At 64.9% G+C, this 54,851-nt stretch overlaps 3 protein-coding genes across 6 annotated transcripts; all 3 read right to left on the bottom strand.

Annotated features, from left to right (window-relative positions):
• Window positions 1-2,079: 2,079 nt before the first annotated feature.
• Window positions 2,080-7,690, bottom strand: LOC113984502 (perilipin-3-like). Of its 2 annotated transcripts, none has more exons than XM_027714563.2 (8): window positions 7,603-7,690; window positions 5,992-6,049; window positions 5,523-5,718; window positions 4,033-4,115; window positions 3,650-3,947; window positions 3,054-3,244; window positions 2,812-2,964; window positions 2,080-2,718 (listed from the first exon to the last, which is right to left on the bottom strand). In XM_027714563.2, the coding sequence occupies exons 2-8, from the start codon at window positions 6,040-6,042 to the stop codon at window positions 2,380-2,382; spliced, it is 1,311 nt and encodes a 436-aa protein (XP_027570364.1). In that variant the 5' UTR covers window positions 6,043-6,049; window positions 7,603-7,690; the 3' UTR covers window positions 2,080-2,379. The 2 variants fall into 2 exon arrangements, with proteins under 2 accessions (XP_027570364.1, XP_027570365.1); XM_027714564.2 differs by lacking the exon at window positions 7,603-7,690 and adding an exon at window positions 6,334-6,372.
• Window positions 7,691-8,075: 385 nt separating this feature from the next.
• LOC113984501 (perilipin-3-like) lies at window positions 8,076-13,663 on the bottom strand. 3 transcript variants are annotated; one of them, XM_027714555.2, is made up of 8 exons: window positions 13,628-13,663; window positions 12,726-12,786; window positions 12,451-12,646; window positions 11,026-11,108; window positions 10,777-10,942; window positions 9,687-9,970; window positions 9,492-9,605; window positions 8,076-8,640 (listed from the first exon to the last, which is right to left on the bottom strand). In XM_027714555.2, exons 2-8 carry the CDS (start codon window positions 12,774-12,776, stop codon window positions 8,218-8,220), a joined length of 1,317 nt encoding a protein of 438 aa, XP_027570356.1. In that variant the 5' UTR covers window positions 12,777-12,786; window positions 13,628-13,663; the 3' UTR covers window positions 8,076-8,217. The 3 variants fall into 3 exon arrangements, with proteins under 3 accessions (XP_027570356.1, XP_039236825.1, XP_027570359.1); XM_039380891.1 differs by having other exon boundaries at window positions 9,687-9,967; XM_027714558.2 differs by having other exon boundaries at window positions 12,732-12,786.
• A 1,304-nt stretch (window positions 13,664-14,967) lies between these two features.
• Window positions 14,968-43,555, bottom strand: SEMA6B (semaphorin 6B). The gene is made up of 17 exons (XM_039380906.1): window positions 43,475-43,555; window positions 26,882-27,029; window positions 25,871-26,000; window positions 25,038-25,098; window positions 24,868-24,930; window positions 24,414-24,515; window positions 23,388-23,478; window positions 23,188-23,307; window positions 22,406-22,494; window positions 22,068-22,285; window positions 21,830-21,961; window positions 19,843-19,992; window positions 18,410-18,604; window positions 17,511-17,651; window positions 17,192-17,269; window positions 16,957-17,015; window positions 14,968-16,884 (listed from the first exon to the last, which is right to left on the bottom strand). The coding sequence occupies exons 2-17, from the start codon at window positions 27,003-27,005 to the stop codon at window positions 15,893-15,895; spliced, it is 2,745 nt and encodes a 914-aa protein (XP_039236840.1). The 5' UTR covers window positions 27,006-27,029; window positions 43,475-43,555; the 3' UTR covers window positions 14,968-15,892.
• Between the last annotated feature and the right edge of the window lie 11,296 nt (window positions 43,556-54,851).

Raw genomic sequence — 54,851 nt, 5'->3', positions numbered from 1 at the left:
CCTGTCCCAAAAATCAGAGGGCACAGAGGAGAAGGACAAAAGCCAAGGGGTGGGAGCTGCAGAGCCGGAGGCGCCCGAGGAGCCCCACAACAAGTGAGTGGGGGGGGCTGGGGCTGCCTGTGACCCACTGGGCTCTTCCCAGGGTGATCCAGGGGGAGCTGGGGGCCGTGTCAGGGTTTTCCCAGCCTGGGAAAGAACTGGGATGTGGGATTGTCTCCCCCAGCAGCGTGCAGGACTATCCCAAGGCCGAGCGAGCCGGGCCGGAGCGGGAGCCGGAGGCTGCGGAGGACACGGAGGAGAGCTGAGGGAACAGCTCCCACCTGGAGCAGGAGCAGGAGGAAGAGGAGGAGGAGGAGGAGGAGAGGCTGGGAAGGGAGACCAGCCTGTGCCTCATCCCCTGCTGGAGTCACTTCCCTAAGTCACACGTAGCCAATGTCCTTGGTCTTGTCCCGTGTCCCTGCGGAGGCACCGCCCGTGGGGGGGCTGTGCTGGTGTCTGTATTTGTCCCCCCCTCCCTTTTTATTGTTTTGATTTTATTTTGTTGGTTTTTTTTTTTTTGGTTGTTTTATTTTTGTTTTGTTTGGTTTTTGTTTTGTTTGTTTTTTTTCCCTCCTACCTAATTTCTCGTGATTTCGACCGACATGAAATGAATATAAAGGGTTTTCTAATGAAAAACACCAGGAGCCCTCCGAGTCTCTTTGTGGTTGGGATGAGGGGAGGGAAGGGTTGGGGCTGGAAAACACCCCAGTGGGTCCCTCAATTCCCTCTGGACCAGGACCAGGCTGCCATGGATGCCCCTGGCTGGGCTGGGCAGCCAAACTTGGCACCTTTGCTGAGCTCTTCCTCAGCTCCAGGGGCTGCTCCAAGCCCCTTTTCCCACCATCATCCTCCTCCCTCCAGCCAGAGGGAGCTGCTGGAGCTGGATCCTTCTGCCCCAGGGGCAGCAGGAGGGCTGGGCACCAACTTTTGGGGTAAAAACAGAATAAAACCGGTGTGTTCTCATTAAGTGCCCCAGGAAGGGACTCGGGGCACCCTCCTACCCCGTGCTGGGCACCAGCTCTGGCTCTTGGTCTCTTTGCTCTTTTGCAACAGCTCCAGAGCTTTTTCTTTCCAGGTCCAACAAAGACATTCCCGGCTCCTCTTTGTGCCCAGACCCCGAGGGAGGATCCCCAGCCCCCCTTTGGAGGCTTGGCCTTTTCCAAGGGCTGATTTCACAAAACCCAAATAAAACCCCAGAAAAAACCCCCCCACACACACCATGTGCCTCTTGCCCAACTGCCTGGAATGGGGAGGTTTTTCCAGAGGGTCAGGCCCATCCTTGGGGTGGGAAAGATGTTGGGGCAACCCAGACCCCAAGAGTGGGACATCCCCCTGGCTCAGGGGGGTTTGGGGGTGGATGTGGGGGGGGGACACACCATGTCCAGCTCGAATCCCTTTGGCTGCAGCCAATGGAATAACAAACACCCAGGCACGACCTGAGCCGTGTTGGTGCCACCCAGGACGTGGTTTCAGCTGTGCCAGGTTGAATTTGGGGCACCCCCTGGGGCTGGGGGGGTGGGGGTGGCCTCGGTGCCATCCCCACTGCCAAGTGCTGCAGCGGGACCACCGCTGGGGCACGGGGGGCACGGGGGGCTGCTGGCAGGAGGGGTGGGCAGCTGGGGCACGTGGGGCGAGGGGACACCCACTGGGGGGGTCCTGGGGTCTGGCTCAGCCCCCACACTCAGCCCCAGCACCAGGACATTGGCACTGTGGGTGGGGGGTGGGTGACACCCCAGGGCATGAGATGGGGGGCACAGGGGGGGGCCTGTTGCCCCCAGTAAGGTGAGCAGGTCCTGCCCTGCACCCCCTCACTGCCAGACCCCCCCTCCCCAGGATGGGTCTGACTCAGCCCCTCCAGGACCCCCAGCTCCTGATCCCCCTGCCAGCCCTTCTCCTGCTCCCACCAGCACAGGGGACAGGCCGGGGGGGGCCCTGCCTGTGGAATGGGGGTCCCCAGGTCGTGGGGGGTGGGGGTTGTTCCTCCAGAGCCCCGATACCAACCCAACCCCCCCCCAACCCCTCCAAAGAAACCTCAGCCCAGTGCAAAACTAACCAGTTTATTGCTTCTTGGGCTGGTCTCACCCTACAAGAAAGGCACTGGGGGCACAGGGGACCCCTCCAGGGGGGCTGGAGGGGACCCCCAGCAGGCACTTGGGGGGTCCAAGGCATGTTCCTGCAGGGGACAAGGGACAGGGCAGGGGACAAGGGACAGAGCTGTGCGAGGGGGGGGCAGGCACAAGGTTAGGGGGGCAAGGTGGGCTTGGGGGAGGGGGGGGTTTAGATCTGCTCCTGCTGAGGCTTTTGGGGGGTGTGGGGAGGGCAGGGGCAGCCCAGAGGACGCTACTTTATCTCCACGGGGCGCTCGTTGGAGGGGGCGAAGGGTCCCACCAGCCACGTCAGGGGGGGGTTGGAGGCCACCTTCTCCACCAGCTCGTCCATCAGCTGCCGGGCACGGGTGGCGTGGGCACGGGCACGGGCCAGCACAGCCCCCGACAGGTCCTGCAGGGACCCGGCCGAGGCCAGGGCCGCCCGCAGCCCCTCCACGTTGTGCCGGACCTGCCCCGCCGTGTCCTGGATGCTGCCGGGCAGGCCCTGCAGGCCGAGCACCAGGGGCTGGCAGGAGCTCTGCAGCTGCTGGGCCAGCCCCTGCAGCATGGCCAGCGCGCCCGACTCCACCGTCTGCGGGGGGAAAACGGGCCGGTGAGGGCTGGGGAGGGCTGGGGGACGAGCCCCGGGTCACCCCCGCGGGGACACCCCCTGCCCTCCACCCACCTCCGGTGCCATCGGTGCCGCCGGAGCCGCCGGTGCCGCCGGGTCCTTGGTGGCAGCGCCCGGCTGCTTCATCCTCCACTCCAGCCACATCTGCTGCAGCTTCTCCTGCCCTCCCTGCAGCCGCTGGTCCACGCCCTGCTTCAGGTGCTCCACCTGGGAGAGAGGAGAGCCCACGGTGGGTGGGTGGGTGGGTGGGTGACACGCTGGGGTGACACACTGAGGGGCACGGGGATGGGTCCTACCAGGTCGAGGGCACGCTGGAGCTGTGCCAGCAGGTCCTGGCTGCTGTGGCGGGCGCTCTGCAGCTTGCCCAGCGAGTGCTGGAGGGCTCTGTGCTGCACCTTGCTGGACAGGGAGCCCAGGCGCACGAAGTAGCTCTGCTGCTGCTTCTGCTGCTCCGGCTCGAAGCCCTCCACGGCCGTGGCCAGCTTGGCTGAGGGACAGGAGCTGCTGAGGTGGCCCCACCACCACCACCACCTCCTGTCGAGCCTCCATCACCCTGCCCAGGCTCTGCCCACCCCTCCTACCTAATTTCTCGTGATTTCGACCGACATGAAATGAATATAAGGGGTTTTCTAATGAAAAACACCAGGAGCCCCCCCGAGTCTCTTTGTGGTTGGGATGAGGAGAGGGAAGGGTTGGGGCTGGAAAACACCCCAGTGGGTCCCTCAATTCCCGCTGGACCAGGACCAGGCTGCCATGGATGTCCCTGGCTGGGCTGGGCAGCCAAACTTGGCACCTTTGCTGAGCTCTTCCTCAGCTCCAGGGGCTGCTCCAAGCCCCTTTTCCCACCATCATCCCACGACACGTCTCCGGGGGGTCGGGATCAGCCGCTCACCCAGCTCCTCGTTGGTCATGGGCAGGTAATGGTCCACCAGCTCCTCCGACTTCTCCAGCACGGAGCCCACCCCGCCGGCCACCATCTGGCCCACGGAGGAGCCCATGACGGTGCTGACCCCGCTGCTGACCGCCGACCTGGTCAGCTCCACGCCGCCCTGCACGGCCCCCCGGGTCATGTCCACCACGCCGGTCACCCGGCTGGTCACGGCGTCCCTGGCGCCGGCCACGGTGCTGCTCAGCACGTCCCGGGCCCCCGTCACCGTGGAGGTCACCAGGAGCTTGGTGTCCGAGATGAGCTGGGAGGGGACACCCACAGCCCCCCGTCAGGCGCTGCTGGGGGGTCCCCCCTGCGTGTTTGCCCACCCCACCCACCCCTGGTACCTTCTCAGGGGGCTGCTGCAGGATGGGCAGCTTCTCCTCCAGCTTGTCCAGCCCTTTGCAGGCCAATTCGTTGGCGCTGGAAACTGGGGACGGGAAAAGAGCTGGGTTAAACCTCCCCCTGCCCTGAGCAGCAGCTCTGCTGGGGACGGGTTTTGGGGCAACCCAAAACTCGTGGGCTGTTTTCCCTCCCGTCTTCTTGTCCAGCTTCTCCAGCCCTTCGTTCCTCGGTGATATAAACAGGATGTGAGACCAGAGGATTCCTCTCCTGCTGCCTTGCAAGAGCCCTTTTTTGGGTACCCCAGAATTCATGGGGTGCTGTTCCCCCCTCCCAGCTTCTCCTCCAGCTTCTGCAGCCCTTTGCAGGCAGATTTGGGGGCAGTGGGAGCCAGAGGTATGAAAACAGATTATTCCTCTCCTGCTGCCTTGCATGAGCTCTGCCAGGGCCAGGTTTTGGGTACCCCAAGGGGTGCTGCTCCCTCCAGCTCCTGCTCCAGCTTCTCCAGCCCTTTGCAGGTGTAATTTTTGGTGAAAGGAACCAGAAATGAGAAAACAGCTTTTCCCACTCCTGCTGCCTTGCAGGAGGCTCTGCTGGGGCCAATTCCTGGGGTACCCCAAAATCCACAGGGTGTTGCCCCCGCCCTGGCTTCTCCTCCAACTTCTCCAGCCCTCTATTCCTTGGCAATAAAAACTAGAGGTGTGAAAGCAGATCATTCCTCTCCCGCTGCCTTGCAGGAGCTCTGCCAGGGACAGCTTTTGGGTACCCCAGAATTCACAGGGTGCTGCTCCCCCAGCCCAGCTTCTCCCTCAGCTCCCCCAGCCCTTTGCAGGTGTATTTGGGGGTGGTGAAAACCAGAGATAAGAAAACAACTTTCCCCTCTCCTGCTGCCTTGCAGGAGGCTCTGCTGTGTCCAGTCTGGGCACACCCCAAAACTCAGGGGGTGCTGCCCCCGCCTCATCTCCTCCAGCCCTTTATTTCTTGGTGATTTAAACCAGAGACATGACAGCAGATCGTTCCTCTCCTGCCTTGCAAGAGCTCTGTGAGAGCCAGCTTTTGGGCCTCCCAAAAACTCACGGGGTGCTCGTCCTTCCCCAGCTTCTCCTCCAGGTCTGTTTGTGGGTGGTGGAAACCAGAGATAAGAAAACAGCTTTTCTCTCTCCTGCTGCCTCGCAGGAGCTCTGTGAGAGCCAGTTTTGGGGGACCCCCAGCCCCTGTGGGGTGATCTCCAGCCCTTTCTCCCTTGGCCATATAAACCTGACACACAAACCCACATCACCCCTCCCCTGCTGCCTCGCAGGAGCTCTGCTACAGCCAGTTTTCCATCACCCCAGAACTCAGGGGGTGCTGCTCCAGCCCTTTCCCCCTCGGTCACACAAAGCTGACACACCAACCCGGATCATCCCCCTGCTGCCGCCTCACCGGAGCTCTGCCAGGGCGACTTTTGGGGCGCTCCCCGTCCCCGTGGGGTGCTGTCCCTCTGCCCCCCACTCACTCTGTGGCTCCAGCCGGGTGAGGAGGGGCTGGGCCCCGCTCACGGCCGCCGCCGTCAGCGTCTTCACCCCCTTCTCGGCGGCATCGCAGACGGAGCGGACGTAGGGGTGGCTCTCCTTGGTGGAGCTGTAGGCGCTGGACACCATGTCGTAGGCAGAGCTCACCAGGGGCAGGTTGGCCACGCGCGTCCCGATGCTCTGGGGGGGCGTGGGAGGAGTCAGGGTGGGGGTGATGGACCCCAAATCTCACAGGGGACCCCCAAATCTCACAGGGGACCCCCAAATCTCACAGGGGACGGGGCGTACTCTGTGCCCCCACCCGCCCAGGGATGGTTTTGGGGGGCTCCCGGGGCTCTCCCAGCCTTGTGAAGGAACAAAGCAGAGTCCCGTCCCCGAGCAAGACAGGACGTGTTTTGGGATGAACCCCCTCCCTCCCCCCCAAGCCGCCCCCCCCTCCTTTCCTCCACTGACCTGCTGCTCCTCCGCCTTGGGCTGCGCCGTCGCGGGCTCGGGGGTGGCCATGGTGGGGCTGGGGGGGACGGGACAGGACCGTGAGTGGGGTCAGACCCCCCCCCACCACTCCCCTCAAACCCCCCGGATGGGGGAACCCAAAGTTTCCCACTCCGTGGGCCGGGGCTGCTCCCACGCGGTTGGGAAAACCCGGGACAGGGGGGGCCCGGGGACCGGCACCGGGACCGGGATCTGGACCGGGACCAGGATCGGGATCGCAATCGAAAGCGGAACAGGGACTGCGATCGAAAATGGCATCCCAATCGGGATCGGGATCGGGACCGGGATATGGATCGGGCTCACCGCTGGTGGCTCCGCTGGGTTCGGCTCCGCTCGGCTCGCCTGTGGCTCGGGGCTCGCCCCGCTCCTCCCCAGCGCCCTTTATACCCCCGGAGCCCGGCCCCGAGCGCATGTGACCGGAGCCGCCCAGCGGGGCCGGCCCGGGGCGCACCGGGAGCACCGACCGGCGGGGCCGCGACCGCGGAGAACCGGGGCTGGGATCCCCCCGGCACCGGGATTGGGATCCTCCCGGCACCGGGATTGGGATCCCCTCGGGGACCGGGGCTGGGGTCCCCCCGGCACCGGGATTGGGATCCCCCCGGCACCGGGATTGGGATCCCCTCGGGACCGGGATCGGGATCCCCTCGGGGACCGGGGCTGGGGTCCCCCCGGCACCGGGATTGGGATCCCCTCGGGACCGGGATCGGGATCCCCTCGGGACCGGGATCGGGATCCCCTCGGGGACCGGGGCTGGGATCCCCCCAGGACCGGGATTAGTATCCCCCCGGGACCCGGCTGCAGCCCCCCGAGAACCGTCTGCATCGAGTCCCCCTCCCAGCACCGGGACTGGGCTGCACTGACCCCCCGGTAGCGGATCCTTGGGAATAGGCTGCACTGACCCCCCGGTACCGGATCCTCGGGAATAGGCTGCACTGATCCCCCCCCAGTACCAGATCCTCGGGAATGGGCTGCACTGACCCCCCAGTACCGGATCCCCCTGGAATGGGCTGCACTGACCCCACCCCAGTACAGGATCCCCCGGGAATGGGCTGCACTGACCCCACCCCAGTACCGGATCCCCCTGGAATGGGCTGCACTGACCCCACCCCAGTACAGGATCCCCCTGGAAGGGCCTGCACTGACCCCAAGTACCGGATCCCCCAGGAAGGGTTGCACCCGACCCCCCCCCGGTACCGGATCCCCCAGGAATGGGCTGCATTGACACCCCCCCGGTACTGGATCCCCCAGGAATGGGCTGCATTGACACCCCCCCGGTACTGGATCCCCCAGGAATGGGCTGCACCGACACCCCCTCGGGACCGGGACTCCCCCAGCCTGGTCTACACCGACCCCCCGGGCCCCCATTCCCCAGGATCAGGCTGCACTGACACCCCCACCCGGACCCAGATCCCCTCCCCCGGGCACTGGAGCCCCCCCAGGAGCCCCCCCAGGATCCCCCACACCGACCTTCCCCACACTGAGCCCCCAGGACAAACCATGCCCTGAAACCCCCCCCGGCCCCCTTCCCCTCGTGGGGATCCCCCAGAACGGGGGTCCCAGTGCTCCCCACACCTGGTCAGGGCAGATGGTCCGACTGGTCCCGGTGGGTGCCGGTGGCAGGAGGGGGCACAGTCACGGAGCGCCCGGTGTCACCCACTGGGTGCTGTGACCACGCTGTGCCTGTGATGTCGGGGACACCCCGGGGCTGTGGTGACAACGGGGACAAAGTTCAGTGCCACACGGCCGCGGGGCACAGTCCAGGTGGCACCCTGTGGCACCCTCAGTCCCAGCACCTCACTGGCACCCACCCCGCTCTCCCAGCCCTGTGTTGGGACCCTCCCTGGGGGTGCCCCCCGCTCTGCCACCCGTGCCGAGCCCCCCCTTGGGTGGGCCCAAGGCACCACAACAAGCTCTGAGTCATTTTTAAGGCCAAAACAAGTTGTTTTCTTCCTCTTTCAACTGGTTTGAAGCCGTTAAAAGACACGAAATCCCAACACTCCCAGGGCTTGGGGACGGGCACAGGCCGCGCCCTCCACGTGCCACCGTGCCACCGTTCCCACACGAGTCCCTGGCAGCGACATCGGGGTCCCACGCTGGGTCACCAGGTCCATCCCATCAGGGTCGGGGTTCCCAGGCACGGGCACTCCCCCAGCCCCGCGGTGCCCGTGGCACTGAGGTGCCCGTGGCTCAGCGCTGGCTGCACACCCGCGGGGCAGCGGGCGCCTGGCGCGTCCCCCCGACGGTGACACAGCCCTCCCACTTGGCCATATCCACCGGGGCGTCCTCGGGGTACTCCACCAGCGCCGGGGCGAAGGGTCCCACGAGCCAGGGCAGGGGCGTGTGCTGCCCCACGTGCTCCAGCAGCTCCTCGACGCCCAGCTGTGCCCGCGCCACCCCGTCCCGGCTCTGCGCCAGCACCAGCTCAGACAGGTCGTGGAAGGAGCGGGCGCGGGCCAGGGCGGCCTGGACGCCCTCCACGCCGTGCCGGACGTGCCCCGCCGTCTCCTGGACGCTGCTGGGGAAGGCCCGGGCGCCGGAGGCCAGGCGGGCACAGGCGCCGTGGAGCTGCTGCAGGAGCCCCCGGAGCATGACCAGGGCCCGGGCCTCCACCTGCGGGGCACCGGCGGGCACGGGGGGCTCCAGAGGGGCTCCAGACCTTGGTGTCCTCCATGGGTACGGCCCCCCCACCCCATCCCGTGGTGTCCTGGCCCCCCAACCATCCTGTGGTGCCTTGGCCCCCCAACCCATCCTGTGGTGCCTTGGCCCCCCACCCCATACCATGGTGTCCTGGCCCCACAACCCATCCTGTGGTGCCCTGGCCCCCCACCCTATACCGTGGTGTCTTGGCCCCCTCAACCCATCCCATGATGTCCTCCACGGGTACAGCCCCCCACCCCGTCCCATCCCTTGGTCTCCTCCATGGGCAAGGTCCCCATCCCATCCCTTGGTGTCCTCCATGGCCATGGCCCCTACCCCATATCCTGATGTCCTCCCCAGTCACGGCCCCTCACCCCAGACCTCACTGTCTTCCAAGCCCAGGGTGTCCTTCATGGGCATGGTTCCTCTCCCCATCCCCACCTTGGTGTCCTCCACAGGCACAGCCCTCATAACTCACTGTCCCCCACCCCATCCCTTGGTCTCCTCCACGGGCATGGTCCCCCTCCTGCATCTTGATGTCCTCCACAGCCGTGGCCCCTCACCCCACACCTCACTTCCAAGGCCATAGCACCCCACCCCACCCTCAGTGTCTTCCCTGGGTACCCCTGCCCTGTACCTTGGTCTCCTCCATGGGCGTGGCCCCCCACCCCAATACTTTGGTGTCCTCCATGGCCACAGCCCCCCACCCCCTATCTGGGTGTCCTCCACAGCCACGGTCCCCTGTCCCACACCTCGATGTCTTCCACGGACACAGCCCACCCCTCCATCCCCGGGTGTCCCCCGAGGTGCCCCCCATGCCATACCTCGCTCTCCTCCATGGGCACACCCTCCTGCCGGCTCCACTCCAGCCACAGCCGGTGGAGTCTCTCCCGGGTGCCGCTCCGGGGCCCGTCGGAGCCGCGCTGCCCCTCCTCGATCTGGGGGAGGTTCAGCCAGGTGGGAGCACACCCAGGGGGTGCCGGGGCTGCCCTGGGGTTCCCCGTGTGCCACGTCCTTACCAGCTGGATGAGGTGGTGGAGCTGTGCCAGCAGGTGCTGGGCGCTGTGCCGTGCCCGCCGCAGCTCGCCCAGCGAGCGCCGCAGGGCCCGGTGCCGCAGCTCGGCCGACAGGGAGCCCACGCGGACAAAGCAGCTCTGCCACCGCCTCTGCCGCCCCGGCGGGGACACCACCGGGCCCGGGGCCACCTCTGAGCCTGCTGTGCCCATCTCTGGGCCCCGGGCCACCTCAGTGCCTGCTGTGCCCACCTCCGTGCCCTGGGTCACCTGTGCACCTGCTGTGGCTGCTGTGGGACCAGGGGTGAGGATGGCGTGGATGGACCATCCTGTGCCAGGCACTGGATCACCCCATGCTGGGCACTGGATCACCCTGCACCAGGCACTGGATCCACCCCACACCGGGTACTGGATCACCCCATGCCCAGCACTGGATCACCCCGCAGCAGGTACTGGATCACCCCATGCCCAGCACTGGTGTGATCCCTGCACCAGGTACTGGATCGCCCCATAGTGGGCACTGGATCACCCCATGCCCAGCACTGGATCCACCCCACACCAGGTCACCCCACACCAGGCACTGGATCACCCCATGCCCAGCACTGGATCAGCAGGCACTGGATCACCCCATACCAGGCACTGGAACACCCCACACCAGGCACTGGATCACCCCATGCTGGGCACTGGATCACCAGGTACTGGATCACCCTGCACCAGGCACTGGGATGATCCCCTCGAGCTCCAGGGTCACAGGGCTGCCCACCCACGGGATGCTTGGCCACCAGGCCACATGGAGGTGTCACCACAAAGCCCGGTGTCACCTCTGTGCCACAGGGCCAGCTCTGCCCCCCTGTGCCAAGCTATAAATACCCAGCTGGGCAGCACAGGACTATATTTGCCTCAGGTTTCCAGGTGAGAGTTCACCAGTGCCCTGGACGGGGACTGTGCCCTGCACGGTGTCACAGTGACCACGCTGCCCTGGCACCGCCACGGGGGGCTGAGCACGGCCCAGGGGCACCACGGGCGGGGATCCCAGGAGGGGTTTGCACCCCCAAATCCGGGAGACGGTGCCTGTGACGGCACGGTGGGCACTCACCCAGCTCCTCCTCCGTCCCGGGAAGGTACCTGCCCACCAGCTGCTCCGGTCTCCCCAGCACTGTGCCCACCCCCGTGACCAGCAGCCGCCCCACGCGGGTGCCCGTCACGGTGCCGAGCGTCCTGGCCACCACCCCGCTCACCAGCTCCCTGGTCCCGGCCACCACCTGCGAGGGCACAGCACAGGGCAGCCTCACCCTTCAGTGGCCCCAGCACCGGACCCCCCTGCAGCCCCTCGGGGGGACGTTACCCTCTCAGGGGGCTGCTGCAGGATGGGCAGCTTCTCCTCCAGCTTGTCCAGCCCTTTGCAGGCCAATTCGTTGGCGCTGGAAACTGGGGACGGGAAAAGAGCTGGGTTAAACCTCCCCCTGCCCTGAGCAGCAGCTCTGCTGGGGGTGGGTTTTGGGGCAACCCAAAACTCGTGGGGTGTTTTCCCTCCCGTCTTCTTGTCCAGCTTCTCCAGCCCTTCGTTCCTTGGTGATATGAACTGGATGTGAGACCAGAGGATTCCTCTCCTACTGCCTTGCAAGAGCCCTTTTTTGGGTACCCCAGAATTCATGGGGTGCTGCTCCCCCCTCCCAGCTTCTCCTCCAGCTTCCGCAGCCCTTTGCAGGCAGATTTGGGGGCAGTGGGAGCCAGAGGTATGAAATCAGATTATTCCTCTCCTGCTGCCTTGCACTAGCTCTGTGAGAACCAGCTCCTGGGGTACCCCAAAACTCAGGGGGTGTTTCCCCTTCATCTTTTCCTCCAGCTTCTCCACCCCTTTATTCCTTGGCCATATAAACCTGATACACAAACCCAGTTCATCCCTCTGCTGCTGCCTCACAAGAGTTTTGTGGAAGTGAGTTTTGGGCTCCCCCAGCCCCTGTGGGGTGTTTTCCACCCCTTTATTCCTTGGTCACATAAATCTGACACACAAACCCAGTTCATCCCTCTGCTGCTGTCTCACAAGAGCTCTGCAAGGGCTGATTTTCCATCACCCCTGAACTCATGGAGTGCTGCCTCCCCCCTCAGCTTCTCCAGCCCTTTCTCCCTTGGCCATATAAACCTGACACACAAACCCAGATCATCCCTCTGTTGCTGCCTCACAGGAGCTCTGTGAGAGCCAGTTTTGGGGGACCCCCCAGCCCCTCTGGGGTGATCTCCAGCCCTTTCTCCCTTGGCCATATAAACCTGACACACAAACTCGGTTCATCCCTCTGCTGCTGCCTCACAGGAGCTCTGCTACAGCCAGTTTTCCATCACCCCAGAACTCAGGGGGTGCTGCATCTCCCTTCAGCTTCTCCAGCCCTTTCTCCCTTGGCCACATAAACCTGACACACAAACCCAGATCATCCCCCTGCTGCTGCCTCATCAGAGCTCTGCCAGGGCGAGTTTTGGGGTCCCCTGACCCCTGTGGGGTGATCTCCACCCCTTTCTCCCTTGGCCATATAAACCTGACACACAAACCCACATCACCCCTCCCCTGCTGCCTCGCAGGAGCTCTGCTACAGCCAGTTTTCCATCACCCCAGAACTCAGGGGGTGCTGCTCCAGCCCTTTCCCCCTCGGCCACACAAAGCTGACACACCAACCCCGATCATCCCCCTGCTGCCGCCTCACCGGAGCTCTGCCAGGGCGACTTTTGGGGCGCTCCCCGTCCCCGTGGGGTGCTGTCCCTCTGCCCCCCCACTCACTCTGTGGCTCCAGCCGGGTGAGGAGGGGCTGGGCCCCGCTCACGGCCGCCGCCGTCAGCGTCTTCACCCCCTTCTCGGCGGCCTGGCAGACGGAGCGGACGCAGGGGTGCCTCTCCTTGGTGCTCGCGTACGCCGCGGCCACGGCCCCGCAGGCACAGCTCACCAGGGCCAGGTTGGCCACGCGGGTCACCACGCTCTGGGGGGGCGGGCTGGCACTGAGGGAGGGTCCCCAGAGGCACCCGCAGCCCCCTCAAAGCCTCCCGTGCCCCCCCGACCTTCACCTCCGGCCCGTCCCGCGCCGGGACCGCGCCGTTTTCGGCCGACATGGCACCGTGGCTGTGGGGAGAGATGTTGGGGTGTCGTGGGTGGGTGAGCACAGTTGGGGGCTGAGACCCCCCCCAGGACCATCCCCCACAGCTCCTGCTGGCTGAGGGCTGAGACCCAGCAGCTCATGACATGAGTGGGAGCTGCTGGCGGCCTCTGAGCAGCTTGTGGAGTGTCACGGGGAGGGGGGCGCTGGACGGAGTTTGGGGGTGGGATTGGCCTCCTGCCCTGCCGGGAAGCCCTGGGATTGGGTCCCCTCAACCCCTCTTGAGTCCCCCCGTCCCCACCTGGGTCCGCCCCTTTTGGGGCCGGGGAGGGTGTGCGGGTGATTCAGCGGAAGCCGAGGAGGGTTTGTCTGTCAGGGAGGGTTTGTCTGTCTGTCGCAATCCCGCGCTGGGGACGTGCCGCCCGTCACCGTCCCCTCGGCCGGGGCAGCCCCGCGGGGAGCGGAACAGCCCCCCCGCCCCCCGGCAGCCCCTCCGCCCTTTGGGGTGTCCCTCTGCCCCCCCCCGCCCCCCGGCAGCCCCTCCGCCCTTTGGGGTGTCCCCCCCCCGGCCCGGCCCCGTGCCCCCCGGGGGGCGAGTTCTGGGGGGTCCCGGGGGGCTGCACGCAGGTCTCTGCGGGGCGCGGGTCCCCGGGGGTGTCCCCTTGAGTTTCCAGGGGTGTCCCCTCGGGCCCCTGGGGGCTATGGGGGTCCCTGGGGTGCTCCGGGGGACCCCGGGACTCTCGACCTCCCCCGGGACGCCCGGACTCCCCCCGGGACTTCCCAGACCCCTCCCGGAGCCCCCCCCGGGCCCCCCCGACCCCTCTCGTCACCCTCCAACTCCCGCCAAGCCCCGGGCTCGGTACTCACGGGGGGTGGGGGTTGGGTTCTGTCGCGACCCCCGGTCGCGATCACGACCCCCGGGCCCCGCCCAGCGCGAGGCACGGTTGGCCAATCAGAGGAGGGGCGGGGCCGCGTCTCCACCAATGAGGAGGGAGGGGCGGGGCGCGGGGCGGGGCCGGGGCTCTGTCCCGACACGTGGGCGCGGGTCGCGATCGTGCCCGGGGGTTCCGGGGACACCGGCGGGGACCCCCCGGCCCGGGGGGCGGACAAGGCCCGGCCAGAGCCCCGGGGGGACACCGGCCACCTTGCCACGTGTCCCCACGCTGAGGGACCCGATGGTTGGTGTACCCACCCTTCCCAGGTGTCCCTCCCCTTTCCAGGTGTCCCCATCCCCAGGAGTCCCCTTGCCATGTGTCCCCACGCCAAGGGACTCAGTGGCCAGTGTTGCCCCCCCCTCCAGGTGTCCCCCCTCCCTTGCCACGTGTCCCCACACCAAGAGACCCAATGGCCGGTGTCCCCACCCTCTCCAGGTGTCCTCACCCTCTCCAGGTGTCCCCACCCTCTCCAGGTGTCCCCACCCCCGGTGTCCCCACACCAAGAGACCCCAGGGCTGGTGTCCCCACCCCAAATGTCCCCATTCCAAAGGACCCAATGGCCAGTGTTCCCACCTCAGCTGTCCCCACCCCAGGTGTGTCCCCCCTCCCCCTTGGTGTCTCCACCTCAAATGTCCTCCCCCCAGGGGTCCCCCCATGCCAGATGTCCCCAATGCCACCCCAGGGGACCCAAAGACTGGTGTCCCCACCCCAAGGGGCCCAAGGCCAGGTGTCCCCATGCCAAACATCTCCCTACCAAATGTCCCCAGGCCAGGTGTCCCCAAGCAAAGTGACCTAAAGACAGGTGTCCCTTGCCCATCACCACCCCGGGCACCCAAGGGACCCCATGGCCGGTGTCCCCACCCCAGGTGTCCCCACCCCAAATATCTCAATGCCAAGTGTCCGGTGACATCTGTCCCTTCACCACATGTCCCCACCCCACATGTCCCGTGCCACCAAAGCCCCTCTGGGTGCCAGGTGTCCCCCAGACCCTGCGGGTGCTCTGGCCAGGGGACCTCAGTGCCCGGGGGGGGATGGCAGGGGGCGGTGGGTGACCCCCCCGTGGGGCACAGGATGGTCGGGAAAGGGACAGACGGGTGACACGGGTGGGAACACGGTGCTGGCACTGCCTTATCCCTGGGGAATTCGCCGGGAAAGTGGGATGGGGACCCTTGTGGGGCAGGAAGAGGGGATGGGAGCACGGGGAGCCCTGTGCCCTCCCCCCCAGCCGATCCCGGGTCCCGGGGGATGGGATGTAAAAAGTGGCCAAGGCGGCGGGGGGGAGTCGCCTCCCGTAACCGGGTGTTTATTGGGGCCGCGGGTACAGCCCGCGGGCGGCCGCATGCATGGCCGCGGGGGGGGGGGAGGCTCCCGCCGCCCCCCGCCCCTATTTACAGCCTGCCACCCCCTGGGGACCTGCCACCCCCCCCGGGGACCTGCCACCCCCCCCGCGACCCGCCACCCCGCGTGGGTGCCAGGCGGGGGTGGCACCGAAAGGGCACCCTTTGCCAGCAGAGAGTGGGTTCGGTGGGGACCCCCCCCCCCAGCCCCAGCGGTGCCCCCCCAGCCCGGCTGTGCTTTCCAGGAGGGGGTGCTGCGGGAGGGGTGGAAAAGCACCCCCCAAGCTGGCACCGAGCAGGGGTTGACCCCGGACTGGGGGCTGAGCGCACCCCATCCCCAGATAACACACACGCTTGGGGGGCCCCCACCCCCCCCCGCACCCCAAATGTTCACCACGTTCCATCACCACAACCAACGCACCCCGGTGGCCCCCCCGGGCCAGGTATCCCCTGGAGAGGGGGGGGTGGCAGCACCCAGAAGCCCCTCAGGGTGCCCCCGACGGGCGAGGGGCTGGGGGGCACCGCGCAGTGCCCGTGTCCGTGCGTCCATCCTGCTGCCCCCCAGGGATCCCCCTCCCAGGGTGCTGCGGGCCCTGAGTCCAGCCTGGGGAGGGGACACGATGGACGGACCCCCCTCCCCTCCCCCGGCATACGGGGCCAAGCAGCCGGAGCGCAGGGCACCGCCCCACGGCACCGGGGGACACCCCCAAACCCTCTCCGGGGGCACCCGGGGGGCGCCTGTCCCGCCCCTCACCCCACGCCCGCAGCTCCTGCCCGGCCACCCCCTCCCTGCCCCCAGGGAGCCGGGGGGGGCCCCCCATCAGTGTCCTGGCGAGGGGGACGCACGCAGGGTGGGCACCCTATTTCCCCGAGGGAGTCCGCTCCACGCCGTAGCGCAGGAGGTGGTGCAGGTCCGTCAGCGCCCGCGGGGTGCCCGGTGCCCGCGGGGCCCGCGGGGCCGTCCCCCCGTGCCGCCCGTAGCCGCCCGCCGCGGCCTCGCCGCTGTTGAACGTGTGGTTCCTCTTGAGGTGGGCGCCCGCGGGGCGGCCCGTGCCGTTGTTGGCGTTGAAGTTCAGCTGCTCGGGGTGCCAGGACGGCCCCTCGGCAAAGTCCCCCCCGTCCCCGCTGGGCGCCGAGACCACCCGCCGGCGCTCGGGGCTGGGGCGCGGCGTGCTGCCGAAATCGCCGTAGGAGCTGCGGGGCGGGCGCCGGGCGCCGGCGGCGGCGGGGTGGGGGTGCTGCCGGGCGCGGGGACCCTCCTGGGGGTCCCGACCCCAGTGCCCGTCACCTGAGGAGTCGCTGAGTTCGGCCTCCAGCTCCTGGTCCACCAGGATGGCGTGGCAGGAGAGGGGGATGCCCCGCTGCGCTCGGCCCGAGCCGCCGTGCCCGCGCCCGGCGCCGGCCGTGCCGGAGCCGCCCCCAGGGTCCCGCAAAGCCGCGTTGATGATGTTGTGGCTCTGCTCCCAGCTGCAGTTCTGGAGGGCGCCGGGGCAGCGCTTCTGCTGCAGCGGGGTCTGCTCCGGCGTGGGCAGCACCCCCGAGTCCAGGTCGTGCTGGGCCACCTTGCCCAGCTCCTTGGGCCACCCGTTGGGCATCAGCGGGGCCAGCAGGGCGCCGCGCGCCCGCCGCTCGCCCAGCCGGCTGACGCTCACCACCGACTCGCTGTGCGCCAGGATCGTCTCCTTGTCCTTGCGCCGCGCCAGCTCCTTGCGGTCGCGGTGCCCGATGAACCAGCACACGCTGAAGCCGGAGATCACGGCGCCGATCACGAAGGCGGCCACCGACGAGATCACCAGCAGGTTCACCGACACCAGCCCGTCCGGCTCGTCCACGAAGCTCTCGGTCACCAGCCCTGCGCGGCGGGGACGCGTCAGGGGACCCGCGGGGGCCGTGTCCCCGGGTCCCCTCCCGGCCCCGCACTCACCCTCGCACTCGCCCAGGTGGGACGTGCTGCCGCCGGCGATGTCCTGCTCGAAGGACGCCCTGGGGGTGTAAATAAGGGGGGGGTCAGAGGGTCCCAAATGGCCTGGGAGAGTCTCCCAGGTCCCTTCGGTGAGCTGTGAGTCTGTGGGGGCTCAGTGGTTGGGGGTTTCGAGAGCTGAGGCTCTCTGGGGACCCCACTGTCACCCCTCCGTGTCCCCCAGGCCTGGCTGCATTACCTGGGACTGGGCTCCAGGAAGACACAGGAGCCCTCCGATGTCCAGCCACAGTAGGGATCCCGGCTCCCGAGGCAGTTCCTGGCAGGGAGCAGAGACACTGGGATCAGCCCTGATGGGGGGGACACAACACCCCAGCCCCCCCAAGGGATCCCACACTGTGCTGTGCCTCGGTGTCCCCAGCCGTGCTCCCAGCCGTGCCGAGCCCATCCCAGCCAGATCCCGGCACGGGGTGAATTCCTGGGAGATGTGAAGGTGACCTGAACCCCCCCTGCCCCCTGCCCACCCCCCAGCCAGCCCTGCCCGCCCCGGGCACACTCACTTCATGCAGCCCGAGTGCTGCTGGCAGCGAGCCACGGGCACCCTGGCCACGCACGGGGGGAAAGCCAGGAGCAGGGACCCCGCTGCCTTGTCCAGCTCCAGCCCCAGGAGCCGCCGCTCGTCCTCCGTGTCCCGGCCACACCTGGGGACAGGGCAGAGCTCAGCGTGGTCCGTGGGGCCCACCATGGAGCTGGGCCCAGCTTAGGCTGGTCCACAGGAGGTTGTGTCACCCATTCCCCCACCCTGTTCCTTCCCCTGCTCTTGCATCCATCTGACCCATTGTCTCCATCCATCCATCCATCCCTCCATTCATCCATCCCTCCATTCATCCCTCCATCCATCCCTCCATTCATCCATCCCTCCATTCATCCATCCCTCCATCCATCCATCCATCCATCCATCCATCCCCAAACACATCATTCCCCCTCCCAGTCACCTTGCAACTGTCAATCAATCCCTCCCTAAACATCACACCCACCCACCCACCCATCCATCCATCCAAACACCCCCATCCATTCACTGCTCACTCACCCGCCCATCCAATGACTCCATCATCCATCCACCCATCCATCCATCCATCCATCCATCCATCCATCCATCCAACTACTCAACCAACCATCCACCCACCCATCTGACCATCCAGAGGAACATCCATCCACTCATCCACCCATCCATCCCTCCACCCATCCATCCATCCATCCATCCATCCATCCATCCACTTGTCTGTCCATGCCTCCCTCCACCCCTCCATCCATCCATCCATCCATCCATCCATCCACCCATCCACTCATCCATCCCTCCACCCATCCCTCCATCCCTCCCTCCCTCCCTCCCCCCCCTCACCACTCTGACCATCCCCCCCCAGCCTCCCAGCTCCCTGCCCCCCCTCCCAGCTCCCACCTCCCGGGCTGGTAGGTCTCAAACTCCTCCAGGAAGACGCTCTGGCTGCCGGGGGCGGTGGCCGTGGTGGCGCTGGTGGCGTTGGGCAGGATGAGGAACTTGAGGACGGTGCCGGTGCTGGAGCCCAGGAACACCACGGTTTGGTTGCCCCACGGCCCCGCCGCCGTGTCCACCACGATCCTGCGGAGCTGGTACCTGTGGGGTGGGGACAGGGCGGGTCTGGGGGTGGGTGGGAGTGGGAGTGTCCCCAGGGAGGGGGGCTGGGACCCTCCCCGATGAGGGACAGGGTGTGGTTGTCCCAGAGTGGGGAGTCCCCAGGGGGTGTGAGGGGTTGTGCGGATCCCAGATGGAAACGAGCCCAGGTCCTGGCCAGGACCCAGCCAGACCCATCCCAGATCCTACTCGGGATCCTGCCCACATCCTGCCTGGATATAGCCCGGATTCCACCCAGATCCCGGCTGGCATCCAGCTCAGATCCCACTAAGGAACCAGTCCAGATCCTCCTCAATCACTCAGTAGGATCCCAGCTGGTCCCCAGCCCCCATTCCAGCCCCACATCCCTGTTCCAACCTTGTGTCCCCATCCCTATATTCCCATTCCCATCCCTGTATCCCCATCCCCATTCCCATCCCATGTCCTCATCCCCATCCCACATTCCAAACCCCATTCTCATTCCTGTATCCCCATCCCCATCCCATGTCTCCATCCTCGTTCCCATCCTTGTATCCCTGTTCCCATCCCATGTTCCCATCCTCGTTCCCATCCTTGTATCCTTGTTCCCATCCCTTGTCCCCATTCCCACCCCATGTTCCCATCTCTGTATCCCTGTCCCCATCCAGTGTTCTCATTCCCATTCCCATCTCATGCCCCCATTCCCATCTCATGCCCCCATCCCCATCTCATGCCCCCATCCCCATTCCCATCCCAGGTCCCCATCCCCATTCCCATCCCTGTATCCCCATCCCTATTCCTACCCCTGTATCTCCATCCCTATTCCCATCCCTGTATCCCTATCCCCATCCCACATCCCCATCCCCACTCCCGTATCCCCGTTCCCACCCTGTGTCCCCATCCCCACCCCGTGTCCCCATTCCCACTCCCATTCCCATTCCCTGTCCCTATTCCCGCTCTCCCCCGCCTGCCCTGCCGGCGGGAGCCGCGGCCCGAGAGCGCCGCTTGATTAATTCCCCATCAAGCAGCAATTAAGGCAGATTTAATTAGGACGAGACAATCTCGGCTGCAAAGTGCAGGAGATTTATCAGCTCTGCCGGTGCTCCCGGCGCTGGTACACGCGGGCCGGGGCAGCGAGGGAGGCTCCGGGCCAGCATTCCCAGTCCCCCCTCGGGGCTTCCCCAGTGCCCCCAGCATTCCCAGTCCCCCCTCGGGGCTTCCCCAGCGCTCCCAGCATTCCCAGTTTCCCCCCGGGCACCCACCGGCTCATGGTGCGGAGGATCCAGGGCGCGTTCCCCAGGGCCGGCACCGCCTCGTCCATCAGCGGGTGTGTCTTGACGAAGTTGAGGATCTCGTCGGGGAAGGCGCTGGAGGAGTTGTAGCGCATCCCCGGGGCCGCGCAGCACCCCGGCCTGCGGGCGGGGCACGGCTCAGGGGCGGTGACACGGCTCAGGGACAGTGACACGGCTCAGGGGCGGTGACACGGCTCGGGGACGGTGGCACAGCACAGTGACAGCGGCCACAGAGCCGGACTGGCCTGTCCCCAGCCTGTCCCAAACCCGCCTGGTACTGGCCATGGTTATCACCATCCCTGTCCCCATTCCAGGGAGTACTGCTCCTGACTGTCACCATCCCTGTCCTCATCCCTGTCCCCATTCCAGGGAGTACTGCTCCTGACTGTCACCATCCCTGTCCTCATCCCTGTCCCCCATTCTAGGGGGTATTGGTGTCACCATCCCTGTTCCCATCCCTGTCCCCATTCCAGGGAGTACTGCTCCTGGCTGTCACCATCCCTGTCCTCATCCCTGTCCCCCATTCTAGGGGGTATTGGTGTCACCAACCCTGTTCCCATCCCTGTCCCCATTCCAGGGAGTACTGCTCCTGGCTGTCACCATCCCTGTCCTCATCCCTGTCCCCCATTCCAGGGGGTACTGGTGTCACCATCCCTGTCTCCATCCCTGTCCCCATTCCAGCTGGTTCTGGCTGTCCCCATCCCTGTCCCCATTCCAGGGAGTACTGCTCCTGGCTGTCACCATCCTTGTCTTCATCCCTGTCCCCCATTCTAGGGGGTACTGGTGTCACCATCCCTGTCCTCAGCCCTGTCCCCATTCCAGCTGTTACTGGCCATGGCTTTCACTGTTCCTGTCCCCAGCCCTCCTGGTACTGTCCATGGCTGTCACCATCCCTGTCCCTATCCCTGTCCCCATTCCAGGGGGTCCTGGTGTCACCAACCCTGTCCCCCTTCCAGCTGGTGCTGGTCCTGGCTGTCACCATCCCTGCCACTGTCCCCTTCCCTATGTCCACTCCCATCGCTCTCCCTGCAGGTACCACCCCCGGCTGTCCTTGTCCCCATCATCATTCCCATCGTCATCCATGTCCCTGTCCCCATCCCCACCACCCTCCCTGCAGGTGTCCAGCCCGGATTCCACCCAGATCCCAACTGGGATCCAGCTCAGATCCTACAAAGGAACCAGCCCAGATCACCCCCGATCACTTGGCAGGATCATTTCTGCCCCATCCCTCTCCCCATCCACAGCCCTGTCCCCACCCCTGTCCCCATCCCTGTCCCTGTCCCCATCCCTGTCCCTGTCCACAGCCCTGTCCCCATCCCTGGCCCTGTCCCCATCCCTGGCCCCATCTCCATCCATGATCACAGCGATCCCATCACTCCCGTTGCTTCCCTTTCTCCCTGCGGGTCCCAGCCCTGGCCCCAAGCCCTCTGTCCCCCCTGCTTGTCCCCGTCCCCATCCCTGTCCCTGTCCACACCCCTGTCCCCATCCCTGTCCCCATCCCCATCCCTGTCCCCATCCCTGTCCCCATCCCTGTCCCCATCCCCATCCCTGTCCCCATCCCTGTCCCCATCCCTGTCCTCATCCCCATCCCTGTCACCGTCCCCATCCTGTCCCCATCCCATCCCTGTCACCATCCCCATCCCTTCACCGTCCCATCCCTGTCCCCATCCCCATCCTGTCCCCGTCCCATCCCTGTCCCATCCCCTGTCCTCATCCCCATACCTGTCCCCCGTCCCCATCCCTGTCACCATCCCCACCCTGTCCCCGTCCCCATCCCTGTTCCTGTCCCCATCCCTGTCCCCATCCCTGTCCCCATCCCTGTCCCCATCCCCATCCCCGATCACAGCAATCCCATCACTCCCGTTGCTTCCATTTCTCCCCGCAGGCCCCAGCCCTGGCTGTCCCTGTCCCCAACCCCTCCGTCCCTTCCTGCCTGTCCCCATCCCCGTCCCCTCACCGTGGCTTTGGCACCATGTCCTCGGGCACGGGCGTCCAGATGGACTCGGGCGACTTCTGCTCGCGGAACCGCCCCTCGAACACCGCGGCCACCTGGGCCATGTCGAAGGCGCAGACGGCCGAGCCGGGAATGCTGCGGGGACACGGGATGAGCATCCCAACCCCTCCCGCTTCCCCCACGCCCCCCAAGTCTCCCAGGAACCCCCGGGGGTCTCCGTGGGGGCACCGGAGCCTCCGACCTGTTGGCGGGCGTGGAGAAGACGGCGAGAACCACGGGGCGCCCGTCCAGCTCCAGGATGTCCGTCACGGCCTGGATGACGTTGAAGTAGAAGTGGGAGTCGCCCGGCACAGAGCAGTTGAGCCGAGCCTTGAGGAAGGAGGTCCACTGCTTCTCCAGCACCCGCTGGGAGCCCCCCATGTCGTTCTTGCACACCCGGGCCACCCGCGACACCACCACCTGCGGGGCGGGCACCCATCATCACCCCGTCCCTGTCACCACCACGGGCGGGATCACAGCGTGGTTCAGGTCGGAAGGGACCTTGAAGACCACCCATTCCAGGTGGGATGTGTGTCCCACCTTCTCCAGGTAGTTGAACTCCATGGCGATCTCCCGGAAGAAGAAGTAGACGTGGCTCCTCCACTCCACGGCGTGCACGAAGTAGGGCTCTGCGGGCACGGAGGGATCGTTGGATCCCAAATGTTAGACATGAGAAAAGAAAACCCGCTAGGTTTAGACAGAAAACCTCGAGTCACAGAAGCTGGGGCAAAAAAACCCCTTTTTTAGTAACTTCATCGCTGTGGGTTCTTCCTGCACAATGGAAGAGACTCCTTGCATGATGTTATCACCATACCCTGATTGGATCGACCCCTGCAGAAGACCCATCGTGTTTTATCTCTCCTTTTGTGTTTACCTGTCCCCCCTGTAAAATCCCCCAAGTTAGGGTGGGTTTCTCCCATGAGGTAATTCCTGAGACCCCCAAGATTTGTCACACCTGGTTTTTCCCTTCCCTCGTCTCTGGAAAGCCCCCCAGTTGTAATAGAAGGAATATGCAAGCCCCCCCTTGAATATGTAAACCACGAACCCTTTAAATACCCTTTAAATACCCTTTAAATACCCTTTAAAAAGTTGTGGACACAATAAAGGATTCCAGTTTTGAATATGTAAACCGGGAACCCTTTAAATACCCTTTAAATACCCTTTAAGTACCCTTTAAGTACCCTTTAAAAAGTTGTGACCCCAATAAAGGATTCCGGTTTTCTACCTCCCCTGGGATCGAGATGGCTTATTGACCTTCTCGAGCGGGGTCAGGGCGGGGGGGACAGGGGGCCCGTGTCCCCCCCGGGGTGGGGGACACCCACCTTTGAACCACTTGGAGTCGTGTTTGACGGTGCGCAGGGTGGGGCTGTCCCCGAGGCTGCGGTAGATGACGGCGTCGATGGCCAGGAAATCCGTCACGGTGGCCGTGAAGAGCATCCCCCCTGCGCGGGAGGGGGGTCAGCGGGGCCGGGGGGGGGGGACACACCGAGCCCGCGGTGACACCCCCGGGGCCACCACCGACCTGTGAACAGGGCCACGTTGGCGTGTTTGGGGTCGTAGGGACACCGGGCCATGCCGCTGATGTTGTCCCCGACGGGCTCCAGCGTGTCCATCTGCGGGGGGGGGGACACGGGACGGACGTGAGGACACGCCCGGGCACGGGGGTGACCCCCGGGGGCCCGTCCCAGCAGGGAGGTGGCACAGATGGGGTTGAAGGTGTTGGTGCCGCAGCCTCTTCCCGTGGGTGCCCCCCTCCTGCCCTCACCCCAAAGCACCCCAAACCCCCTCTACCGTGGCTGTCCCCCTCTGGCCTTCACCCCAAAACCCCTCTGCCTTGGGTGTCCCCTCATTCCTAATCCCAAAATTATCCCAAACCCCCTCTGCCATGGGTGCTCCTTTTTCCTTAACCCCAAAGCACCCCAAATTAAACCCCTCCCTGTGAGTGCCTCCCTTCTGTCTTCACCCCAAAATCCCCTTCCCATCTGTGTCCTCTTCATGTCTTCACCCCAAAACCACCCTTCCCATGTGTGTCCCCCTCCTGCCTTCAGCCCAAAAACCCCCTTCCCGTGGCTGCCCCCTCTCCTTGCCCCTCCCAGGCCCCCTGGCAGGGGATGCCCGTTCCCGGGGGGTGCCCATCCTGAGGGGTGCCCATCCCAGGGGATGCCTGTTCCAGGGGGGTTCCCGTTCCCGGGGGATGCCCATTCCCGAAGGGTGCCCATCCCGAGGGGGTGCCCATCCCGGGGGGTGCCCCTCCTGGGGAGTGTCCGTTCCTGAGGAATGCCCATTCCCAAAGGGTGCCCATCCCGGGGGGTGCCCCTCCTGGGAGGTGCCCGTTCCTGAGGAATGCCCATTCCCGAGGGGTGCCTGTCCCGGGGGGTGCCCATCCCGGGGGATGCCCATTCCCGAGGGGTGCCCGTTCCCAGGAGATGCCCATTCCCAGGGGATGCCCATCCCAGGGGATGCCCATCCCGGTGGGTGCCCATCCCGGTGGATGCCCGTTCCCGGGGGATGCCCATCCCGGTGGGTGCCCGTTCCCGGGGGCGCTCACGCTGTAGTTGGCGCAGACGGGGTTGAAGGCGTTGGTGCCGCACACGAACAGGAGGCTCTCGTTCCTCACCAGCAGCACCTTCACGAAGTTCCGACACTCTGCCTGCGCCGGGGGAGGGGGGATCGTTACCCCTCGGACCCCCCCCCGAACCCCCCAAACCCGCTCAGACCCCCCCGGCCGCGAGGGGAGGGTTTGGGGAAGGGAAGGGGAGGGAAGGGAAGGGGAAGGGGGGGATGTTCTCATCATTTCTGGCTGCCGAGAACGGGCTTTGCGGCCCCGAAGAATTAATTACCGACCTAATTAAGCGGCCGATAAATCAGAGGCTGACGGGCTGGCGGAGGAGTGGGGAGGGGACAGCGGGGAGGGGACGGGGCGGCCTCGTCTGTGTGACGGGGGGGGGCACAGAGGGGGCTCAGACCCCCCCAGGAGGGTCGCAGCCCCCCCACCCCCGTACCTCGTGCTTCCCCTTCATCCGGCAGATGCTGATGTCGTGCTGGTTCGAGCGCCACGTCAGCTTCTGGGGGGGTGGGAAACCAGCGTGGAGGAGCCGGCGGCACCCCCCGGCACCCCCTTGGCACCCCCCGAGACCCCCCCGAACCCCCCGAGACCCCCCCCGGCACTCACCCGGTGGTAGCGCAGCTCCCCCGCCCCGCTGGGCTCCAGGCTCACCCGGTACACGTTGTCCCTGGGGAGGGGGACACCGGTGTCACCACCCCCCCGTTGGGATGTGCCCCCCCCAGGGAGGGGGTGTAGGATCCCCCCCGGGAAGGTTTTGGGGTGCTGGGGTGGGCTCTGAGCACCCCCGGGGTAAGGGTAGCCCCTCTGGAGCTCCCCAACATCCCAAGGTTGATTTTGGGGTGCCCCAGGGCAGGTGACACAGCCAAGAGGGTTTGGGGTGCCCACCCCCGTGCAGGGGAGGTTTTGGGGTGCTGGAATGGGCTCCTTGGGTAAGGACAGCCCCTCTGGAACCCCACAGACACCCCATGGTAAGTTTTGGGGTGCTGGGGTGGTCAATGAGCACCCCCGGGGTAAGGACAGCCCCTCTGGAACCCCCCAAACACCCCATGACAGATTTTGGGATGCCCCGGGGCAGGTAGTGGGGTGTTCTTCAGTAGAGAGGGCGTGGGGTGCCCATGCCCACGCAGGGGAGGTTTTGGGGTGCTGGGGTGGGCTCTGAGCGCCCTCAGGGTAAAGGCAGCCCCTCTGGAGCCCCCCAAACACCCCAAGGTTGATTTTGGGGTGCCCCAGGGCAGGTGACACAGCAAAGAGGGTTTTGAGTGCCCAACCCCGTGCAGGGGAGGTTTTGGGGTGCTGAGCACTCCCAGGGTAAGGAGCCCCACAAACACCCCATGGTAGGTTTTAGGGTGCCCTGGGGCAGGTAGTGGGGTCTTCCCCAGCCAAGAGGGTTGGGGGTGCCCCCCGCCATGCAGGGGAGGTTTTGGGGGGCTGGTTCTCACCTGTCCCCGATGAAGAGGGTCCTGTTGACCTTGAGGATGCGCTGGATGTTGAGGCGCTGGGGGATCCCCCCCTCGGGCCCCCCCGGGCGGCTGCTGCCGTGCCCCACGAACACGGGGTAGTGTTTGACATCTGGGGGGGCACAAGGGGGGGTCACACGGGGCCCAGGGCACCCCCACACAGCCCAGGAGACCCGCGGGGGCACCTCCCTCCCACCCTCACCCCAAAACCCCTGTCCCTGGGCGCCCCTCTCCTGCCTTCACCCCAAAAATGCCCTCCATCGGTTCCCCGTCCTGTTTCACCCCAAAGTATCCCCAAACTCCTTCCATGGGTTCCCCCCCCTCCTGCCTTCACCCCAAAGTACCCCAAAGCACCCCAAAACCCCCTCCTATGGGTGTGCCTCTCCTACTTTCACCCCAAAACACCCCAAAGCACCACAAACCCTCCTCCCATGGGTGTCCCCCTCCTGCCTTCACCCCAAAACCCCCTCCCATGGATTACCCCTTCACCCCAAAACACCTCAAAGCACCACAAACCCTCCTCCCATGGGTGTCCCCCTCCTGCCTTCACCCCAAAACCCCCTCCCATGGATTACCCCTTCACTCCAAAACACCTCAAAGCACCACAAACCCTCCTCCCATGGGTGTCCCTCTCCCGCCTTCACCCCAAAACACCCCAAAGCACCCTAAAATTCCCTCCCATGGCTGCCCCCTCCTGCTTTCACCCCAGAACCCTCTCATGTGGATTACCCCTTCACCCCAAACCACCCTAAAGCCCTCTCCCATGGGTGTCCCCCTCCTGCCTTCATCCCAAAACCCCTTCCCATGGTTTGCCCCTTCACCTCAAAACACCCTAAAACCCCCTCCCCCAGGTGTCCACCCTCCTGCCTTCACCCCAAAGCATCCCCAAACCCCCTCAGGGGGTTCCCCCTCCTCCCTTCGCCCCAGACCACCCCAAACCCCTTCCCCTCCCCGTGCCAAGCCGTGCCCCCCTCGCCCCGGGTGGGCACTCACAGTCCGGGGGGGCCACGGAGATGGGCCCGGGCTCCTCGGGGAAGGTGGCCCACGCCGTCCTCTCGGCCACCACCAGCAGCAGGAGCAGGACCAGGAGCAGGGGGACACGGGCTGGTGGCCCCATGGTGGCCCCCGCCCCGGGTGGGACCTGCGGGCACGGGCAGGGCTGGGAGGGGCGGCTCCCACCCGGATCCCGGGGGTCCTCCCCCACCCCAGAGACCCCAAACCCACCCCCGGGGCTGGGGGCTGAGGGGGGACCGCGGGGCACGTGTCCCTTCCCAGGGGAAATTCCAAACGCGCCGGGAAAAGCAGGAAAAGCGGCTTCCAGCCCCCACCCCCCCCTCCTCCGAGCCCTCCCGGTGCCCGCCCGGCTCCGCGCTGGGGACACTGGGACCAGACTGGGGACACTGGGACCGGACTGGGGACACTGGGGACACTGGGAGCAGACTGGGGGACACTGGGACCAAACTGGGGACACTGGGACAGGAATGGGGACACTGGGACCAGACTGGGGGACACTGGGACCAAACTGGGGACACTGGGACAGGAATGGGGACACTGGGACCAGACTGGGGACACTGGGACCGGACTGGGGACACTGGGACAGGAATGGGGACACTGGGGGCACTGGGGACACTGGGGGCACTGGGGACACTGGGACAGGACTGGGGGCACTGGGGACACTGGGGGCACTGGGGGCACTGGGGACACTGGGACAGGACTGGGGGCACTGGGGACACTGGGACACTGGGGGCACTGGGGGCACTGGGGGCACTGGGGGCACTGGGGACACTGGGACAGGACTGGGGGCACTGGGGACACTGGGACACTGGGGACACTGGGGACACTGGGACAGGACTGGGGACACTGGGGACACTGGGGACACTGGGACCGGACTGGGGCCTTACTGGTGGCTTCTCACCGGCAGTGCTGGTGTGATGGCAGGGCTGGGGACGTGGGGACGTGGGGATATGGGATGTGGGGATGTGGGGATGTGGGGATGTGGGGACATGGGGACAGGGAGACATGGGGATATGGGGACAGACACAGGGACATGGGGGTGAGGACACACGGACATGGGGACACACGGACATGGGGACAGGGAGACAGGGGATATGGAGACACAGGGACATGGGGATGAGGACACAGGGATAGGGGGACACAGGGACATGGGGACAGGGAGACAGGGAATATGGAGACACAGGGACATGGGGATGAGGACACAGGGATAGGGGGACACAGGGACATGGGGACAGGGAGACAGGGGATATGGAGACACAGGGACATGGGGGTGAGGACACAGGGACATGGGGACAGGGAGACAGGGGATATGGAGACACAGGGACATGGGGGTGAGGACACAGGGATAGGGGGATATGGGGACACAGGGACATGAGGACATGCAGATATGGAGCCATGGGGACATGGGGACACAGGGACATGGGGACACAAGGACAGGGAGACATGGGGATATGGGGACACAGGGACATGGGGATGAGGACACAGGGACAGGGGGACACAGGGACGGGGTACATGGGGATATAGGGACACAGGGACATGGAAACATGAGGACATGGGGACACAGGGACATGGGGACACAGGGACATGAGGACAGACAGATGTGGAGATGTGGGGACACAGGGATGTGGGGACATGGGGACACAGGGATGTGGGGACACGGGGACATGGAAACATGAGGACATGTGGACACAGGGACATGGGAACATGAATACATGGGGACATGGGGACATGAGTACATGGGGACATGGGGACATGAGTACATGGGGACACGGAGACATGAGGACATGAGGATGAGGACACAGGGACATGAGGACATGAGGATATGGAGACACGGGGACATGGGGACATGGGGACACGAGACAGGGGACACAGGGACATGGGGACAACAGGGACAGGGGAACACAGGGATGTGGGGACAAGAGGGAAGCCAGAGAGACTTTTCCCCACCCAAAATGCCACCGGGATGGCCTGGAAAATCCTCCGGGACACATCGGAGCACCACGTGCCACAACAACCCCCTCCCGGCCAGCCCCAGTGCCACCACCCCCCTCCGTGCTGGGCCACCGTCCCCACCCTGTCACCGGCCCCGGGGGCTGCGGCCGGGCTGGGTAATTAGCAGCCGGGCAGGGAATTAATTGATCATTAATTCCACGGGCACGGGAAGGATCGAAGCGGCGCCCTCCTGGTGCCACATCCCCCGCGGGGACCGGGGACGGTGACATTGGGTGGGGCTGGGGGACACGGAGCCTGGGAGGCGGGACACTCATCCCCAGCCCCTCTGTGGTGTCACCAGCTCCAGGTAAGACCTGGCACTGCCCCCCTCCAGGTGCCCTCTGAGGTGCCACAGCCCCTGGGGACATCGGATGCCACCCCTGCTGTGTCACAGCCCCTGGGGAGGATGTGCCCCCAGGGGGACCTGGCCCTAATGTCACAGCCCTAGGGGACAACTGATCCCATCCCCAGAGTGTCACAGCCCTTGGGGACAACCGATCCCATCCCCAGAGTGTCACAGCCCTTGGGGACAACTGATCCCATCCCCACATTGTCACAGCCCTCAGGGACAACTGATCCCAACTCCACATTGTCACAGCCCCTGGGGACAATTGGTCCCATCCCCAGGGTGTCACAGCCCCTGGGGACAACTGATCCCAACTCCACATTGTCACAGCCCTTGGGGACAACTGATCCCAGCCCCACATTGTCACAGCCCCTGGGGACAATTGGTCCCATCCCCACATTGTCACGGTCCCTGGGGACAATTGGTCCCATTCCCACCTTGTCACAGCCCTCAGGGACAACTGATCCCATCCCCACCTTGTCACAGCCACAGAAACCCCCAACCCTGTCCCCACAATCTCAGGGACACCAACCCTGTCCCCACAAGTGTCACAGCCCCTGGGGACAACCGACCCCATCTCCGGGGTGTCACAGCCCCTGGGACACCCAACCCTGTCCGCAGGATGTCACAGCCACAGGGGACATCCAACTTTGTCCCCACGGTGTCCCCAAGAAGCAGGAAACGAGCCGTTTGTCACCCCCGAAAGCCACCAAATTTAACGTCCCCAAGCGCCAGAGGGGGGGAGGGAAGGGGGGACCCCAAAAAAGCCACCCGAGGGAAGGGCAGTGCCCGTCAGCCCCCCGGGAATTCGGGTGGGATTTGGGGAGGGGGCAGGGCGGGGGTCGCGCCGCTGCCTCGGGCGCCCGTAACCCCGAGCGGGGGGTCCGGTGTCACCGTCCCCCGGCCCGCGCGGTGACAGCGAGCGGGCACAGGGTAACCGGAGCCTCCGGCGCCATAAATGCCCGCGATTGTGCGGGAAAAGAAAAGGCAGCGGGAAGAGGGGGGCGCAGGGAGGAGCGGGACACGGCGGGGAGGGGGGCGGCCAGCAGGGAGGGGGGGGTGACAAACGGGGAGGGGGGTGACGAACAAGGAGCCATTCACGGCGGCGGCGGAGGACAGGGGACGGTCACACCGTGCGCGTCCCCAGAGCGGCTCTGCGGACGCTGAGGCGGCGGGAGGGGACAGGGGGATGTGTGGGGATGGAGGGGGGGTCTCCAGCCTGGATATCTCCGGCAGCGAGCAGCTGAACAGCCTTGGGAGTGTCCCCTGTCCCCGCTCCGTGCCTGTCCCCCCATCCCACAGCACGCTCGGCCACACAAACCTTAGCGGGGGGGGCTCGGGGGGGCTGCTTGACCTGTCCCACCCTCCCCCAGCATCCCCGCGACCCCCAACACGGGGGTGACGGGGCAGGAAGGGGGAGCAGCCCCCCAGTTCCCCCCCCCTCATGCTGCAACTCTCTGACCCCACAGAGGGGGGGTCTGTCTGATGAGGGGGGGGGGTCACGCTGCTCCCTTTCCCTCCCCTGTGGCCTCTCTCCCCCCCCCCCTCCCCTCACCCCCTCTGTGCCCACCTGAGCTCCTCCGGCCGCCTCCGCTGCCCCTACGGCACGGCCACCACTGTCCCCTCGGCTCGCAGGGGGGGTCCCGCGTGCCCGGCTCCCATAGCTGGGGGTGGGTCTCCCCCCTCCAGGGGTGGGTCCCCCCCAGACTCCGGGACGCCCCGACGGCGCTGGGGGCTCCGGTTCAGCTGTCACGTCACCCCCCCACCCCCCCCGCGACCCCCAGGGGAGGGGGGTCTGCGCCCCCCGCCCGCGCCAGGTGGGAAGGTAGGGCTGATGTCACCGTAACCGGAGCCACCGCCACCCCCCCCTCGCCACCCCCCGGCAGCTGTCACCGCAGCCGGGGACCCGGGGGGGGCACCCGCGGGACCCCCCGAGCGGCACCGCGGCGTCCCCACGGAAACGGCGGGCACGAACCCACCCGGTGAGACCCCCCCCGACCCACGGTGGGGACAGAGGGACAGCGGTGTCCCCTCATCCCCCCCGGGGCTCCCCCATCCTCATAAATCCAAAGGGAAAGGGGGGGGGTGTGCATCGGGAAGGGGGGGGAACACCAGGAAAGGGGGGAACACGCTGGAGAATGGGGGAGACACTGGGAAGGGGGATACTGGGAAAGGAGACACGTTGGGGAATGGAGGGGACACTGGAAAGGGGGATACTGGGAAGGGGGACACACGCTGGGGAATGGGGGGATACTGGGAAGGGCGGATACTGGGAAAGGGGACAAGCTGGGGAATGGGGGGGACACTGGAAAGGGGGATACTGGGAAGAGGGACGTGCTGGGGAATGGAGGGGACACTGGGAAGGGGGATACTGGGAAGGGGGACACGCTGTGGAATGGGGCGGACATAAGGAAGAGGGGAGGCTGTGGAATTTTTAAGCCCTAAAATCCCTTTAAAATACAACTTTTTTAGGGAGCACCCTCAGTATCCAAATCCCTTCCCGTTCTATTTGTCCGATGCCGGAACTTTGGGGGGAGTAATTTCCTCCAGAAAGCCCCCGGTGCCAATGAACCATCGGCAATTAGATATGCTAATGAGGTCATCACCCCCCCCCACACACACACACCCTTCGGCCCCCCCAAAATGTGGCACCCGCTCCCCAGGGCACCCCTTGCTCGGTGGGGTCACTCCCCATTGCCACGGGGGGGGGGTGTTTGGGGGTCACCACCCTAAAACTGCAGTGGGGACCCCACCAAAAACTGCCGTGGGGACTCCCCGCAAAAAAACTGCCTTGGGGACCCCCCCCAAGGCCCAGCTGCCGCCGCCGGGGCTGGGGGGGGGGTTCGGTGCCCCCCCGGGTTTCCGTTCGGGGGCCGGTTCAGATGGCAGAGCCAGGAAGCAGCTGTCCCGCGGCGCGGACGGAGCAAATGTCACCCCGGCCACCTGGCACCGCGCTGGCCTTGTCCCTGTCCCCGTCCCCGTCCCCTGCCACGTGCCCCCCCCACACACACACTTTCCAAGCAGCACCTCCCGGGGGGGTGTGGGGGGGCACAGGCGGCACCCCCAGAGCTGCGGAGGTGCCAAGAGGATGGGGAAAGGGGGGGGGGGGGGACACGGTGCATCGGTGGGGTCCCCATGCGGGTGACAAGGCCACCAGCGCGGCGGCGGGGGGGGGACACACACACAGCACCCACCGTTTACCTTGGCGCTTCCACGGCCCCGCCGGCGGCTCAAATGTCCCCCCGGGCCTCCCGCTCCGGTTACCGGCTCCGCTTACAGCTGCCGTTTATAGCCCCCGGCCCTCGTCCCTGTCCCCTCCCCATCGCCCACCGCCCCCCGGGTGGGCACCGCGACGTCCGAGCCCCCCCCCCCCCCCGGGACATCCCAAAGGGGATCCGACCCCCCGAGGCGGGTCTCGGGGATGGCGGGGACCCCGCGGTCACTTTGAGTGGCTTCGCGCCCAGGGGTGACTCCGGCTGCTGGGTGTCCCCCCCCGGGTGACACCCGTGGGTGCCCCCGGCGCGTCCCTTCCACCACGCCGGCGGTGCTGGTGGCCGGCCAGAGCCGCATGGTGATTTGCATATTAAATACATGCTCATCTGCATATTAAGGACGGTTTCCTAGCGAGGAGGCGTCACGCGTCACGCCAAAATAAATCCCCGGGGGACGGGGGGGAGGACGGCGGGGGTGGCAGGCGGGGTGCTGTGTCCCCCCAGTTCACAGTCCTCACCCTCTGTCCCCAAACGTGTGGCTGACCTGTCCCCCCAAAAATTCACAGCCCTGTCCCCCCCAGTTGAAAAGCCCTTGTCCCCTGTTCCCCCTAGATTCACAGCCCTTGTCCCCTGTCCCCAAACACGTGGCTGCCCTGTCCCCCAAAATTCACAGCCCTGTCCCCCAAAATTCACAGCCCTTGTCCCCTGTCCCCAAACACATGGCTACTCTGTTCCCCAAAATTCACAGCCCTGTCCCCTGTTCCCCTAAACTCACAGCCCTGTCCCCCCCAAATTCATAGCCCTTGTCTCCTGTCCTCAAACACGTGGCTACCCTGTTCCCCAAAATTCACAGCCTTGTCCCCTGTCCCCCCAGTTCACAGCCCTTGTCCCCTGTCCCCCCAAATTCACAGCCTTGTCCCCTGTCCCCCCAAATTCACAACCCTTGTCCCCTGTCTTCCCCAATTCACTGTGTCCCCTTGTCCCCCCCAGTTCTCCAGGACAGGACCCTCCTGTCCTGCTTGTCCCCCGAAGCCACTTGTCCCTACAGACACACATCCCCTCACTTCTCTCCTGCCCCTTCAAAGACTGTCACCCCCCCCTTGTCCCCAAAGGGCCACGTCCTCCCTGCCCCTCATCCCCCAAAGCCACAGGTGTCCCCCTGTCCCCAAAGGCACTCACCCCCCTCGTCCTGCCCGCTCTCCTGGGCCACCCCAGGGGCTCTGTGCCCTCGTGGGGTGCCCTCCAGCTCACCCTGTCACCCCGTTTTGGCACCCACGTGGCCCTGGACAGGTCCCACAGGTCCTGCTGCTCCAAGTCACCAGCTCTGGTGAACCGTGCCTCAGTTTCCCTCGGGCGTGTTCCCGCCCCAAACCTGGGCACTGCCCCAGGAACTCCCCCCCCCAGCCCTGCCAGTCCTGGGATCACATCCTGGGGTGCCCCGTTCCCAGGGATCCTCATCCCCAGGGATTCCTGTCACCGCAGGGCCCTCATCCTGATGGAGCTCACATGCCCAGGGTGTCCCACCCCAAAGGAGCCCCTTCCCTGAGGATCCCTGTCCCCACGGAGCCCATGTCCCCAGAGACCCCTGTTCTGGGAGCCCCATCCTGATGGCCCCCCCTGTTCCCAGGGTGCCCCCATCCCCCCGGAGCCCAAGTTCCCCAAGTTCCCCACCCCGGAGAAGCCTCTTCCCCAGGAATCCCCATTTCCAAGGATCCTTCTCCCCACAGGTCCCCATCCCCAGGGATCCCCTGTCCCCAGGGTGGTCCCATCCCCTGGAGCTCTGTCCTCACGGATCCCACATCCCCAGGGTGTCCAATCCCTGTGGGGTCCAGGATCCCATCCCCACGGATCCCTGTCCCCATCCCCATGGATCCCGTGTCCCCAGGGTGTCTCACCCTCAAGAAACCCCTTCCCCAGGGTGTCCCATTCCCCGGGGATCCCTGTCCCCAGGGGTGCCCTGTCCCTGAGCAGGCAGAAGGACAGGCAGCTCCTGGTTCAATCCCGTGAGAGACCCTACAATAACAGCCCAGTGTGTTTACACCCAGCTCCAGGAGGAAACCCTACAATTACATCCCAGGTCGTTACCGGGAGGGGAGGATGCCCTACACACCCACATCGCCCACAAACGCCCCAAACCCACCCCAAAACCAACCCCAATCCTCAGAAAGCAACCCTACAATAACAACCCACGGATCCCAGAGCCAGAGGAGCTGGAGGAGGCTCCGGCAGGCCGGGAATGAGGGCCAGTCCTGCAGCCAGAGCATTTTTTTAAGGCTTAGGAAAGTTTGGTTGGTGGTTTTGGGGGGTTTGTTGACATTCAGGTCCCCCCTCCCCGTGTTGGCTGTGACGCTCCGGGCGGGAAAATGGGGTTGTTCCTCATTCCAAGCCCGGATCCGGCACTTCCCATTGGGATCCTGACATTTCCAAGCACTGATTTGGGGTTAAATAGGATTAATTATCCACCGGGTCCAGTGGGGCAGAGAGGGCTGGGGGTGGCAGCCCCCTGGTCACTGCAGTGTCACCGCAGGGTCACCGTCCCCAGCGTGTCCCCGAGGGGACCGGCACACCCTGGAGGTGGCACTTTCCTGCATGGAGACACCCACTTCCCGGGAACACCAGGGGACAGGGACACCAGTGGGGACAGGAGACAGGGCCACCCCCAGCAAAGCTGCTGCTGCCACTGCCAGTGTCCCCAGAGGGTGACAAGGGGACAAGTGGCTTCCTGTGACAAGGTGTGGGTGGCAGCACATGAGCGCAGCCTTTGCCCCGTGATCTCCTCCTCTTCCTCCTCCTCATCCTCCTTCCCGGTGCCATCCGGCTCCATCCCGCTTCCTGGTCTGGCAGCGTCCCCTGGGATGGCTGGGGACAGGCGGGGGCTGAGGGGGGTGACACCACCCCCCTGTCACCTCTGAGGGCCACCAGGCCCTGGCACGGAGCCCCAGCGGAGCCGCGGGATCCACGGAGCCGGGATGGGCGCTGGGAATGCGGGGGAGGGACGGGGTGGAGTGTGGGATGTGGGATGAGGAGGGGGATGAAGGATGTGAGTCGGGATGCAGATGGAGTATGGGGTGTGGGATGGGATGTGGGATGGAGGAGTGGGATGTGGGCTGGGATGCAGGATGGAGGATGGGATACGGGATGGAGGATGGGATATGGGATGGAGGATGGGATACGGGATGGAGGATGGGATGCAGGATGCAGGCTGGGATATGGGATGCGGGATGGGTTATGGGATGCAGGATGGGTTATGGGATGCAGGATAGGGTGCAGGATACAGGCTGGGATATGGGATGCAGGCTGGGATATGGGATGCAGGGTGGGCTATGGAATGCAGGGTGGGATGTAGGGTAGGGTACAGGATACAGGCTGGGATATGGGATGAAGGATGGGATACGGGATGCAGATGGGATATGGGATGCAGGGTGGGATGAAGGATACAGGCTGGGATATGGGATGCAGGATGGGATATGGGATGCAGGGCGGGATGTGGGATGGGATGCAGAACGGGATGAGGGCCATAGGATGGGATGCAGAGTGGCACACTGGGTGGGTTGTGGTGTGGGGTGCTGGCTGGGATATGGGATGGGATGCAGGATGCAGGCCAGGATGTGGGATGTGATGCACGGTGGGATATGGGAAGAAGGCAGGGATGCAGGATAGGACAGGGGATATGGGATATGGGGTGCAGGATGGGATGCAGGGTGGGATGCAGCGTGGGATGTGGGATGCAGGATGAGATATAGGGTGGGATGCGGGATGCAGGGTGGGATGCAGGATGCAGGATGGGATATAGGGTGGAATGGGATGCAGGGTGGGATGCAGGATGCAGGGAGGGATGCAGAGTGGGATGCAGGGTGGGATGCAGGATGCAGAGTGGGATGCCGGGTGGGATGCGGGATGGGGTGCCGGGTGGGATGTGGGATGGGATGCCGGGTGGGATGCCGGCAGGGCCGGGGCCGGCGGCGGCGCGGAACAAAGGGCCATTGTTCCCGGGCCATTGTTCCCGGTTGTTCCCGGTGCTCGCCCAGCGCCGCCTCCGCGCGGCCGCCGGAAGGTCCGAGCGGTCCGACCGCCCCCGGAGCAGCTCCCGGCACGGCCCGGCCACCTCCGCGACACCGCCGCCACCGCCGCTGTCACCTCACTGCCACCTCACTGCCACCTCACTGCCACCGCCACTGCCACCACCGCTGTCACCTCACTGCCACCTCACTGCCACCTCACTGCCACCTCACTGCCACCACCGCTGCCACCACCGCTGTCACCTCACTGTCACCTCACTGCCACCTCACTGCCTGCCACCTCACTGCCACCACCGCTGTCACCTCACTGCCACCGCTGCTGCCACCGTCACTGCCACCTCACTGCCACCGCCACTGTCACCCCACTGCCACCACCGTGGCCACCACCGCGGGCCCTCAGCCCAAGCCCTCAGGGCAGGACAGTGTCCCCGTCCCCGTCCCCATCCCCGCGGTGGCCCTTCCACGTGTGCCAGGTGGGCACACCTGTGCGTGGGGGGGTGTGCATGGGGTGTCACACGTGTGTGTGGGGGTGTGCCACGTGTCATGTGTGTGTGTGCAGGTGTCACATGTGTGTGTGCAGGTGTCATGTGTGTGTGTGCAGGTGTCATGTGTGTGCACCATGTGTCCTCTATGTGTGTGTGTGTGCAGGTGTCACACATGCGTGTGCAGGTGTCACGTGTGTGTGTGCAGGTGTCATATGTGTGTCTCTGCAGGTGTCACATGTGTGTGTGCAGGTGTAACGTATGTGCACCATGTGTCCTCTATGTGTGTGTGTACAGGTGTCACACATGTGTGTACAGGTGTCACACGTGTGTGCAGGTGTCACGTGTGTGTCTGCCATATGCTGTGTGTGAGCAGGTGTCATGTATATCCACCATGTGTCCTCTGTGTGTGTGTGCAGGTGTCACATATGTGTGTGCAGGTGTCACGTGTGTGTATGTGCACGTCACACGCGTGTGTGCAGGTGTCGTGTGTGTGTGTGCAGGTCACACACGTGTGTGAAGGTGTCATGTGTGTGTGCAGGTCATGCATGTGCATGCAGGTGTCACACGTGTGTGCACCACGTGTCCTGTGTGTGTGTCTGCAGGTGTCAGTCTGTACACAGGCATCACACATGTGTGCACCATGTGGCACGTGGGTGTGCAGGTGTCACATGTGTGTGTGCCATGTGCTGTGTGTGTGTGTGTGTGTGCAGGTGTCAGTGTGTACACAGGTGTCACATGTGTGTGCAGGTGTGCCATGTGTGTGTGTGCAGGTGTCACACACGTGTGTGCAGGTGTCACGTGTGTGTGTGCAGGTGTCATGTGTGTGTGTGCAGGTGTCCACACGTGTGTGCACCATGTGTCCTCTGTGTGTGTGTGCAGGTGTCACGTGTCTGTGCGTGCCATGTGTGTGTGTGCAGGTGTCACACGTGTGTGCAGGTGTCAGTGCATACAGAGGTGTCACACATGTGTGCACCGCGTGTCACGTGTGTCCGTGCAGGCATCACGTGTGTGTCAGTGTGTGTGCACCAGCTGTCCCGTGTGTGTGCAGGTGTCACGTGTGCGCACCAGCTGTCCCGTGTGTGTTCAGTGTTGGCACAAGCACCAGCTGACACACGTGTGCAGCAATGTGGGACCAGCGCGTGGGCACTGGGTGGCACCTGCGTGCAGGTGTGTGCACCACGTGTGTGGGCGTGCGTGTGTTGGCGTGCGCACCGCTTGGCACACGTGTGTGCAGCGCTGGCACACGGCCCAGCTGTCACGTGTGTGCCAGTGTGTGTGCAGCACATGGCACACGTGTGCAGTGCCAGGGTGTGCACCGTGTGTCACACGTGTGTGTTTGTTGAGTATCACCTGTGGGTGGGTGTTTGTGCACGGGGCATCACATGTGTGTGCAGGTACCTGTGAACTGGGTATCACATGCGTGTGCAGGTATGTCCATGGGCCATCACACGTGTGCGGGTGTGTCCATGGGCCATCACACATGTGCAGGTGTGTCCATGGGCCATCACACGTGTGCAGGTGTGTCCATGGGCCATCACACACGTGCAGGTGTGTTTGTGGGGTATCACACGTGTGTGTGTGTGTGTGTGTGTTCATGGGATATCATGGGTGTGTAGGTGTGTCTATGGGGTATCACACATGTGCAGGTGTGTTCATGGGGTATCATATGTGTGCAGGTGTGTTCATGGGGTATCACACATGTCCGGGTGTGTGCATGGCAATCACACATGTGCTGGTGTGTCCACGGCCATCATACGTGTGCAGGTGTGTTTGTGGGGCATCACACGTGTGTGTGTGTGTTCATGGGATATCATGGGTGTGCAGGTGTGTCCATGGGGTATCACACATGTCTAGGTGTGTCCATGGGCCATAATAAATGTCCAGGTGTGTCCATGGGCCATCACACATGTCCAGGTGTGTCCATGGGGTATCACACGTGTGTGTGTGTGCATGATGTGTCACACGTGTGAGGGGTGTCCTGGAACAGAGGGCTGTGCACCCCGGGCTGACACAGCTCCCCCCGGGCTGACACAGTTCCCCCCTCCCCAGCCATAACCCCCAGCACTTCCCGATTTCCCGGCGCTTTCCCTCAGCATTCCCGGCGGGAGATGGCGGGTGCGGGCGACGCGAAAGGCCCGCGCTGTTCCGGGGGGACGCGGGGCCAGCCCCGCTCTCTCCGGGTGACCCGCGGGCGCTGCCGCCGCCGCCTCCCCCCATCGCGCCCTGCCCCGTCCCCCCGGGGCTGTTCCCAGCACCGGGACATCTGTCACCTCCCCGTCCCGGTCCCCTGCCCCGCGCCTCAACTTCCCCCCCCGAGCCCCCCCCCGAGAGCCCCCCGCATCCCGCCGGGGATGTTCCCGCAGCCGCCGCCCCCCGAGGCCACCGCGTGTCCCCCCCCTCCCCGATCCACCCGGCGCCAAACCCGGCGCTGGAGCTCGGCCGCGGCGCTGCCGGGTTTGATGGGATTGATGGGATTATCCCGGCGGGCGGGATTACACGGGGAAGAGTGAGGATTAGCCACGGCGCATCGGCACGACACCGCCACGGCCACGCCGGCCGCGCCGCCGGCCAGCGGGCGAACTGGGCCGAACTGGGAGGAACTGGGAGCCAGGTGTGACGCCAGAGCCCAGCGCTGGGGTCTCCCGGGAGAGGAGGCTTCGCCAGCCGCTGTTCAATTAACCGGCTGCCGGGAACCGGCACAAAGAGACAAGAGGGATCTCTTTATCTGCCCCCCTTCTTCCTCCTTTTTTTTTTTTTTTTTTTTTAATTTGACAAAATTGTAATTAAATAGGGAGTAAAATCCCGTTAGCACACGGCAGCCCCGCCGGGATCCCCTCGGTGCCAGCCCACTGCTCTTCCTCTCCCTCCTGCTTCACTCAGGGAGTCCAAACCCCCACCACCCTTTTTAGGGGATGCCACTGAAGCCTGGAGGTCCCTGGGGATGAGCTGGGGACACCCCAAAGCCATCGTGTCCCCTTTTCCGTGGGACTGGGCACTGCCAGGATACAAGACCATCCTTTTGGGTCCCTCCAGCACCATCCTGGGGATGGGAAGGAGAGACCATGGATCTTCCTGGGATGCAGCACCCGAGATCCTGGTGGTGATCCAGCGATGCCGGGTGCAAACAGGCTCCACGGGCACAGCTCCCACAAGGAGCTGGGACTGCTCCTGGTTTTCTTTACTATTGTTTACGTTGCCGAAACACATCGGATGCCACCACACCGGCACCACCGGGAAACCATCCCGCCCGGGACTCGCCACCCCGCTCGCCTGGCACAGCAGGAGGTGCCAGCATGGAAAAGCCACCCTGGATAACGCTGTGTCCAGGCCCCGGTGGCACAACCTGCCCTGAGAGGATCTGGGATCTGGCTCCGGAGCGGGAGATGCTCCAAGGGCCCGGCGCGGCTCAGCCCACTGAAAAATTAAATCGTATCCAAACTGGCAGGTTTAATTAAAAATATTCCAGCTTGTCTAAGGATACAAACCGCATCCGGCACTGCAGCAGGGATCTGCATCCAGAGCTCCAGCACCGGCACGGGCCTCGTGGCCAGGCTGAGCCTCCGGCACCGGTGTGGAAGAGCTGCTGGGAACAGAGCTACTGGTTTAACTGGGAGCCAAACCATCACGTGGCGTGTGAGCGGAGCTGAGGGGACGGTGACACCCAGCCCGGCATCACCATCCTGCCCCGTGACTTGGGGCTCCTGGCAGGGGCTTGGAGGGATGTAAAACCACCAGGAGCCTGGTTTGGGGGGAGCACAGGGGGTCCCTGCCCCCCCAGGGGGGCAGCTTTGCCATGGGGAGCAGCACGGCCACACGTGAGCACACGCATGGACACGCATGGACACGTGTGTGCGGGGTCAGCGGGGCCGAATTGGGTGATTTCCCTTTGTTTATGGGAATGGCAGCAAACACGTCTGGGGGGGCTCCTGGGAGGGGGGGACGAGCAGCTGAAACACCGTCAGTGCCGCTCTTGGGGGGCTGAGTTGCCCCTCAGCATCCTCAGAGCCGAATCCAACCCCCCCCGGGAGCACCTCCAGCCCCCCCCCCCCCAAAACCTCCCCACTGCAGCCACGTGCCCCGGTGACAGCGGTGACCCAATTCCCGTGTCACCCCGGGGACGCTGCAAAAGGGGGTCTCTGGAGCCTCTGCCCGCGCTCAGCACCTCGGCACCCACCAGGATGTGACCCCAGCACCCGGGGGGACACTCTCACCACCCGTGGGTGGGTGACGGGGGGGACACAGGGCACTGACGGGGATGTGGCACCGGGGCACAGATCCTGCACCGGCCAGAGCTGCCCCCAGAGTCACTTTGTGGGTCAAACTGCCGGGGGGTACAAAGAGGGCCCCCCCCCAAGACAACGCACCCCATCCCCACCATCACCTCTGTGGGACGGAGGCTTGGCCACCCCCTGCCCCCCACTCCCAGCGCACCCCCAGAGCAGGATCTGGCCCTGCTGGACCCCGAGAGAGTGGGGTGGGGGGTCCAGGGGGAGCACAGCGGTGCCACACGTGCCACCATCACCCCCCACCTCCCCCGGGCACTGGGACAAGCAGAGGTTGGTGTCCCCGAGGGGATGTCACTGTGGCAGGTGTCTGCCCCCCCTCCCGACACCCCAGGGGGGGTGGATGGGTTGGGGGTCCCCTCTGCACCCCCTCCCCACAGCTCACGACCTCTTTTGGCAGAGGGAAACTGAGGCAGGGCGGGAGCGGCGCTCACCCAAGGTCACCCCGTGCAAATGGCACAGCCCCGCGGGCAGCCCCCCCACCCCGCTCTTCTGGGGGGTGCTGGGCCCCCCCAAAGCCCCCTGCACATGGCCCGGGCTCCCCAATCCCTTCCACCCCATGGTGGGGGGTCCAGAGGGGCCGGTGGAGGTTTGGGGTGGCCCCAGCACCCCGACTGCTCTGGGTGATGTGGGACGAGGGAGGTCAGGCCTGGGGGGCCGGGGGGGCATGTTGGGGTCTGGGGGTGCCCGGGGCACCCCACAGTGAGGGGACAGGGGAGGATTCGGGTCAGGCTCAACCCCCCCCCATGTTATTTCTCCCTCCACCAAATCTGCCGACGGTGCAACGGTGCCGAGCCCCAAAAGGGGGGGTGGGCCCCCCCAGCCCTGCCCTGACGCCGGGGGGTGTCAGCCCCCCCATGCACGGGGGGTGCCCCACTTCTGCCAGGTGCCCCCCCCATCATCCCTCGTCCCCACCAAGTTACAGCCCCGAGGCAGAGCTGGGCACCCCCCGAATTTGTGGGTGCTCTGCCCCCCACCAGCCCTGCGGGATTATTTGGGGGGGGCACAACCACCGACCCCCCCCGGCTGAGCCGTCGCTGTTCCCTTCTGCCCTTTTGGGGGGTGCACTGGTCGGACCCCCCCCTTTCAGCCTCTGCACCCCCGGGCCCAGCAGAGGCTGCGCGGGGTGGGGGGCACACACCAGACCCCCCTTTTTTTACCCCCCCCCCCAAAAAAACAACAAGCCCCGGCTGCTCCCCGAAGAAGCGGCGGAGGTAAAACGGAGCCCGACGAAGCAGGGACAGCCCCCCCATCTCCATCCTCATCCCCATCCCCATCCTCATCCCCATCCCCATCCTCATCCCCATCCCCATCCTCATTCCCATTCCCACCCTCCCAGCTCGCGGCGGGGGGGGGCTGAGCCCCCCGCGCCCATCTCCGTGTCCCGGGGCTGGGGGAGGGTCTCGGGGTGCCGGCCCGGGGTGCTGATGGGTGGGATGGGGGCGTGGGAGGGGATGGGGGGTGGGACTGGGTGCTGGGGGGGGGATGGAGGGGGATGGGAGCGGGACTGGGGTGCTGGGGGGGCTCGAGGGTGCGCGGGGGGGACTGTCGGGGGTGCTGGGTTGAGGAGAGGGGTGCGGGATTGGGGTGCTGGGGGTGCGGGATGGGGATGCTGGGGAGGACCAGGGTGCTGGGGGGGGACTCACATCAGGGTGCTGGGGGGGGGACACCGGAATGGTGGGGAGGAATCGGGGTGCTGGGGGTGGGGCACGAGGGTGCGGGATCGGGGTGCGGGGAGGGTCTCCGGGGTGCCGGGGTGGGCCGGGGGTGCGGGCTGGAGGTGCAGGGGGTGCGGGAGGGGGCTGGGGGGGGAGAATAGGGGTGCGGGTGGGACCCCCAGGGGTGCCGGGGTGGGGATGAGGATGAGGGATGGAGGTGCTGGAGGAGGAGGGGGGGGGCGCGGTGAAGGGGGGCACAGGGTGCAGAGAGGGGAGGGGGCAGAGGGGTGCGGGCTGGGGGGGTGCGGGGGGGCCCCTCCAGCCCGTGACCCTTCAAGGTTCCGCCCGCTCCGCTAACAAAAGCGCTGCTTCCCAATGCAGCAGCGGCGGCGGCGGGAGGGGGGAGGGCTGGGGGCGGGGGGGGCACCCCCTTTTCCTCCCATCCCCCCCGTCCCCGGGAGGGGGCAACGGATGGAGAAGGAGGGAAGGGATAAACCGGGACGGGACCGCACCGGGAGGGAGGGGGGCGGCCGGAGGGCGGGGGGCGAGGGAGGGGGGGCACCGATCGCGCTCTTACCTCGCCGTCCCGGGGGGTGTCCGGGGGGGGCTCGGGGCACCGCGCACCTGCGCCCACCGGCAGCGGCTCGGCCCGGCCCCGCTCGGCTCCGCTCCGCCGCGGCGGGAGCGCCGGTACCGGGGCCGGGCGGGGCGGGGCCGCGGGGGGGGGGGGGGGGGGGGGGGGGGGGGGGGGGGGGGGGGGGGGCGGGGGCCGGGCCCGCCCGGTGGCTGCGGCGGCACCGGGGCCGCTCCGGCAGCAGCGGCGATGGAGGAGCCGCCGCCGCCGCCGCCGGCGCTCCCGGAGCGGCTGCGCCCCCCGCCCTGCCCCCGCCCCGGGGAGGCGGCACGGCCCGGCCCGGCCCCGGGCCCCCCGCCCCCGGCGGGGAGGGGGGAGCGGGCGGGGGGAACCGGCCCCGCCTGCCTCGGCCCCCCCTCCACACAGGGACATCGCTTCCCCCCCGCGTTCCCGGGCACCCGGAGGGGTGCGAACCGACCCCCCTCGTCCCCTGGGTCGGTTCCCCCCATCCCGAGCACCGGGAGGGGCTGGGATTGACCTCCCCCCCACCCCGGGCACTGGGAGGGACTGGGGCTGATCCCCCCCATCTTCCCCGGTTTCCCCCCGTCCTTGGGACGAAGGGGGGTTCAGACTGAGCCCCCCCACCCTCTGCCTCAATTTCCCCAGTCCCAGGCACCGGGATGGGCTGGCACCGAATCCCCCGAATCCTCTGGCTCGGTTTCCCCCATGCCTGGCACGGAGAGGGGCTTAGACCGACCCCCTCCACCCCCTGCCTCAGTTTGCCCCCTTTCCTGGCACGGTGAGGGGCTGGCACCTCACCCCCCGCCCTGCCACAGCCTCGCACCCCACAGCAAAGCGGTTCTTCTGTTTTGCTTCCAAACACGTCCCTGTCCCCAGACTGAACCCCCACCCCCCGGTGTGGCCCCCCCAGCCCCTGCCTCAGTTTCCCCTCGCCCCCCACGGGTGCTGCAAAGTCAAACCTGGCCCCCCCCGGCGTGCAGGGGGTGCCAGGGTGGGCACCCAGAGGGGCACCCGGAGGTCTGGGGTGACACACACAGAGTAGGGGCCCAGCACGGCTTTGCTTTCACTGCTCTATTGCTTTGCCCCGGTTGTTTTTCCCCGAAAAAAACCCCAAATCAGAGTATTCTGCTCCTTGTCATGGGTGCACTGAGTTGTGCCCGGGCTCAGCCCGCCCTGGCGAGCAGGAGGTTCCTAATGTGATTCACCTCTTCCTGCATCCCTCCGGTCCATCCCGGTTCCCAGGGCAGGGAAAGGGACAGTGACCCCCGGGAGGGGACACTGGGCCGCCCGTGACGGAAAAGGGGGGGTCTCCAGGGGAAGGAAACCGCGGCCGTGACTCAGCGCCTGAGTCACCGTCCCCGGGGGGACATCGAGGGGACACCGCGAGCCCCTTGACCTGTTCACACAGCCCCGGCCCCCCCTCTCCCAGCGGCGGCCCAGCTCGGGCTCATTACGGCTGATTAATCAACGCTCGGAATTAATTCCTCCACAATTCCTGCGAGCACCGTCCGGGAGCTTTTTGCTGAGCTGGCAGCATCATCCTGGGGCACCCCGACATCCCACAGCACCCCGACATCCCACAGCACCCCGACATCCCCTGGCACCCCAGCAGCGTGCCATGGCACCCTAATGATCCCACAGCACCCTGCCATTCCACAGCATCCCAGCATCCCGTGGCACCCTGATATCCCGCAGCACCCACACATCCCATGGCATCCCAGCGCCCCACAACACCCTGATACCACACGACACCCTAATATCCCAGGGCACCCCAATATCCTGAGGCAATCCACCATCCCATGGCATCCCAGCACCCCTTGTTGGCACCTTGATATCCTGTGGCACCTCCCCATCCCACAGCACCACAGCGTCCCACAGCATCCCCTGGCACCCCGACATCCCCTGGCACCCTTATATATCCCTTGGCACCCTAATACCCCGCAGAAACCCATCACCCCATGGCACCCTGACACTCCCCAGCACCCCGACACCCCACAGCCGTGACGGCCCCAGAACTCCCCCGGGGCAGGAATTTTGGCCGGCCCTTTGGAAAACTGCGGCCCTGAGAGGGCTCTTCCCATCCGCAGCCTCCGGATCGGGATTCATTCCGGGATTTGGGGATTATTGTGACCTTTAAGGGAATTCCTGCGAAGTCCCGCAGCCACCCGTGCGATGAGCAGCGCCGGCCTCGGCTGCGGGGGGCGGCGGGATGAGGGGGGGTCGGGGGGGGTCGCTGCCCCGCCAGCCTCGCGCATCCCGAGCACGCGGGGTGGGAGCCGCGACCCCCGGCGTGTCCCGGCACGCCTCGGCACGGCACGGCAGCCCAAGGCCACCCCCGCGCCCTGCGGGGGCCCGGGCGGGGGTTCGGGGGAGCGGCGCCTTCCCAGCGCCCCGCTGGCAGACCCCCCCTCCCGGCAGGTCCCCTCCCCGCGGGAGGGACCCCCACCCTCCCCAGGGACCCCCCGGCAGTGCCCGCTGCCCCTCCCTCGCACGGGGGGCACTCTGGGGGGCCGGGGGGGCTCTGGGTGCACCCCAATGCCGGGGGGCCTGGCGGGGCGGGTCCCACTCTCGCTGGCGGATCCCCCCACAGGGGTCCCCTCCCTGTCTCTGTGTGTGTGTGTCTGTGCACACGTGCACATACGTGTATGCATGTGTGTGCATGTCCATATCTGTGTGTGCATGTGTGTGTGCATGTCTGCACACGTGTCTGCGTGTGTGAACATGTGTGTGCATGTCCATATCTGTGCGTGCATGTGTGTATGTGCATCTTGGCACACTTTGTGTGTGCATGTGTGAACATGTGTGTACACGTGTGTGCACGTCCATGTGTGTACTTGCGTGTGCGTGTGTGCATGTCTGCACGCTTTGTGTGTGCATGTGTGAACATGTGTGTGCATGTCCATATCTGTGTGTGCAGGTCTGCACACGTGTGTGTGCATGTGTGAACGTGTGTGTACACGTGTGTGCATGACCTGCACGTGTGTGTTCATGTGCACGGTGTGTGCACACATTGTGTGTGTGTGTGCATATGTACATATGTGTGCCTGTGCATAACGTGTGCATGGCCTGCCTGCCCATGTGTGTGCACATGTGTGTGCATGCCTGTGCATATGTACATGTGTGTGCAGACATAGTGTGTGTTCATATGTACATGTGTGTGTGTGCAGACATACAGTGTGTGTGCACATGTTCATGTGTGTGTGTGTGCAGACATACAGTGTGTGTGTGTTCACATGTACGTGTGTGTGTGCATGTATGCACGTGTAGAAACGTGTGTGCCATTTCTACATTCATGTGCACCCGCACACACGTGTGAATCCGCACACACGTGTGCATCCATACATGTGAGTGCATCAATACACATGTTCAGCCATACATGCATGTGCATCTATTACATGAGTGCATCCATACACGCCTGTGAATCCATACACGTGTGCATCCCTACGTGTGTGAACTATACACGTTTGCATCCATACATGAATGCATCCAAGCACACGTGTTCATCCACACACACATGTGCATCCATACATGTGAATGTATCCATACATGTGTGTGCATCCATACATGTGTGTGCATCTATACATGTGTGTGCATCCATACACACGTGTGAATCCATATATGTGTTCATCCATACACATGTTCATCCATACACGTGTGTTCATCCCTACATGTGTTCATCCATACACACGCGTACATCCATACATGTGAGTGCATCCATACATGCGTGTTCACACCTACACATGTTCCTCCACGCACACGTGTTCCTCCACACACACGCATGCACCCAATACACGCGTGTACCCCCCACACATGTGTGCACCCATAAACACATGTGTGCACTCATAAACACGTGTGTGCACCCATACACATGTGTGTGCACCCATACACGTGTGTGCACTCATACACACGTGTACACCCATACACACATGTGTGCACTCATAACACGCGTGTACACCCACACACACGTGTGTACCCCCATACACACGCGTGTACACCTATACATGTGTGTGCACTCATACACGTGTGTGCACCCATACATGTGTGCACCCATACACGTGTGTACACCCCTACACACGTGTGTACACCCATACATGTGTGCACCCATACATGTGTGTACACTCACACACACGTGTGTACACTCACACACACGTGCCCGCCCCGCAGCCCCCCACGCGTGTCCCCCCGGCCCCACCCGCCCCCCCGCCGTGCCTCCCACACGCGTGTGCACACGTGTGTGCGCGCTCACGCGCGCGCGTGCCCGCCTTCCCTCCCCCGGGAGCGTCCCCCCCGCTCCCCCAAAACCCCCCCGATCCCCCAAAACCCTCCCCCGTGTCCCCGCGGTCCCCGCACCCGCCGGCGGCCGTGGCGGTGCCGGCCCTTCCCGGCAGCCGGTGGCGCTCGGGGAGGAAGAGTGGTAATTAAGTTAATTTGCACATGCAAATCATCCGCAGTTGGAATCTGTTAATTTTATAATTTGATGTTTAATGTACATATCTGCTGTGTTTTCCCAGCCAGAAACCCAACATTTTCTGGGTGCTAATGACGGGGGCCGTGCCCCCGGGGGGGTGGGATGGGGGGACAGGGACCCCCCCGGCTGGGCGGGTGCTGGGGAGGCACCGGCAGGAGTGGGTGCACCCCCCGGGCGGGTGCCCACTGAGGCCGCTGAACACGTGGGACAGCCCCAAAAAGGGCTGAGTTTGCCCCGTTTTGAGGGGCAGCGTGGGGGTCTTTCCATCCCCTCCTGCCCAGGAGGTGTTTTGGGATGAGCTGAGCCCTGGCAACTCGTGTCAGCCAAGGCACAGAAGGATGTGCCGATCTCCGGTGGCACCGGTGGCACTGGTGGCAGCACCCAGCACCAACCATCAGCACCCCAAAATGCAGGACACACGGACAGGGCGTCCTGCCCCCCTTCCCAACACATCCCTGCGAGCCCTGGAGGTTCAGCCCCATCTTCAAAGTCCTGCCTGAAAATGGGGAGGGGGCTGCAAAAACTGGGGCTGTGCCCGGGCTGGGGCCAAATATTGCCCCGAGGATGAGCCACACCCCGGGGCTGAGCATCACCCCGGGACTGAGCATCACCCTGGGGCCGAGCAGAACCCCAGGGCCAAGCACTGCCCCGAGGAGGAGCATCACCCAGGGGTCAAGAATCCCCCCAAATTTAAACATCACTCCAGAGCTGAGCGTCACCTGGAGGCCGAGCATCACCCTGGGATTGAGCATCACTCCCCAGGGCTGAGCATCACTCCGAGGTCAAGAATCACCCCAAAATTAAACATCACTCCAGGGCTGAGCATCACCCTGGGATTGAGCATCACACTGGGGCCAAACCTCACCCCAAAGCATCACCCCATGGCCAAGCATCACCCCCGCACCCCAAACCCAAGCACCCCCCAGGCCGAGCCCTGCCCGTGGCACGGCAGCCGGGACTGGCTGGGCCGCCCAGCCCTGTCCCTGTTTATCTGTAGGACCAGCTGGGGCTTTGCATACGCCGGATTTGTGGGTTCCCTTTGAAGCTCCGGCTGCCGCCGGCCCCTCGCCGCTGCCTCGGCGGAGATAACGCGGTTCCCCACAGCCCCGGAGCTCGGAGGGATGCGGTCACCCTCCTTCCCTCCTTCCCGGGGCCGGATCCGGCCGGGAGATGCCCCGGTCCCCAAGCAGGCAGGGAGCGGCCCCTGGGAAGCCGGGGAGGGTGATGCCACCTTTCTAATGAAAACTAATTGCGATTAATCCCGTCTCATTGTTTACCCGGGGCTGATTTAAGCACATTTCAGGCAAGACTGAGCAGTTGAACATTTCTAATGTATTTTTCTTTCTGCTTTAATGACCTCGTTCCTGCCACCCCGCTGCCGTGTCCCCGCTCTGGGAGGCGACTGGTGACTTCATCGAGTTCATCCAGAGAAAAGAGGACCTTCTATGGCTGCTCTGGGGGGGTTGGGAAAGAGCTGAGCCCCTCCTGAGCCCCGTCGGGACCCGGTTTGGCCCGGTGCCAGCTGGGACAGCGTCTTGTCCCCAAACGTGTCACCCAGCTGCAGTTGTCACCTTCACCGGGCTCTCCCATCCAGCTGTTCCACAAGGCCACATCCAGCTGTTGCCAGCGCTGCACAGCCCCTCGGGCAACTCTCCCCAGGATCCCGGGGCCCTGCCATCCAGGTGTGCCCCCCGTGACCCCATCCCAGCTGTTCCCATCCAGCTGTTGCCCCCGTGCCCCCAAAGCAGCTGCTCTCGCTGTCACCCCATCCAGATGTGCTCCCAGGAGCCCAGTTTCTCCCAGTCCAGCTGTTCCCCCCCAGCCCATCCCCACACCCCAGTCCTTCCCCATGTCCCCCCCCAGTCCCCCTCCCCAGCCTCCCACCGAGCCGGGGCTATTTTTAACCTCCTTTCAGCTCTCTCCTGCTCCGGTTCCATCCGGAGTCAGTGACTTTCACAACCTCCTTTATTCCAACCCGGAGACTTTCAGTTCTCCCTCCCTCCAGCGATGAACCGATGCCGGGGCGGGGGGTGGCGGTGGGAGGGGGCACAGAGGTGCCCGTGCCCCCCAAGCCCCTGCTGAGGGGCTTTGCCACGTGGTAGAGCTGCCCCCATCCTCGCTCCCCTCCCGCAGCTTCCCTCCTTTCTCCCCTGCAGGATTAAATCCTTAAGATTTCCATATCCCGCAGAGGAAGAGGAGCAAAACTAAGCAAGGATGAAGATTCCTGCTGGGATCACACTGTGGGGATGAGGGGATGAGGCACGTCCCCCTTTCCAACCCCATGTCCCCCCACTGACCCTTTCCCTGTCCCCTCACTCCCACCCCGTGCCTCAGTTTCCCCAGTGACCCCCCACACCAACAACCCCCCCCAAACCCAACCACCCCCCCCACCTCCCCCAAAACGGGTTGTCCCCGTGGCTGGCACGGATCCCACCGGCCCCCATATGGATCCCCCTTGGCAGAACGGCTCTTCCCGGGGAAAATCCTGGCCTGGGGCCCCGGCAGCGATTGTGATTTTCCCCTCAAGCGTGGCTAACACCAGCCCTGCAGCCGAAGCCAAAGCATTTTCCACCCCCCCGGGGTAGCTCAGGCAACACTCGCTGCAGAGACAAACCTGGGCATGGGGGATCCCCTCCCACGGCCAGCAAAGAGATCGCAAGAATTTCACCCCAAATAATGGCACAAACTCGGCTGCTGAATCCACCCTGGCATTTATTGGGATTTATTTCCCCCCCTTTCTATCAGCTATTTTCCAGCTTTCAGCCCAATCCTGGAGCTCTGATGTCGTCTCTCCAAGAGGATAAACCCCAGGAGCTGGGGTTCTGCTCCTCAAAAAACGACCAAATTCACAAAATCCAAGGACAATCAGAGTCAAAAAAGCCGTTTTTTTAAAAAAAAACCCTCTTTGTTTATGCCATTATTACAGCCAGAGAGTAAAAACGATACACTCCCAGCTTTGAAGTAGAGCAAACAAACCACCAGAAATGGTTAAAAAAACCCAATTAAACGGTGAAAATCCTGCCCTTCCTCCCTGCCTAAGGACTGGAGTTAAGGTCAGCTCTTTCCTTCCTTAATCTGTGATATTTTTTTTTTTTATCTGGATAGCAATTTTCCCTGGGCTGCCAGCCGGTTGGTAAACGGCCTCTTTTGTCTTTAGCCCTTCCTTTCTCCTCAGGAAAATGGAATCCGATGGTTTTTTTTTTTTTTTATCGGTGTGTTATTCGTCCCCCCCGGAGCTGGGGATGCTCCCGGTCCCCGCCGCCCCCCGGGCTGGGGGGAGACCCCCCCCTCCCCAGGTGTGGGACCGGGTGCTTTGGGCATCAGCCCGTGGCTTGTTGAACGTCCCCGTCTGTCACCGGGAGCGCCCGGGACACGATCCAGGAGCAGTTTGTGGTGGGCAAGTGCCAAGCCGGCACACCACGGGCGCCTGGCAGGCGCGGGGAGGCTTCGCCGGCGTTTCCCATGGCCCGGCACGTCCCCACCCCACCGTCCTTTGTCCCCCAAGGGCGTTCTGTGCCCGCTTCGGCCTCCAGATCCCCAGGCCGGGTCCTGCGGCCCCTTCCTGGGGAAGCCTTCGGCCTCGCCGAGCCCGGAGCTTTGCTCCCGATCGATGCTCCAGCCTCTCTTAACACCTCGCAGGGATCGATGGACAAGGCAGGGAATTGCCTGCACCAAGGGATGTGGATAATCCCCCTGGCAGGGCTGTGCCTGCAGCCGCTCACCTTAACCCTGCCTGTGCCGTGGTGGTCACCGGGCTCCCCGATAGCGTCACCCACCCGGTGCCCACCGGGCACCGCCATCCCCAGGGCTCTGCTTACCTGTGTCTGCCTCTCCTCCGGCTGCAAAGAGCTCTGACAGCCACCGAGAAAACACCAAAATCCACCAAAATCTCCCCGAAACCGGACCTGCTGGTGGCGCCGGGACCATTTCCTTGACTGAGGGGTCACCACTGCCCATGGCTGAGCTTCCCCTGCCACATCCCTTCCCGGATCCCTTCCCAGATCCCCTGCCAGATCCCCACACTCCACTCCCACAGAGCAATTTATTCACTAAAAGGCAATTTGGCACCTTAAAAAAATCACACTCTGCGAACGGGTGCTGGGGTGCCCACGCTCCCGCGGGCTCCCGGGTGGGTGCGCGTCCCCAGGGGGCCCCCAGGCCGTGGGAAAGGTGTTATCCGGCCCTGCCTGTGCGGCTGGAGCTCCGGAGCATCCTTAAACGGGAGAAGGAACCGGCTCAGGCGGTGCCAGAGCCCTGCAGAGCCCTGTCACAGCTCAGCACACTCACGAGCTCATCACGGGGGGGGGACCCGGGTCCTCGAGGGGTGACACAGCCAGGGGTGCTGGGGGAGGAGGAGCTGGATCCCATCCTGGCAAGTCGGCTTTCGAGGAAAAGCAGCGTGGGGGGGGAGGGGGGGGGAGAGGGAAGAGGAGGCTGGAAAAGCTCCAAGATCAGCGGCACTGATACGAAACCATAAATTATCCTCCCGGCTGCGCCGGCAGCGGGGACAGGCAGCCCCCTCCGGGAGCCGGGGAAGCGGCACCGCCGGCATCGACCCCGGCCCCGCCGCCGTGCCCCCCGGCCGCGGCTGAGCCGGGGTGAGCCGCTGCCATCGTTAGCGGGAGCTGCAATTTCTCATCAATCCAAAGCGACTTAATTAGCAGGCGCCGCGGCCGGGGCTGCTCCCGCATCCATCACGGCACGCGGCGGGGCCGTGCCCGCCGTAAATCACCGGCACCGGCGGCTCCGTGCCAAAACCCGCCGGCCTGGCACGAGGAGTCCCGAGGTGGGGCAGAACCACCATCCCCAGTCCCCCCCCGTGCCCCCCCCCCCCCGATTTTGGCAGCTGGGGAGCATCTGGAGCGCGCTGGTTGCGTTGGGATGACTCCGGTTCCCTTCATCCCCCTCCGGCGAGCGTTAACCAGCAGCGCTTCCCGGCATTCCCACGATCTAATTACACCGAGGATGAAGCAGGGAATGATACCTCGCCGTTAATTAATAACTCGTCACGGCTCAGAGCAGGCGGAGAGCGGGAACGCCGGGTTGCTGGCGGATCAGGGCGCCCGGGTTTTGGGGTGCAGGGAGGGGGCCACAGGCGCCTTCGGAGCCGGAATGGGAGCGAGGAGCTGAAAAACGACATTTAAATAATAAATCCCAGCTATTAAGAGAGGCTGTACCTGGGAGCGCCGGGCAGCGCCGGCGGCCAGCGGGGTAATTAGACCGCGGCTGAAATGATGAAAAGATATCTGCAGGCTTTGAGGCCGAGGCTTTGAAGCTGTAAATCCTGTGAAGGCAGCATCCCCGCACGCACCCGCCGGGAGATATTTACCCGGGACCTGCTTCCCACCATCCACGTGGTGCGCAGAGCCGAGGAAAAAAATATCCCCCCCAACCGTGGGGAGATGATGAGCCCGGAGGGATGTTCCTGGCTCCCCGAAATTCTGTGCTCTGGGGAAAGGTCGCTCCAGCACCGGCTGTGCGCAGGGTGCCACGGGGACGCGGTGGTTCAGCAGGAGGTTATTCCTGTGCTGCGAGCAGGGAATGACTGTGTTGGGAATGTCAGAGCCCTGTCCTGTGGGGAGCCGCTGGGGAATCAGGGAGTGTTGGAGCTTCTGGGATAAAGTGAAAGGTCCCGGTTCAATCCCGGGGTTGGAGGAGCTCAGCAAGGGGGACCGACACCACCGAGGAAGGGCTGGTGTTGCCGGGGGCTTCCAGCGGCCTGGCTGGGGGTGTTCCAGCAGCACGTGGAAGGGTTTGGATTTAAAACAGCCCTGTTCCCTGTCGGCTTGTACACACACCCCCACGCACACACCCACCCACGGGCACCCCTTGGCCCTTGACGCCAGCGTGGCTGTGCCAGCTCATCCAAAGGGATGTGACCAGCGTGTGGGTGGCTGGATGTCACCTGCCTCAGGGCCGCCATCCAAGTGGGAAGACCCTTGGATTTGGCCTCTCGCCTGCCCCCCAAAACCCCTTGGCACGGGGGTTCCGGGGCCGGTGGTGCCGTAGGGAGGCGGGTGGGAGCCGAGTGGCACAGCCGGACAGCCAGAGCCCAGCGGGAGCGATGCAGCAGCTCGGCACAGGGGTAATTAGCAGCTTTGATTCCAGATCCTCATTAGGGGCTGGCACCCCCCGCTGTTGCGCTCCGTGCAATTAGTCGCTAAGTAACACACGGATATTTATACCCCGGCAGAGAACCGGGGCCGGCACGATGCCGGATCGGCATCGCCGGGATGCTCCGGCTGGGGCCGGCGACCATCGCCGTGACGGCGACATTTTGGGACGAGCAGCCTGTCCTTGCAGGCCAACGAGCCGGGATGAGGGTCCAAAAGGCACCCCGCGGTGCTCAGCAGTGGGGCAGCACCCAAGGGTGGGCATCCACAGGGACACGCGTGACACCGTCGCCACCCCGATGAAGCCACATCCTTGGCACCGCCGTGGAGGACCGGCCGCTCCAAGAGCCATTTCTATGGGGAAGATGTTTTATCTTCCCTCTCGCCCCACCCTAATTAATTGTTTTAATTAAGGAAATGCCACCTCCACTCCCGACTGCCATTTGCCTGCAGAAACGTTGCTAATTACGGCGAGGGAAACGAGCCGGGGCTCGTTCGCAGGCAGCTGGGAGGGGGGTTGTGAGGGGGGGGCTAAAAATGTATAGGGAAAAAAAGGAAAATAAACGAGCTCTAAGATGCAAATCCCCCTTTAGGCAGCGGAGGGGGTTTGGGGGTCCCCTGTGAAGGAAGGGGTGCGGGTTTGGTGCCTCCATCCATCACCTCTGCCCGGCAGCCGGTGGGTGCTAAGGAAGCGCCCCTCGTTACGGTGTCACCCAGCCAGAAACCGGCTTGGGAAGGGGGGGTCGAACCCCCAAATTCGCCGCTGCACGGAGCTGGC

Source organism: Pipra filicauda, unplaced genomic scaffold (genome assembly GCF_003945595.2).
Source record: "Pipra filicauda isolate LSUMZ 115617 unplaced genomic scaffold, ASM394559v2 scaffold1093_size54856_pilon, whole genome shotgun sequence".
Lineage (NCBI taxonomy): Eukaryota > Metazoa > Chordata > Aves > Passeriformes > Pipridae > Pipra > Pipra filicauda.
The sequence above is the reverse complement of the archived record's forward strand: the minus strand, read 5'-3'. Positions and strand labels throughout refer to the sequence as shown.

Bases quoted from the DNA above. Each gene is read 5' to 3' on its own strand.
- LOC113984502 (XM_027714563.2), bottom strand. From the start codon at position 6,042: ATGGCCACCCCCGAGCCCGCGACGGCGCAGCCCAAGGCGGAGGAGCAG. The intron at 4,116-5,522 runs GTGAGTGGGGGG...TCCCGTCCCCAG, and splicing joins CACCCGGCTGGAGCCACAGA to TTTCCAGCGCCAACGAATTG. The intron at 2,965-3,053 runs GTAGGACCCATC...CCTCTCTCCCAG, and splicing joins TCCAGCGTGCCCTCGACCTG to GTGGAGCACCTGAAGCAGGG.
- LOC113984501 (XM_027714555.2), bottom strand. From the start codon at position 12,776: ATGTCGGCCGAAAACGGCGCGGTCCCGGCGCGGGACGGGCCGGAGGTG. The intron at 9,971-10,776 runs GTGAGTGCCCAC...CTGGTCCCACAG, and splicing joins CGGGACGGAGGAGGAGCTGG to CAGCCACAGCAGGTGCACAG. The intron at 9,606-9,686 runs GTAAGGACGTGG...AACCTCCCCCAG, and splicing joins TCCACCACCTCATCCAGCTG to ATCGAGGAGGGGCAGCGCGG.
- SEMA6B (XM_039380906.1), bottom strand. From the start codon at position 27,005: ATGGGGCCACCAGCCCGTGTCCCCCTGCTCCTGGTCCTGCTCCTGCTG. The intron at 22,495-23,187 runs GTGGGTGTCCCC...CCGTGCCCGCAG, and splicing joins CGACTCCAAGTGGTTCAAAG to AGCCCTACTTCGTGCACGCC. The intron at 21,962-22,067 runs GTCGGAGGCTCC...GTGTCCCCGCAG, and splicing joins TTCTCCACGCCCGCCAACAG to CATTCCCGGCTCGGCCGTCT.